General features: G+C 42.6%; 2 protein-coding genes and 1 pseudogene across 2 annotated transcripts; 1 reads left to right on the forward strand and 2 right to left on the reverse strand.

Moving 5' to 3' along the window:
• Positions 1-869: 869 nt before the first annotated feature.
• Positions 870-14,593, reverse strand: LOC121436939 (annotated as a pseudogene).
• Positions 14,594-15,030: 437 nt separating this feature from the next.
• Etfbkmt (electron transfer flavoprotein subunit beta lysine methyltransferase) lies at positions 15,031-28,594 on the forward strand. The gene is made up of 4 exons (XM_041636857.1): positions 15,031-15,053; positions 17,176-17,190; positions 24,811-24,941; positions 27,613-28,594. The coding sequence occupies exons 1-4, from the start codon at positions 15,031-15,033 to the stop codon at positions 27,954-27,956; spliced, it is 513 nt and encodes a 170-aa protein (XP_041492791.1). The 3' UTR covers positions 27,957-28,594.
• Positions 28,595-30,310: 1,716 nt separating this feature from the next.
• Positions 30,311-59,910, reverse strand: Amn1 (antagonist of mitotic exit network 1 homolog). The gene is made up of 7 exons (XM_041678592.1): positions 59,766-59,910; positions 48,860-48,992; positions 45,273-45,417; positions 39,439-39,656; positions 38,329-38,385; positions 37,130-37,241; positions 30,311-30,742 (listed from the first exon to the last, which is right to left on the reverse strand). Exons 1-7 carry the CDS (start codon positions 59,801-59,803, stop codon positions 30,669-30,671), a joined length of 777 nt encoding a protein of 258 aa, XP_041534526.1. The 5' UTR covers positions 59,804-59,910; the 3' UTR covers positions 30,311-30,668.
• Positions 59,911-72,089: the final 12,179 nt, after the last annotated feature.

Below are 72,089 nucleotides of genomic sequence, written 5' to 3' on the forward strand. Positions count from 1 at the left end.
TGAAATGGAAAAACAAGGTTTATTGTGTGCACAATACTATCTGGCAGGAACCTTGTTAAAGTAACAGACATAGCAGCAGCAAGAGGGGATACCTGCCCTTCTAGAGGGCACTATTTAAAGACAAAACCCAGAAAAGTTACATTAGCAGGTGTGGGGTGACGGGTTCAGTCCTGATTGGCTCGTGTCTAGGGACTTTTCAGAAATTTTATTTTCCAACATCGCCTGTTGCTTGTCAGGTTTTCTTATTGACTGACCTTGGGTGGGGGGAGTGGACAATCTGGCAGATTATCTGAACCCTCCAGTTACTTTTACCCCTAGCCATTTCTGAGAACTAGAATGTTTCACTTAAGACAAAGATGGAAGCGGAGGTAAAAATGGAGGAACTTTGGTTCTTCACGTAGAACAAAGGAGGAAGGGTGGACATTGAGGAGCTAGGGTACAATTGTTATAATTCAGGTGAAGTGGCTCAAGAGGGAGAGGGGAGAGGGGAAAAACAACGTGATAGGAATGATATCAAATTGTTCTTAAACTTTAGGGCATATCTACTTATCAGTAATACGTATTTCTGCAGTTCTTACAACTAAAGAAACATGCACCCTGTAGTAATATTGCTGGGTAGAATTTGTTACACATCACACTGTTTCTTTATTTCTTTTCTTTTTTTAAATTTTTAATTCTTTTAGGTAGAACTTGGTGCTCTTTAAATTAAATGACCACTAGGTGGCACCACACCACCAGTTACCTAAAGATTGGGCTGGGTTTAGTTCTGCAGCAAGGGTTTACAGGTGTGAGCCTGTGCTGTTTGCAGACCAGGAACTAAATACAGGAAATTCTCAGATACCCACAGAGCTGGAGTTAGAGATTTGTCATTAGGCAATTTGTTGGCGAGAGAAGCTGGAAGAATGAAGCCCTAGAAAACCAAACTCCCCGCAGGAGTTGGTGTGCAGGTTATTCTTGCATTGCACGGGCAATCTTCGGTACTGAAAAAAGAAAAAGGAAAGAACATGATTGCTCCTAGGTACGGTGGAGGAGAAAGTTTATTGTAGATAAAAGAACATAGTCAGAGGCAGGAACATCTGGGAGAGTCCAGAGTGGACATGACCAGGCTCAGTTGGATCATGTGCAGAGAGGGAGAGAGGAAGGGATAAGGGAGAGAGAGGAACCCGTGAAGCAGCCAACAGGCCAAAGGTCCTAAAAGGGAGGGTAACCAAAATGTCTAAATTATATAGGGAAGAGCCTCTGAGGGAATTACAGCCCAGTCCCTGGGCTGGAGAGTTCGGGATCGAGGGCACAAACCAGATCCAGCTTGATATATTAAATTCGCACTTCAGCCTTTGACCCAGGAGGGAAACTTAACAGGTACAATTTAGCTTATTCATTGCTTGCATCTGGACTCAGTTGTAAAACTGAGCTGAGTTATTTATTAGGAAGATAGCTACCAAATGTTCGATTTATAAGTAATATTACCCCTCTGCCCCCAGAAAGGGCACAGGGTAGAGGAGAAAGGGCAAATGCCCCAGCTTTCCCAATCCCAACTGGTAGGTTTCACATCCTGTCCAGACATATCAATTAAGAAAACAATTTATAGTGAATGAAGGTCTAGAAATAAGAATGAAAATATAGGAATAGAAATATAGACATCAAAGGTTTGGATATAGAAGCTTAGGCTATAGGAAGAAAGACACATAAAGCTATAAACCCAGGAAGACTACCAACAGCTTTTTCAGCAGATCAAGGGTCAGTCATTCACAGTGAGCTATTTTCTCAGATGCTTAAGAAGCTTCTATAAGCTTAGGTATTTCATCTTACAGCTAGCTGTTTTATTTACAAGGCTGGAGCTTCTCTCTGCAAACTGAGAGTAGTTTCCTGGCCATCCTTGATCAACGACAGATAGGAGCTTTAGGAGACAGAGATCTCTGAGTTAGGCACTGTCCCTGCTATGGGAAACTGGCAGCATCAAAGGGAAAACTAGGGGCTTCAGCAAACACTATCTAGAAGTACCAAGGAACTGAAAAATGAAGATTGTAAAGTAAGGCAATCTGTATCTGAGTTTTACCCCCGGACTGTAAAAATTCCTTTATTCAGACCTGATGCCTGATGCTCCTTACTGTAAGAAGGGGACCTCGAGGACCCATTTTTGGCCACAGTGTCAGAAGCCTGAACTCTGTCTGTGGTCTCAGCTGATAAGCTTCTGTGCCCCGCGGTCTTTTTCTTTGTAAGTTTGCTTCTGGTTTTCCTGGAATCTGGTTTCTGGAATAAAGTTTGCTTCTGGTTTAGACTTTGGTGGTGTGTCCCCATCTTTGTGCGACCCCCTGGACCCAACAGTGGAAAGCAGAGACTTATCAATGTGGCCGTTGATAAGTTAATTTAAATTTAATTTTAAAAAATTAAAAATGACAAACTAGTGCCATAGAGTTTTTGCCAAGGAAGTAATATGCCTTCTGAGTGAGAAATTGTCCCCCACATTTAGAGATTAATAAGGAAAAGTCTCTTTAATAATAGCCCTTGACTGGGTCTGGCTAATGCACAAAAAGGAACCAGGCTTAAATGGAAAATGTTGCCAGCTTATATATCATCTTAACATACACCGTGTTATTCCTTTGGTCCACGCCCACTCCCAGCAACCGCTGATCTCTTGTCGCCATCTTGAAGTTCCCTTCCTGCTGTCCTCTCTTCCTGGAGCACGCGTATTCCTGCTTCTCCCCTCTTTCTTTCTCTTCTCCTTCTTTTTCTACTCTCTCTCTCTGCCCCCCTTCTCCCTTTCCTCTAATCCCCATAACCCCCTAAATAAACATTCAACATGTTTTGTCTGTCCATGTCTCTGTCTCCTGCCCGCACAGTGCGACCAGCTCGCCCCTCCGCGGCTTTCAGGACCCGGCCCCAGGTTACACTTTGAACAATTTAAATAGAGACAGGACTCCGCAAGTCTGGTTACTTGGACAGAAGGGAGATTTACACAGCAAAGACATTGCCAGGATTACTTCTTATGTACCCCAGGATTATTTTTTTCTTATAGTTGTCACCCAGGTTCATCTTGCCTACCTGATAGAATTATGCTTTTCTTGGTAAAAGCACAGGAAACTTAGTGTCAGACTTAATCATGGCTGTGACAGCACCCCCTCTCCAAGCCTATTAGAGGTATGTTCTTTAATAAGGGAAGGAGCCTAACGGCCAGTTGTAAATCAGGGTTGTCCTTATTTGTTATGGAAATAATGGGTAATAACCTCGGGGCACAGGAATTGAGTCAGGTTTTTTATTGAGTGGTAACTAAACTAACTGTATGCAGGCACCTCAAGTCAAATCACCCCATTTCTGCATATATGGTTTGTTAAATTTTGTCCGCAAAGTCTCCCAAAACCAATAAGGAGACCGAATCCCATGTAAAAGCAAAGAGCCTTTAATTTATTAAAATCTGCAAATTCCTTCTCTCCGCATGTCCATTGTATTGGAATAAACGGAGAGCCCCGGGCTCTGTTAGAGTTGGGTTTTTAAAGTAGTAAAAGGTGGGGGTGAGGGTTTTTGAGGCTTATGATTCCTGATTGGCTGACATTTGTCTAGGGGTGTCCAGGTGAGTGTGTGCTGCAGTTGGAATGTTAGGCATTTTCTTTGGATGGTCTGTTTTTGGGTGGTGCTCAGGTAATCTCAGCTTGTGGTCTTCCTGCAACCGGGCAGCACTTGACTCGGGCCCCCACCAAGTCCACGGAGGGCTGAGTCCCACTCTGGCAGGTGACCATGGCTGGAAGCAAAGAAAGAACTTCCTTCGGGTGATTTGTTCACATTTGGTTTATCATGGCTGGCTCCTACAGAGCCAGTCCTGCCTGGAACTCACTCTGTAGACCAGGCTGGCCTCGAACTCACAGAGTTCCACCTGCCTCTGCCTCCCGAGTGCTGGGATTAAAGGCGTGCGCCACCACCGCCCGGCCGGATTGTTGTCTTGAGAATGTGTACCCAAGTCTATCATCTTTTAGCTTTGTAAGGACAGGATGGCCTAGCTTGATATTTAGCCAAGTTAGCAAAATACTGAGCATTGTTTTTGGTTTAAAAGTTGGGAAATACATGTTTATTTTTGCCTGAGGTTAAAGATGGGGGGGGGCATATTTATTGTTGAAATATATATAAAGCCAGCTTGAGCTATTTTGGGCTGCCACTTACGTTAAATTCCATCTGGTGGTCAGACTTTTCTTTCTTTCTTTCTTTCCTTTTTTTTGCACCAATGTCCCTTCCCTGTCTCGGGATCTGAACTTGGCTGGGACAGCTCTCCAGAAGACTTTTTCTTCAAACAGAATTAGAATTTAGAGTTACTGAGGACGTTTCTGTTAAAGTCTTGCTCATTAGGTCCTATTCCCAATGCTTCTGCCTGGCAGTTCAGAGAAGATGACCTGGCTAACAGCTGCTGTTAAGTTGATAAGCCCCTTGCCTCTTATCAGGAAGAGCATAATTCTGCCTGGCAGACAAAGGTCCATGTTAACAGCTGGCCCAAAATGCAGTTCTGGCCTGGACTGTTTCAAGATAACTATGACAATTACCCATTTGTCCAAATGACCAAAATCTGCAGGTTTTGTCTCTGAAATATTGCGAGGACTTGACAGCCAGCCCTAACCTGATAACCCTGTGTTTTCGCCTGCCCAGAAATGAACTGCTCTATCCCAGTGATAATTTACACAGGTCCCTGGGATGACTAAAGAAACCTAATATGGAGCCAGGCATCCCTAAGGGCTGTTGACCTTTTGCTCTGGAATGTCTGGAGACCCTAGTGGCCTACAGGTGAGGTAAGAATAGGATAACGGCTGTGAAGTATTGACAGCCACCTTTGCTTCTGTAGAACTTGCTTATAGCTATGGGAAAGGAATAAAATGGCAGGGAAGTAAGAAACAACCGAGGAAACAAAACAATTTTCCTGCCCAGCTGTGAATTCCATGGGTAGCTGTAATACACACCTTTCTGATTTCTGCCTTAAAACCCCATCTTAATCCTTTTTCTGCACCTGCATGCTGTTTGGCTCTAAGGCAAATCCTTCTGCAGTAAGAATAAATTCATTTAATCTAAATTTGAATTGAGCCTAAGTCTTTGGTTTCTCCCAGTGGATTCGAACACCACAACAACATGTTTGGTTGCTCAACGTGTAATTTGGCGGCAGGAACCTATACACAATTTACAGGTAAATGCATATGTAAGACTACAAAGTGACAGTACAAACCTGCAGAGGGTCTGGAAGATTTCTGGTCCAGTCAAGCCTCCCTGAGCAATAATTAGGAGTTCAATAAAGCCTTTCTCCCATTATCTGGGTGCTTAGAGTGACTTTGTCTTTCAAAAAAAGATTTATTTGTTTATTATGTATACAGTATTCTGTCTGCACGTATGTCTGCAGGCCAGAAGAGGGCACCAGATCTTATTACAGATGGTTGTAAGCATGGTGTGGTTGCTGGGAGTTGAACTCAGGACCTCTGGAAGAGCAGCAGTCAGTGCTCTTAACTGCTGAGCCATCTCTCCAGCCCCTATTTTTATTTTTTTTTGTTTGTTTATTTTGTTTTCCAAGACAGAGTTTCTCTGTAGTTTTGAAGCCTGTCCTGGAACTAGCTCTTGTAGACCAGGCTGGCCTCGAACTCACAGAGATTCACCTGCCTCTGCCTCCCGAGTGCTGGTGTTAAAGGCGTGCGCCACCACCACCCGGCCTGGAGCAACTTCTAGATGGGTTAAATGCATCTGGAGCAACTTCTAGATGGGTTAAATGCATCTGTTACTTCAGGAGCCTGGCTCAGGGTCACTTTCATGGTGAACTCTCCTGGAAGTTCCAGCCTCTGGCTACACTCTCCCTTTTATCTACAAAGCTCTCCCTATTCTACCACACCACGGACCCTCACGTCCTGCCTTATCCAAACCCAAGCAGGGCTGCTTCCCACTACTCTGTATGGGACAGTAGGTGGAGAAGATATATAATCCATATAATTTAACTTATTTGGGCCTCTTTTTGGGTATAAAATAATAGTACAGATAGTGTAGATGTTGTCTTAAACCCTGGGTCAAATGGCTGAGGTGTCTATCTAACCTATCAAAGAGGATCTGGTCACCAGGTACTTCCAGCATCCCTTGGTCCCTAGTTGTTATAGTGTATGTCTGGTATACCCTGTCCTCTACTGGATTGCCTGAAAGCAGATATTCTATAGAGACACTTTGTCTCCCAACCTATCAGACTACTAAACAATGGATACAAAACACATGGTAATGTCCCTAGGAATCTCATGTCGGGAGAAGGAAAAGTTTCCAGCCAGAGATTTCACACAGTTCTAATAACTTGCCAGACCATTTTACAGGACAAGACAAAAGTCCAGATAATGATGGTGAAACAATAACCCTCTTTGACCAGGGCTGTTTAGACGTCCATACTGCTAAGCTTTGATCTCACTTCAGGACCCGGAAGAAGGACTCTGAGGTAGTTCACTACATCTCTTTGTCCTTCTTCCTAATGTAGCTACACCGAATAAATCTCCTTTCTCTGCTTTCTAGTTTAATTTGGCTCCTTCAGTTGGCTTATTGGGGATGGGTACTTGGATCTGACCCGGGAAACAAGTTGTGACCCCTCCCAAGTTAGATACCAATGGAGACGTAGGTTTGGAAGAGAAATTGAGACAGGGATAAGAGGCATGCACAGTTAAGCATTCATGATGAAATACCAGAGTCCAGCTGCAGAGGAGGGCAGGGCCTGACATGGGAGGATGGAAGAGGGGTGAAATCAGAGAGAGGATACTTTTTAGTTTTACGAGAGATGGACAGAAAGGAAGCACATGTAGCTCTGGTGCCCTACTCCGACAGCCTGCGTCTCTCATAGGCTTTATTTATACACAAAATAATTTCCTCATAGATCTTGATCATTGATTACAAAACCTTTCTAAAGTCTTCCTTGATTAGACAAACATATCAAAGTAAAAGAAGGGAAATGAGCAAAAAGCAATTTTTTTTTATTTTTGCTTCTTTTTTATTGTTTTTATTGAGCTACACATTTTTCCCACTCCCCTTCCTTCCTCCCCTCTGCCCTTCTACCCCCTCCTGTGACTCCCATGCTCCTCCTGATTTATTCAGGAGATCTTGACTTTTTCTCCTTCCTACGTTGATCCATGTATGTCTCTCTTAGGGTCCTCTTTGTTGTCTAGGTTCTCTGGGGTTGTGGACTATAGGCTGGTTTTTCTTTGCTTTAAGTCTAAAAGCCACTTATGGGTGAGTACATATTATATTTGTCTTTCTGGGTCTGGGTTACCTCGCTCAATATGGTTTTTTCCTAGATCCATCCATTTGCCGCCCTCCAGTCTTAAAGATTAGATCTGCATTAGGTGCTCCCTTTGGACGTTGGCTGCTGCTCACGATTGGTGTTTGCTGGAGCTGGGTTCTCTGCAAGAGACTGCAACACTTCTTGATAATCTTCTAGCTCTTGTTGTTCATTGATATCTAATGTGAGCTTTTCCATTCTCAACCTCTCCTCTTGTTCTGCTTGCTGCTGGTTCCAGCCATCTGCAGCAAGCTGGGACAACAAGGGCACATTAAGAATCTGAAACTGCTGCTTATTGCCTTTTCTTGTTCACATGACAGATGGCATTGCGTCTGCAGACTCAGTCTCCCTTCCTCCCCACCAAGTGAGGGCCCTTTCCTCAGCTGGCTTTTGAGATGCAAAGGAGTAGCAACATCAAGTTGGTGCACTTTAACAGATTCACCACTTCTCTGCTGAATGTTTTCTAGCATTGTTGTCCAGAGACTGAATGAACCCTCATCTTCTACACGAGGAACATTCAGCCCACCCCCTTTAACCATCCATCCTCTCAGCACTCTCTTCACCTGCTTCATTCTCCTTGGTGGAGTCTGTGAGGTCGTTTATATTTTCCTCTTCCTCTTCTTCTCCCTTCTCCTCCTCCTCGGAACCCTCTTCTTCTGGCTCATTCACTTCACTTTCATTTCCAGACTGTTCTTTAGTTTCAGCTCCTCCTACTTCTTCTTCATCACCCTCTTCAAGATTTTCCCCTTCTCTCATAGAATCTTTGGACTCCTTGTCATTTACTAGGCCTCATTTTATTAAGAATTCTCCTTCTAAGTCTTGTTCCTGCCTGATGGATTCTTCCAGAGAATTACAGAGTTTGATCTTTGGCCTCAGTAGTTCTAGTTTATCACTGAACATGTAATCTATATCAGTAGGAGATGGATGGTCTTTCATCCAAACCTCCAAACTTTTCTTCCACCAAACATAATGCTGAAAACATACAAGGAAGCAGTCAAGCTTTTGTTTACTGGAGCCTCTGTCAAAGCACTGGTCACAGGTATCCAAAATAATACGTACTAGTCTATTTCTGAACAATTGCTCAGGAGGGTACAGTGAACTTGGAGAACCATCAGGGTTGACACCAAATGAAGTAAAAGAATAAAGAGTTCTGAAAACAACAGATGATTCCCCCATTCTGTAATTATAAAGTTCTCCTAGAACTTGGCACTACTGACATGCCTCTGGCTAAAGTTAGGTTGGTTAACCTCCATTTCCAATAGAATCTCTTCAAGTACTCCATCTACAACATGGATTCCAACGTCCTCCTGGTAGAGTACTAGTCTTACTATGAGGTTGGCCACACAGTGAATGCCAGATGTTTATCATACAACAAATAACATAGTCTTTTACTTCTTGGTCTTGCTGGGCAACTTTCACATCTGTCTCAAAACCTCCTCAGTAGTGACCTCAGAGAGATCCGTATACAAAAGTTTTCTGACCCACTCCTGAAGTGGAGGACGTTTCTTTCTCACAGTCTTTCCAGCTGGAGGTGGGTTGCAATAGTAATATGCATTCTCCACCATTGTAACATACCGTGCATCAGCATGCATTGCTCATTTTTTTCTCATCATTTGTTCCAAAAGCACACTGGTCCTCAGGTGTGATTCTGGAGATCTGAAAAGAAATCGTCCACAGGTCTCCAGTAGAGTACATGCCATTCAATATGATAATGAGAAAGTCTGACAGAAGCATCTTTAAACAATGCAGTGCATCATTTTTGGTGAACATCTTAAACTTGATTAGTTCTCCAATAAAACCAACTGTTTTGTTCTTTGTTTCAATGTTGATCTGGTCCCCCCTCAGCATGGAACAAAGATCCTCTGCTACATCAGACGTGCAGGGATGAAATGTAGCCACCAAGCTTGCATAAAGCGGTAGCAAATACAACCTTTGTCTAGAAACTATGAAGAGTACTCATATCAACTTTTTCCTATTTGCCTTTGTGTTCATGTTCATGCAAAAATCCATGGCTGCCTTGTCAATTAGATCTCGGTTGACATAGGCAACGCTGGAGGAAGGCACCTACTGTGAGTTTGAGGTGAGATCCAGAGCTGGCTTCTTCATCTTCTTGTTCTTGTTCATCAAGGAGTTTCTTTGTAAGGTCTTCAGCTTCATCTCCACCTTCTAACTCCAGCGAATCATCATTAATCTTTAGATTCTCCAACTCAAGTTCCAACTCATCAGACTTGATACCTCCTTATTATCCTTTGGTTCTTTCGCCTCTTTGGAATCGTCTTTGTCAGCATCTTTGTTCTGATAAACAAGATGGCTAGAACAAATGCTTTCAAATCAATGAGATTTTCATAAAAATTCCAAGTGTCTTCATCTTATCATATACCACCTTCTAAGTCATAGTCTCCAGGTTTACGAGGTGTAAATATATCGATTCCAGGTCCATGCTCTTCTGGTGTTGGTTTGTCCTGAGGAAGATCTGACATATTTTCATCCAGAGGTCTGCTAAGGATTGAGAATTTGCCAGCAGCTTCTGGTAAGATATTGCAAATTCCTCATACTGTTTATGCACATCTTCACTTAGTGCGCCTTAGAATGCAGAATGCGCCTGTTTTGCCTCTCAGTATTCTGAAGCTCCCTGTGTTCCCTTTTCAGGTGTTTGGTCAAAGATGTAAATTGCTCCTTTAAAAGATTCTGGAAAGGCTGTTGCTTCTCTGGACTCAGGAGGAAAGTTCAAATTAAACTTCTCTGTAGCACTCTTGACTTTCCTTGGTGTGAGTCCAGCATTATCATCTCCACAATGGCGACAGAAGCTAATCACCACAGAAACATAAGTGTGGGATTCTCGATCAGCATTAATAATACTTTTTAGCTCTTCATAGATCAAGGAAAGACCTTCCTTGTCAGTGAAAATTCTATGTCAATTCTGCAATGATAAACAAGTCAGTTCTTAGCTTGGTGATGTTAGGCATTTTCTCCTCTTTCCTTGCTTCAAATGCTTTTTCCACACCTGAAGAAGTGAGGGCAGGAAGTCAGCCACCGCTGGTGAAAGAGGTGCTCTGCACAGTTCACACTAGAGACTTTTAATTTTGCTTCCACAATGGACAGTACGGCTTCTGCAATATATTTGCTTAAATTCAGGCCATTAAAATCATGAGACAAGGAGTCTCTCTGTTCCCTAATTGTTCTTAGTTTCTTGACAAAAGTAGTACTTTTCTTTATGCTCGAATCTAGGCGGCTGAAGAAGTTTTCCTCTGGTCAGTTGTCTGGAGCGTTTTGGTTTTTGCTACGGATTTCCTTTTGTAACTGATGCTATTCCCAAGTTTCCTGATGAAGCTGAAGGGATTCTTCTTTCTCTTTCAGCTGAGCAGCTGCTGCTTCTTGCTGCTGGCAAACAGCCAATTTCACGAGAACTAAAATCTAACATCAGTTCTTTTAACTAAATGTCTTTTTTCTTAAAATCAGTGCCATAAACCCTTGTGGTTACAGAAATACTAGACAGGATTTCTCTAAGTTTGACTAAGTTAATAGATCAGAAGTTATATCATCTGCTATATCAAGCTTATCCTGTATTATTTTATTAATCTACTATGATGAGTATCTGATCTTTCTACGGAAACCTAATCCCTCAGTCCCCCTTAGGTCAAGTGGGGACCAGGTCTTTATCCCCCTTACCCACACTGTCGATTGCCTTGGTGGGCTACTCAGTCTAGGGTTAGTAACCCACCCGGCAGTCAGTTATTCCAGGGTCACGGAGAGGCACTACCTGGAAGATAATGGGCTAGGAAAGTGGAAGGAGGCTAAGCGAGAATTCTTGTCAAAGCCTCAGTTTATTAGAGACGGGGTACAACTTTTATAGGGTAAAGAGTTGGGGGATGGGCACAGGGGCCTGGGCTCTTGCCGCGTGGTTCACGTTGGTCACATGGTCCGAGTTGGTCACATAGGCAGGAGGTTGTCTTCGGTCAGGTCACTGTAGGCCAGGAAGTCAGGAGTTGACACACCTAGATCCCTAGATAGTTTGGAATGTGGGGTGGGTTCCGCTAACAGATAGCTCTCATTAACAGCCAATTTGGGTGTGGGGTAGGCTCTGTCAATAGAACTATTCCTAACACAATTAAGGGTGTGGGGTTCTCTGCAGACTCCCCAGGGTGATGGTTCTTGCAATGATTTTAGGAGGAAATTGGCTCCTAACAGTCCCCTGTTTAGTTTTTTCTTTTCTTTTTCCTTTTTCTTTCTCTTTTCTATTTTTCTTTTATATCTGACATAGACTGTTGGGTCCGGGTGTCACACAATGATGGGGGACAGACCACCAAAGTCTATTAAACCAGAAGCAAACTTTATTCCAGAAAAAGAAAAAAAAATCACCACGGGGCACACAAGGCTTCTCAGCTATAGCTGTGACCACAGCCAGAGATGGGGCTTCTCTAGCTGTGGCTATGGGGGTTTGGGGCCTCCTCTTGTAGTAAAATCAAGCACCAGGTGCGGGTCAAAGAGCTTTTACATCCTCAAGGTCAGGCTTAAAGTCACATTACATTTTAAGTTTCATAACTTTTGTTTAGGACATTAGAAAGTTAACTCAGAGCGTTCATGAAGGCCTGTGACAGTTTTCACTATCCTGTTGATTGCCTTGGTGGGTTACTTAGTCTAGGGTTAGTAACCCACCTAGCAGTTCAGTTATTCCAGGGTCACGGAGAGGCACTACCTGGAAGATATGAGCTAGGAAAGCGGAAGGAGGCTAAGCGAGAGTTCTTGTCAAAGCCTCAGTTTATTAGAGACGGGGTACAACTTTTATAGGGTAAAGAGTTGGGGGATGGGCACAGGGGCCTGGGCTCTTGCCGCGTGGTTCACATTGGTCACATGGTCCGAGTTGGTCACGTAGGCAGGAGGTTGTCTTCGGTCAGGTCACTGTAGGCCAGGAAGTCAGGAGTTGACACACCTAGATCCCTAGATAGTTTGGAATGTGGGGTGGGTTCCGCTAACAGATAGCTCTCATTAACAGCCAATTTGGGTGTGGGGTAGGCTCTGTCAATAGAACTATTCCTAACACAATTAAGGATGTGGGGTTCTCTGCAGACTCCCCAGGGTGATGGTTCCTGTAATGATTTTAGGAGGAAATTGGCTCCTGACACTATCCCTGAAAGAATTCAAGGCAGAGAGTCACAGCAGAGGACAGTTAAAAATGAAGGGACTAGGAGCAGAGGGCCCCCTAGAGGCAATAGCTAGAAGATAACCTTTGTTTGCAGGACCTGACTAGCTGGGAAGCTGGAAGGCAGGAGACAATTGTTAAAAGTTTACCTCTTTACACAGTGGCTGCCAGATGTCTGTTCTTAGGGCAGAAAGTGTTTGTTCAAGGTTAACACTGCACAGGCCTTTAATCCAGCACTAGGGAGGCAGAGGCAGGCGGATCTCTATGAGTTCGAGGCCAGCCTGGTCTACAAGAGCTAGTGCCAGGACAGGCTCCAAAGCTACAGAGAAACCCTGTCTCGACAAACAAAACAAAACAAAACAAACAAACAAACAAACAAACAAAAGAAAGGTTAACACTGGCTGCCAGTTTTATCATTTTTTTTCCAAAATGTGTTTGGGCTTACAACTCTATATTTCTATATTCCTGGACCAAACCTTTTATTTGTATTTTATTTCTGGACTCTTTAAGACCATCTCCTTCCTTTGACCTTTGAAGTGCTGTTCTCTGTCCCTTATTCTTTCTACAATTCCAGAAAAGTCCTGATCTGACAAGTCTGCTCAGGAAGACAAGGCGGTTCACTGAGCCAGAACGTGTCCTTGTCATAAACTCTGTCACAATATAATCCCTACAAACCTCAAAAGGCAGAAGAACATCAAGATGCCTAAGACGGGCGTATTTGTCCTCAAGAGGGTATCAAGGTTTGTTATTAGTTTTATAATCAAAATCTTTCCCTATCCATGCTAATTCCATGTTTCTGAGGCAGAACAAGCAAAAACTGTGTAGCAAATTCCACCGAGGGGCAGTGAAGGGTCATTCAAGGTCATCTCCACACAGGGATCCTTGTCGAAGTGCCCCCAAGACCTTGGTGCTTGGCATTGCCAGTGAAGGTGTGCTCTGGTCCTCATTGTCTCAGGTCTGGTCCTGAGGAAGTTATTATCTCTGTCACATCCTGAGGGAACAGTCTGGTTCTCCTGAGATGATTACTTCTGCTCTGGGATAAGGGCCTCCCAATCAGAGATAATTGTTCCCATCTGGATATAGCAGGCCCTGGGGGTAGTTTGAGCCCCAGTTTACAAAGATGTTAATCAGTCATGGAATCTAGGTGACTCCAGAGGAATAAAGGAAGCCATAGAACCAGAAGGACAAGATGGGGGTTATTCAGGCAGTAACCTTCATAACCAGTTTCCTGAACTATTCATCTACAAACTGAATAAAACAGGTACAAATTCCTATTTTTAGTGTCCCTTGCTGGTATAACAGGCAGAAATGTGTGTGTTAGGTTATGCTGGTGGCAGCTCCATGGCTTCTCACTGACTCTGCCTTCTTTCTCCCAGCATTCAGTTTAGTTTTCCCGCCAAGCTCTACTCTGCTAAGCCACCGGCTGAAACAGATTCTTTATTCATTAACCAATAAAAGCAACACCTATACAGAAGGACCTCCCACACCAGTAAGGAAAACACTGATGGAGTGAGACAACCTCTGGTCTCTGCATTCTTTGACAAGTGCACCAGCACACACCTGTACATATCATATACATAAATGCAAGCTACTCATCAATAATGTAGGCCATTAAAACATATTGGTTACTATAGAAGAAATCTAAGACTACACTGGAATTTCGGAGTGTGGGTCCTATTAGCAGGAGTAAACACACCATTCATCTGAGGCAAATGATGATACATTTGGTGCTGTTACTTGGTAGATGGTGTCATCCTTCTTGGAGGCTCCTAGAGATTATAGTTATGGACAGATGGAAAACCATTAATAGGATGGTAAAGAGCCTTGAACTGAAGGTTTGGCAAATCATTAATAAGCCTTGAACTGAAGGTTTGGCTCTGGTAGTGTTGGCTATGGTTGGACCCCAGGTAGGCCCCCTTATTATGTAGGGATTGCAACTATACCCACCCCATGGTATAGTTAGTCCTACAGAACAGAAGAGGACTGAATCTATTGTTTCTTAAGGATGGAGGTCTCTATATGGCATTGTGGGGAACTTGTTTTTATGCCAATCATTAGTCTGAGATACATTAGCAAAAATAAAACAAAACCTGATGGATAGGGAGGAACAAAGGAGACAGGCCGGTAACTGGTTCCAGAACCTCTTCTATTTTATTTTTTCTTTATTTTACATTCCAGCCAGAGTTCTCCATCCCACCCCTCTTCCTTCCCCCACTTCACCTTTAGCCCACCCCCTATTCATTCCTCCCAATGGGTAAGGGATCTCATGGACAGTCAACAAAGCCAGAATCTCATAGTTTGGTTCCCTTGGCTAACCACCTTGCTCACTGCCTTAGCGAGACCACTGGTTCTCCTTCTTCTGCTTCTCATAGGGCCTAGCATTCTCAATGTTTTAGTTAAATTTGTTCAGTCTAGAGTTAACTCAGTTAAGCTCATGGTCCTAAGGATCCAATACAATCCCTTATGTTTGAAAATAGATAAACAAGGATTTGAATAATGTATAAAGATAAGGGGGGTAATGTAAGCCATTTTGAGTAAAACTTCCATTTTGAATAGGGGTCAAAAAAATATAAGTTCCCAAGACCTCCTTGGGTAACTGACATCCTGTTTGGCAAGCTGAGTCATGAACATGGGGAAGCCACACAGTCACAGGTGAATCAACCAACAAGAACAGGATAAGTGTACCACAAAGAAATGTCCCTAGGAAAGTCTCCAGTCCCTGAATCCTGACTGGTAAAATCCTGGAATTTCGATTTGTGGCTTTTGTGGTTTTTGTACTTAAAAAGCTGTGTAGCATTTTGGCTCGGAGTGACAGTTCAGCTCCCAAGTCTGTTCTGTGTCCCTGACTGGTCCCAGATTGATGACAATAAACTTTTCTTGCACTGACTTGGCGTTTGAGCTGTGTTGAATCCAAGTGGACCCCATAACAGTAGCCTTTATGCTTAGCATGGAAAGACAAGATCAGCCATAAATACTGACTCTTAAATCTTTTCATTTTATTTATTTATTTATTTATTTATTTATTTATTTTTGAGACAAGGTTTCTCTGCATAGCCCTGGTTGTCCTGGAATTTACTCAGTAGACCAGGCTGACCTTGAACTCACAGAGATCCGCCTGCCTCTGGCCCACCCCTGAGTGCTGGGATTAAAGACATTTACCAACACTGCTCAGATTTTTTTAAACCTACCCCCCCCCTTCCTTTTTTGAGACAGGATTTCACTAAGTCTGGAATCTTTCTGTAGCCCAGGCTGGTCTCACAGAGCTTCACCTGCTTCTGCTGGCTAAGTGCTGTGGTTAGAGGCGTGAGCCCCTACACCTGGTGCTTAGAACGTTTCATTTCTACTTTTAATTACGTGCATCTGTATGTGTTTGCGTGCATGATTGCAGATGCCTAAGGAGGCCAGAGAGAGGCATTGGATCCCCTTGGGCTGGAGTCACAGGCAACCGTGAACCACTTTGTGTGCGTGTGAGCGGCAGACTCAGATCCTCTACAGGCACCACACGTTCAACCACTGTGCCACATCTCCAGCCCCTAAATACAGACTTCTAAAGTTTTTATTACATTTATTTATTTGGTGTGTGTGTGTGTGTGTGCTGTCGGAGGACACTTGTAGGCTCTGTGGAATTCAGGTTGTCAGGCTTGGCAGTGGGCCTGAGACACCTAGTTGGGTACAGCTTTGGTTTTTGTTTTTCTTTTGAGACTGGTCCAGTCCAGTGTCCAGAGCCCTGGCTGAGTATGACCTTGAACCTCTTCCTTCCACTCCTGAGTGCTAACTAGGATTAGAGATGGCTCCCAGGTCTCCTGCTACATTAAAAACTCTTTAACAACCGAGCCAGGCCCCAATTCAGATTTTGGACAAGAATCTGAAGAGCATTTCTCTTAATTGTAAATTTGGATACAACAACATGGCTGGTCATTTTCTTAGTTTGGGATATATATTTTTTTCTTTCTTGTATACTATAGCAAATTTTCATTAATGAAAGTGATATCGGTTAATTTTGGAGTCATGAGTTGAGGGACCAGTGGGAAATCTAAACTCATTAGAAAGGTGGATATAAGAGATTCAGAACCAGGGGCTGGAGAGATGGGTCAGCAGTTAAGAGCACTGGCTGTTCTTCTAGAAGACCCAGCACCCACATGGCAGCTCACAACTGTCTGTAACTCCAGTTCCAGGAGATCTGATACCTTCAAACCAAAGCATATAAAATAAAGTTAAATGAATTATAAAAAGAGAGAAAGAGAGAGAGAGAGAGAGCGAGAGCGAGCGATTCAGAACCTGAGTCCTACAGACTGAAAATTGCCTTAGGCTGTGACTTTACAATAGGGGATACTATGATGTATCGCAACTCAATGTGTTATAAGAGGTTCACTCACCTCTCCAGATTTAGACTCTTAGAAGTGCTTGGCCTGCAGTGCTGACTGCATGCAGTGCTGCAGGTTTTATAAATCAGAATTCGCCGGACACGGCGCATGGAAACTGTGCAGTTGCGTCTCTAGGGACGGACGTGAGGACGCGGCCCCTAGATTTAAGGTTGCCAGGTTACACAAGGATTTTTTTTAACGTTCTCAGCTGCCTTGAGTACTGAGGGCGGTCCGAAACAAAACACAGCTAGGAAGAGGGGCGGAGCTGGTGTGTCCTGGCGGCTGCGCATTCCGAGTTTCTCCGCCTCCAAGTTCCTGCTGCTCTGTTTTTACTGCTGCTGGTTCAGACTTCCTGTCCCCAAGTCCGACTCGGTGCACTTTTTTTTTTTTTTCTTCTTCTACGCGTGAAGCTCCAGCAAAGTCAGGTAAGGCCACAAGGACCGCACTATCCTTTTAAAAGTAGAGTCCTGTCCTTTTTTTCTTTTTTCTTAGAAAAGTAACGTGGTCACAAGCATTGTTTGGAATTTAACCTTTTTATTTCTTTGCTTGAGGATAAGGTCTCACTTTGTATCCCTGGCCCGCAATGCAGCCCAAACTGGCTCGAATTAGAGGCAGTCCTGCCCTAGCATCCCAGACAGGTACTGCTGTGCCCTGCATTGTTTATTGTTTCCTTACACCTCTGTCTCTCTGTCTCTGTCACTCTCTCTCTCTTTCTCTCTCTTTCTCTGTCAGAGGTAAAGAGCACTTGCTGATCTTGCAGAGGACCAAGGTCAGTTCCCAGTACCCCCACGTCATGTAGCTTGCAACTGCCTCTGCAGACAGTCACATAACACTCGGACACAAATAAAAATAAATCTTTAAAACAACAAGCCAGGCATAGTGGCTCATGCCGTTAGTGTCTGCATTCTGGAGGCAGATGCAGGTGGATATCTGTGAGTTCAAGGTGTGAGTTCCAGGACAGCCAGACCTGCATAATAGAGAGATCCTGTGCCAGAAAACAAACAAACAAAAAATGGTATTCCTCACTTTTCCTTACCAAGGTATACTTTGGGTTATAAATATTTTAAGTTTAGGTTTGGTAAAGTCGAATCAGTATTGACAGTAATTTAGAAGTTGGTGTCCTTGTATTACAGTGAAGTCCACGCTGGGTATGATGGCATATACCTGTAGTCTCAGCCCTAGAAGTTGGTGTCCTTGTATTACAATGAAGTCCACGCTGGGTATAATGGCGTATACCTGTAGTCTCAGCCCTAGAAGTTGGTGTACTTATATTACAGTGAAGTCCACGCCGGGTATGATGGCTTGTACCTATAGTCTCAGTTCTCAAGAGACAGAAGCAGGAGAATAGCCGCAAGCTTGATGTCAGATTGGTCTGCATAGTGAATGCCCGTGCTGCCTGGGCTCCAGTCTAAGTCTGTATTTGATGGATATGAGTGTTTTGTCTGTTTGGTGCCTAGCAATGCCAGAAGAGGGCACCAGATGCCCTGGAACTGGAGTTATAGTTGTGAGAGGCCGTGGGGGTGCTAAGAACTGAACCTGGGTCCTCTGTGAGAGCCTCAGGTGCCCCCCCCCCAACTTCTGAACCATCTCATTAGCCTCAGCTCAAGTCTGTTCTAAAAACAAAACAAGTCTACGGCCATACCACCCTGAACACGCCCGATCTCGTCTGATCTCGGAAGCTAAAAACAAAACAAACAAAAAGGTATACCTTATTTCATTTTCTTGAAGATTGTTGTGAAATAAAAAGCCCTGTGTATTTTTGTGATTATGGATTACAAAAAGGATTTCACAATTGAAAAAAAAGGATTGTTTTTACCCAAATTGATAAGCCAAAACTGTCCTCTGACATGAACTTGCACTTGTGGGTTGTTAGAGCATAACGAGCCTATTTTCTTGTTATGTTGAAGGATATGGACTAAGAATTTTCAGTATTGTTTGTTTGTTTGCTTGTTATAGAGATCCAAAATTCCAGTGTCATCTAAGTGGAGAGGCAGACCCTCATTCTGTCTGCTTGGGGAGCAGTCCTTTTAGTAGCGACACTGACAGACCCTGAGCTTTGGAAAAGTACTAATGGCTTTCCGCCTGAGTTGGAAAAATTCCAGGAGCCAATGGATTGCTATCCTTCTCATAAAATTAGAAGATTTGTTCTGTGGGAAGACAAAGTCACCTCCAAAACAGCATCCTGTAGTGATCTGTGCTGTCGTGTGCATCCTTGTAATCCTAGCACTTGGTAGCTGAACCTGGAGGGTTGGAAGTTTGAAGCTATCCTGTGATGTGTAGAGTTCTTTAGAAATTTAAATAGTCTCTGTGTACTGACATACTTGACTTTGACATTACCTACAAGACACACCTCTGAGAATGGCTACTAGGATTTGCTTTTGTTAGGTAATTACTGTAATAAAAAACACAACCAAAAGCAATTTGGGGAGGAAAGGGTTTGTTTTGTTTTACACTTCCAGGTCACAGTCTTATCTGGAAGTCAAGTCAGGAACTTGGAGGCAGGAACTGAAGAAAGGGCCATGAAGGAGCCCTGCTTTCGGGCTTGCTCTTCATGGCTTGCTCAACCTTTCTAATACCATACAGGACTACCTGCCCAGTGCATTGTCCCCAGTGGGCTGGGCCCTCCCATAGCAGCCACTGGTGTGGACCCTATAGGGGCCATTGCTGCTTGACAAAGTTCCAGCATTTCGACTCCATGGATCACAATTCTCCTGTACCTTTTTACTTTCATTTTTAATAATTCTCACTATGTTTTATGGGAGTTAGTTCCCTTATGCATTTTCCTTTGGGAAATTTTGTGTGGGCTTTGAAGGACGAAAATGTATAAAATGGCAGCCTCTTGAAACAAAATAGTTCTTTGGAAAAAAAACCCTTCCACCAAGGAACCATATAGCTTGATAACTCTGCCTGCTCTCATACAAGTTAACACCAAACTAGAAAGTTTAGATAAATAACATATGCTTGATAAATAAGGTATATTTGATAATCAAGATTTATAAATTTGTAAGGTCTACTCAGGTTAACAGTAACATTTGTCTAGCTTCATCTTTGCTTACCTTAAGTTTTAGCTAGTTGGATAAATTAAGCCATATAAAAAACTGTAATAATCTATAATGGAATATCTGGTCCCCCAAGAAAGTCCTTTCCCCAAGGTCAGGCATTTAGACAAATCACCTGTGGTAGTTTGAATGTAATTGGCCCTCATAATCTCATAGGGAGTGGCACTATTAGAAGGTGTGGCCTTGTTGGAGGAAGTGTGTCACTGTGGGGGCGGGCTTTTGCTTCAGCTTTGCATAGTGTCAGAGTCTACTTCCTGTTGCTTTCTGATTGAGATGTGGCTAGCACCATGTCTGCCTGCACACCACCATGCTCCCTGCCATAGAAACCGTAACTAAGACAGAAGTTGGTACCAGGGACTGAGGCATTGTTGTGATAGGCCGGACCGTGATTTGTTTGGAGGATTTTGGACTTTGGTAGTTTGGGTTAGTGGGATACTCTAAGCACTGCTTACTGGGTCATTCTAGTAGGAACATGGAAGACAATAGTGTTGTTGATGATTTGACTGTCTAGGGCTAGATCAATAGATTCAGAGGAGAAGAATTCTGATATGTTGCCTAGAAATTGTTCTTGTGATATTTTGGTGAAAAATGTGAATGCTTTTTGTCCTTGTCTGAAGAGTCTGCCTGAGACTAAAGTGAAGAGCTTTAGATTAATTTCGTTGGCAGAGGAAAACTCTGATAAAGATCTATAATGAAAAGGAGACCGCTAAGGTGGAAAAATACAAAATGTACAGTTCAAGGAGAAAAGGAGCACCAGGAAGTGGAATGGAGTTAAGTCCTGTGTTCAAAGAGATCAACAGATTAAAGAAGAACAGGGTATTAAATGAAATAAAGGGAGTGGTGACCTCAGGGTAATAAGAGAAGTGTAGAGCCAGGTGTGGTGTGCACATCTTTAATTCCAGTACTCAGGAGACAGAGGCAAGTAGATCTCTTGAGTTTGAGGTCAGTTTGGTCTAGAGATCTAATCTCAGGACAGCTACGCTTAGGCAGTGAAGGACAGAAAGTTGGTGAAGATGTGGTTAAACAAGGGGGTCATATTCTAGCCCCAATAAGCTGCAGAACGTGGCAGCTTCTGGAGTTAAGTATAGAAGAAAGAGGCTGTGGGATTTTCCTGTAAGACTAAGGCAAGTGGTGAGCCCAGGCATGTGTCAGGGGTGTCCCTGAATGGAAGCCTAGAGAGGCCATTGTGTGAAGCTATAAGGTGAAGCCTGGACTGCCTTGGAGAACCTAAAATGTTGGAGATGCCAGAACCCTGGGATACCTGCTGAGGACAGCTGCTAACAGGGAGTGGAACCAGCCCAAGAGATGTGTTGCAGTCAGCAAAGGTGAAAGGAGTTGGAGATCTCAAGAGCGTTTTGACATCAGTCATGGAGATGCAGAATTTGGAGTTTGCCCAGCTGGTTTTTGGCCTTGCCTTGGTCCAGTGTTTCCTCACTGTGTTCCTTTTCCTCCATTTTGCAGTGGTAATTTATATCCTGTGCCATTATATGTTGGAAGTATGTGATCTGCTTTTTATTTTGATTTTTATAGTGGGTTATAGTTAAGAGATTGCATGAATCTCAGAAAAGACTTCGGATTTTGGACTTTTAAACATTGTTGAGTCTGTGATAGACCGTGGGGACTTTTGAAGTTGAACTGAATGCATTTTGCATCCTGCTATGGTTACTAGCTTATAGGGGCCAGGGAGTGGAATGTGGTAGTTTAAATGTAATTGACCCCCATAATCTCATAGGGAGTTGCACATTAAGGGGTATGACATTGTTGGAGGAAATGTGTCACTGTGGGGTGGGGTTTGAGGTTTCCTACGCTTAGGATACCACCCAGTGTCTCAGTTGACTTCCTGTTGCCTGTAAGATGTCAGACTCTCACCTACTCCTGAACCATCATGTCTGCTTGCACACTGCTTTGCTTCCCACCGTGATGATAATGGACTGAACCTCTGAACTGCAAGCTACCCCAATGAGATGTTTTCCTTATGAGGGTGGACATGGTCATGGTGTCTCTTCCCAGCAATAGAAACCCAAAGACAGATCCCATCCCCTCAGGGGCTTGAAGAAAGTTCCACCTTGCTAAAAACAGAATCATTTCTATCTCTGACAAGAGGGACTTGTAGCCCTTCCATTAACACATAACTGTGGTGACTACGTGACTATTAACTTGTCAAGGTCAGTACTAACTTTCTCCTTTCTTCCCTTTAATCCTCTGTGCAATTATAGAGTATAAAAGGTGTGTAGCCTTTTTTTTTTTTTTTTTTGTGAAGTGGCAGCCATCCAGACTCACCCTCTGATCCTGTCAGTCCTCACCAACGCCACACCTCCTCTTTGGGACCTGGACCCTGATGGAGCTGGACCCCAGGAAAACATTAAAGAAGAAAATGTTTCCTAGGCTTGCCTGCCCATAGGCCAAACTTCTCGACTGAGAGTCCCACTTGTCTCTAGCTAGTGTCAAGTTGACAAAAATCAAAACAAGATTGGATGTTTCCAGTGAAGCTTAACAGAGGGAAGGCCCATCTTGAATGTGGGTGACACCGTTCTCACAAAGAGAAAAGGGAAGAAAGCTAGCTGGGTCCTTGTTGGGATCCATGTGCCAGCCCCAGCATAAACCATCTGTCTGGACCTGCGTGGGGACGTGGGAGTAAAGGCACAACTCACATAGCTTTATTGGGAGGGAGATTCTCAGGGATCCCTCATGAAATCCTGAGTTCACCTTTCACCTCCTGAAAAATTCCTCTGCGTTTATTCTCCAAACAGCCTTTATACCAAACCGTAAACTGAGGGGGAAATTGATTAGCATTCTGTTTCCTAGGTAACCAGGTGAATGGCTTTAGTCACGCCCACATCTACCTATGCCTGCTCTGTCATGTCTTCCTGCTCTGTATGCCAGCTCTGTCACGTAGGTTGAATTAGCATCTCTATCCAGGCATCCTCCAAATTATAGAGAAGGAGCAGAACACATCCTGACCCCTTGTTAGTGTAGGGCCAGCCTGTCTGGAAGGCTACGTGACCATCTCAGGTGTGGTATGGCTTGAGAGCCTGGCTGCCACACCATGTAGAAATATGAGCCCACAAGTCCTACAGTTCTTTTCTTTTCTTCCTAATTTATACTGATGTGAGCGAGCACTCACATACTTTGGCTGTCACAGCCCCCTCCTGCCAGGCCTTCCTTCCCCCTGACAGACAGTATCTCCAAACTGTTCCTTCAGAAGAAACTCTTCCTTACAAGTTTCCTGTTAACTTTAAAAAAAAAAAATACAAAACTGTTTTGTGTATGACTGTTTTGCCTGAATGTTTGTCTGTGAACCTTGTGTATCTGGTGCCCACGAAGATCAGAAAGAGGCATCAGATCCCCTGGAACTGGACAGCTATGAGCTGTCATGTGGGTTCTGGGATTTGAACCTTGATCTTCTACAAGAGCAACAAGTGCTCTTAACTGCTGAGCCAACTCTCCAGCCCTCAAACTAACTCACCCCCAAGGTATTGTTTTGATGCTTCATCGCATAGCTTTACCCCCTTACCTGTAGCACGAATAATAAAAACCCTAAAACAGGTATTGGGGATCAAGCTGAAGATCAGAAAAGCAAAGCAGCCAAACACTAGAGAGACCTTTTACCTCTACCAAATCTTAAAAACAAAAAGGCAAGATCCTGGCTCCATGAATCCTCAGACTCCACACTCCAGTGAGTCTCTTCCCCTTTATATACCTCTCTCTGCCCAGCCATATCCCTCCTGTATCTACCTCCCTAGTGCTGGGATTAAAGGTATGTGACTCCCAAACACTGGGATTAAAGATGTGAGCCACCATCACCTGGATCTGTTTCTGGACTGATCTTGTGTAGCCCAAGGTATCCTTGAACTCACGGAGATCCATTTGCTTCTGTTTCCTGAGTCCTGGGATTAAAGGTGTGTGCCGCCATTGCCTGGCCCCTAGTAGTTTAGCATTGCACTCTGATCCTCAGGCAAGCTTTATTTGTTAAAATATGAATAAAATATCACTACACGTACATAAGATTTTTTATCCATAAGTGAAGCGTCTACCCTATAGGAAACTAATGTCAGCTGTTAAAGAACCTACATGGTCATGAAAGATTCATATGCCTTACTTTGTGTTCAGGTCTGTGTACACATTGACAGTACAGAGTTCCTGGATGGATCCTAAAGACCCAACCCTTCGATGATCCTGCATTAATACTGCAAGCCCCACCTTCTCCTTGAACTGCCTCTTTGCACACAGGAAGTATGAGTGATTGGGATTTTCTCTGTGGCAGGTTAAAGACATCTTAAGTGGACTCTGCATTTGATTCTTCATTTCTTAAGCTCTCATCTTGTTTTTCTTTTTTAATATATATATTTTATTTATTATGTATATAATATTCTGTCTGTGTGTATGCCTGCAGGCCAGAAGAGGGCACCAGACCTCATTACAGATGGTTGTGAGCCACCATGTGGTTGCCGGGAATTGAACTCAGGACCTTTGGAAAAGCAGGCAATGCTCTTAACCGCTGAGCCATCTCTCCAGCCCTCTCATCTTGTTTTTCATATAGCTGTAACTGTTCTTTTTGTTAAGAAATAGTAGCTGAAACAAAAGCAAGTCCTTCTACTTTGCTATAGCATTGGTCATGATTTCATCTGGTTATGTCTTAAGGGGGTGTAGTGGTCAAACACAAGGTATTCCTGTTCCCCAGGAATAGTATTGTTACTCCTGGTCTAGGTTAGGTATGTTCTATACCCTGGGGAAAAATTACAATTAATTGCTTTGTGTGTTTGTGTGTGATAGCACAGGCATGCCATGGTGTGCATGTGAAGCTCAGAGGACAACTTTCATGACTTGTTCTCTCCTTCCACTATGTTGAAGTCAGGTCATCAGACTCGGCAGACCTGCTGAGCCATTTTGCCTGTTTCTGTTTATTTTTATTTTTTAATTATTCTTTCATACTCCTCACTGTTTTTTCCCACCCTTTAGGTATTTCCCCCTTTCTCTCTAATTTAGGTATCTTTTGGATAACCCTGATGTTGTTAGAGGAAAGTCGGTCTTAGATCTTGGGAGCGGATGTGGAGCTACAGCAATTGCTGCTAAGATAAGCGGAGCATCAGAGATCTTGGCCAACGACATAGACCCCCGTAAGGACTGTGTGTTTTAAAACATGTAAAGCTCGCCACTTCCCTTTCAGGATGTATTGAGATAGCTTATTGCCTTGTTTGTAATCTGATATTGTGAGGTATGTTCAGTGGGACATTATCTGGGGTCTGACAGTGCCTTTCCCCAAGAGGAGCTGATGTGTTTGCAGAAGGATACAAACATGGGGACATGTATGCTAGCTTCTGGGTTGAGAATTCCATGAAAGGTGTAAGTAATGTTGATTTGACACAGATTCGAGTACAGATAAGCTTGTGTCTTTAGAGGATAATTTTTTTCGTCTTTAAGACCCAAGTTGTTGGGTATGGCAGAGGCAGGTAGACTCCAGAGTCCCAGGTCAGCTAGGGCTACAAAATGAAACCCTGTCTCAAACAAAATGGAAGGGAGGAAGGGAGGGAGGACAAAGGCCTACGTGGTGACAGGTAAGCTTTTATTTCATCTGATTTTTTTATGATCCTGTCTTTATTTAGGGTAGAGCCCTCCAGGAGTCTTATTTTATTAAGAGGTTTCAGTTACAACTTAAACTCAATATTTTTTTTCTGTTTACAGCAAACAAACATACAAAAAAAAAATAACCAGAAAGTGTTCCTAAATATCCTACCATTGCTGTTCTATGTTCAATATATAGCTTTAAAAAATTCCCTATAGGGGCTCAGAGGTTAAGAGCACTGACTGCTCTTCCAGAAGTCCTGAGTTCAATTCCCAGCAACCACATGATGGCTCACAACCATCTATGAGATCTGGCGCCCTCTTCTGGTGTATGGGAAGCAGAATGTTGTACACATAATAAACAAATAAATAAATAAATAATTTAAAAAAATTCCCTATAATCCACGTGAGAAAGCTATAGACCACCATGAATATAAGGTCAGATAAGAGTCTTTTATTTAAGCTAGAGTCTGAGAGCTGGCTTTTGTCACAGCGAACTCTCGGCCCCTGTATTAAACACTACAGAATTTATAAGGACAAAAGACCACAATTGAATCACACCAGGTGCAGGCTAGGGGAGTTTTTACATTAAACAAGGGACCATTTCCCAGCAAGGAAAAAGGAAACTGATCTGTTAAACATTTGACAAGCATCATTTCATTTCTCAGAAGGAAGAAACTGTTGTGTCTAGCAGGATGTAGTTCTGGGAGGAATCAGGATATGGGTATGGAATCAGGATAGCTTAATCTCTCTTAGGCCAATTCCCCTTTTCACTTTCCCTTTTTCTTTTTTTGAGACAGGGTCTCATATAGCCCAGGATGGCCTCAATTAACTATGTAGCTAAGGATGACCTTGGATTTTTGATCTTCCTATTTCCAACTCTCAAGTGCCACAATTATGGGCATGCACCACCACACACAGCCTCTTTGTTTTGTTTTTAGTTTGTTTGCTTGAGACAAGGTCTTATGATGTAGACCCAGCTGGCCTGGTATCTCCCTCTGTAGCTCAGGCTGGCTAATACTTGCAGGGATCCTACACATCTTGGAGTCAGAGGTATGCATCATCATGCCCAGCCAGTATATAGTTTATATTGACATAAACTTTGAACTTCTGTGCTGAAAAGACAACAACAACAGGGGCTGGAGAGATAGTCCAGTGGTTAAGAGCACTGGCTGCTATTCCAGAGGACCCAGGTTCAATTCCCAGCCCCAATATGGCAGCTCACAACTGTTTGTAAATACAGTTCCAGGTATCTAACACCCTCACACAGACATGAATGCAGATAAAACACCAATGTACATAAAGCTAAATTCAACCAAAAATCCCTTTTAACAAAGAAGATAAGTGTAAGATTATTCTTACAATTATTTATTTATTCATCTGTGTGTGTGCCACAGTGTGCACCACATGGGGAGAGGAGGACAGCTTGTGGGATTTGACTCCCTCTTTCCACCATGTGTATTTTAGGCTTTGTTTATTTGATTTGTTGAGATAGGTTCTTTCTGTGTAGTCCTGGCTGTCCTGGAACTCCCTATGTAGACCAGGCTGGCCTCAAATTCACAGAGACCTCCCTGTCTCTGCCTCCTGCGTGCTGGACTTAGAGTTGTGTGCAACCATGCCTGGCCTTCAGATGTTGAACTCTTGTTAGATGTAGTGGCAAGCATCTGAACCTGCAGAGCCATTTCACTGGCCCCTATTGTAAATTTAAAAAGGTGTTTAACCACAGAAACTCAGGGGTATGATATGAAAGACATTCTCTTTCCCCAAAAGATGACCTTTTGCAACAAATTACTTCTCTCATCAGTGTTAAGTTCTCGGTTAAGAGGTCTAAATAGCAAATGATACAGACTTTGTACACAAGGCTTACATATCATGGAGTTACAGGATGTTCTTATGAGTTTTTAATAATTAGTAAATTAATAGTTACTAAATTGGAAAAAAATTTCTAAATATGATTGCCCGAGGAGTAGAGAAAGAGGCATATTGTCTGTTAAAGTTTTTATCTCACTCAAAGATAATAAAATTGTTTCTAAGCCAAGTTCAAGAACTCTTTATGCAGAACTCATATTAATCATTGTTGATCAATACTGTTGGTTTAGGAAAGCTTGGGCCAAAACAGAAAATGAAATATAGAGCTTATGTGGGGGGAAATGTGTTTTTAAATAATAAGAAATTAAATAGCTTACTAATATATGCTTATAGACCAATTTATCATGTTTTGTAAAGTTGCAGGAATGGCGATTACACTAAATTGCAAATTAAATGGACTGAATCCATTTCCCATTTTAACCAAAAACATTTTGAATACGCAACCACGTAAGTTTGATCTCATTGTTCTTGGAGATATGTTTTATGATGAAGACCTTGCAAACACTCTTCATTTGTGGCTGGAGAAGTATTTTTGGACCCACGGAACCCGAATATTGATTGGTGACCCTGGGAGGCCCCAGTTCAGTGGACACAGCATTCAGCATCAGCTGCACCAACTAGGAGAGTACACACTTCCAGAGCCAACTCAGCAGGACAACAACGGACTGACCACAAGTGCAGTGTGGGACTTTCATCCCTGATTTGTCAGAGTGCTTTCAAGTGTTTGGATTAAACTCTAAAAATTTCCTCTGTGGGACGTAGTTTAAAGAATGCAGTTCAGTGGGGGTGGGTGGCTTGAGGCTTAAATACCACCACGTGGGAGACTGAGGTGGGTTGATCGCTCTAAATTTGAAGCCAGAATGGTCTACATGGTGAGTTAGTTCCAGGACAGCCAGAACTACATAGTGAGACTCTGATGGAGGGAGTTATTTAAAATTTCTCTGTTCAGCCCTGCACAGTGGTGCCTGCTTTTACAGGTGGTTCTCTGAATTTGAGGCCAGCTTGGTCTACAGAGTGAGTTTCAGGACAGCAGAGCTACACAGTGAGACCTGGTCTCAAAACAAACAAATGGAAATTAGTAAATAAAAAGAAAGAAAATCTCACCTTCCTTGGCTGTTCTACCTTACATAACTGTATGGCTTACTAAAGTTAGTAATGGTTATGCTTCCATTTCATATACCAGGTTGGCAGGATTTTATAAGAACACAATCCTCTAAGCAAAAATAATGTGAATAATACATTTCACACACAACTGATTATGTAGAAGGTATATCTTATATGTATGGATATAACATACACAACTTGCTACAATATTAATAAAATATCTCTGGAAAGATAAGGAGCTGGAGTGTTATCTTTCTGTTACTGTAACAAAATAACTAAAAAAAAATCAGCTTAAAAGGAGGAGTGGTTTATTTCAGCTCCTCCTTGGTCTGCTGGCTCCATTGTTTTGTATGGAGGCAAGGTGGGATTTTAGGGCAAAAACAGTGTGCGGTAGAATTGGCTTCCCACATGGTGGCCAGGAAGCAGAGAGAGGAAGACCAACTGCTTAGTCTTGCTTAGGCAACCGTGCTTGCTCCCCACCTTGCAGTTTGCCCTATAAAAGAGGTGTGAAGGATTGGCCCAGGGCTGGTCTCTTGAACCCTGTCTTTGCAGTAGTCCATTCAGTTATGAATCCATTAATGCGCTAATCCATTGGTGAGGTCAGAGACCTCATGATCCACTTACGAACATCACTGCATTGGGGATGGACTAGGCTTTCGGTACAAATTTTGGGCAGTTACTACAGATTAATACTATAACTTGTTGGAAGAGGCCACTTGTAGGTTCCCAGCCACTCAGCCCCGAAATAATCCCACAGAAACTGTATTATTTAAATCACTGCTTGGCCCATTAGCTCTAGCTTCTTATTGGCTAGCTCTTCCATACTAATTTGACCCATTTCTAGTAATCTGTGTATCACCACATGGCTGTATCTTAGCAGCTAAAGTTCCATCGGGCTCCAGCGGGGCTCCATGGCTTCTCTCTGACTCTGCCCTTCTTTTTCCCATAATTCGGTTTAGTTTTCCCAGCCTACCTCTTATATTGCCTGCACAGGCCCAAGACAGTTCCTTTAGTAACCAGTTGTATTCACAGCATACAGAGGGGAATCCCACATCAACAACTGGTTAAAGAAGGGTGGTCTGGTTATTGTCTGCTAGGGCACTGCCAGGAAAGAACTTGCTGTGCATTTCATGATGTGAAATCAATAGAGCTTCAGCAAACAATCTCTGTAATGCTCCTTTTCCCTTTTTTATTTATTTGCTTTTGAGACAGTCTCACTCTGTAGCTATAGCTGGCCTAGAACATGCTATGTAGACCAGGCTGGCCCCAAACTCACAGAGATCTGCCTACTTCTGCCTCCTGAGAGTTAGAATTAAAGATGGGCAGCTACCACACCCAGCCCTATAATGGTCTGTCGTATTTAATTTTACACACTTACGGGACTAGAGATAACAGTCTAATGGTACAGTACCTACCTAGCATACACATAACCCTAAGTTCAATACCCAGTAAAACATCACACGCACATTTATGAATCCGATTTTGCCAAGGAAGAAGCTCATAGGTAAATTATTTTTTGAAAGAGCAGCTGTAAAGCCCAATGAAGTTGCCCTGAGATACAGCTTGGTGGTAGCATGACTGCCTAGTATGTATGAGGCCTTGAGACCAAGCCCTAGAACTGAGGGGGGGCAGGAATCAATGAAATGAACATCTGAGCAAAAGCCTCAGTAATATGAATGTATTGAATGGCTGCCCCCTTTTTTGTAAATTTTAATTTTTTTTTGGTGTTGACAATTCAACACTAGCATCATGCAAGCTGGACACATGCTCTACCACTTAGTCACTTAGTCACTCTGCAGCTGACTGTCTCATTTTAACGTGAATTATTACCATTGATTGCAGTGAAACAGGTATATCCATTTCTGTGAAGAGGTAACAGGCTTTATGCTCCACTTTGCTTCTGGCTGAACATTTCATTCAGGTAAAAGCTAGAAATCAACTCAGAAGGTAGTTACACTTTTAAAAGCATCTTTATTTAGAATTCAACAGCTCAGATACCTACACCAGAGAAAGGACTATAAAGGGGAAATGAATCATTTGAAACTGTTGTTATTAAAGAAACAAACCCAGCCTCCTCTCCATCAGGTTCAGTTCACACCAGGGTCACCATTAAAACAAAAAGATGGCTCATCAAACAAATACGGGATGATAGGAGTGCTAAATGCTGAGTCTGGTTAACTTAAAAGCACAAACGTTCACATTAAGATTGAACTGGTTCTCTGGGAGTTACAGCTTAACTAAGACAATAAGTAATAAATTAGTGTTATAATAAGTTCCTGGGAAGGCTCCTGTAATCAGGCTCAGTAAAATCAATAAACCGACCACGTCACTTGCTTTAGTTTTCTTGATCCTACTAATTGCTCCAAGACTTCTCGTGAATGATCTATAAAAGAAAACAATCACAATATATCAATTTATAATAATAAAAGATATTTAATGTTTTTTTCATATGTAAACTGGATGTAACCTGGGTGTGATAATGCATGCCTGTAATATTAGTGCTTGAGAGGTGTAGGTAGGAGAGTCAGGAATTTATGGCAGATCCAGCTCATAAGGCTAGCCTGGGCTATATAAGATGCTCTCTTAGCATAAACAAAGAAAAAAAACAAAAACGAGGTGTGATGATAGCTATTACAGGGTTATTCAATGGATTGAAAATAAAATGAACTGTAAAATGCAGTGGGGCTGGTGAGATGGCTCAAGAGGGAAGTGCAGTTCCTGCTAACTGAGAACCCAGGTTCCATCCCTGGGAGTCACATGGCAGAGTGAATAGTCTCACCTCCTCTACACGTACACTAGATGACAATCTACACACAAATAAATAATTTATAAAATTTATTTATTTTGCTGGACATGGTGAGGTGCACCTTTAATCCCAGGATTTGGGAGGCAGAGGCTGGCAGATCTCTTAAGAATTTGAGGCCAGCCTGATCTAAAGAGTGAATTTCAGGAAAGCTAGGGCTACACAGAAAAAAATAAATCTTGAAAAACAAACAACAAAAGATTATTTACTTTAAATTTTATGTGCTTAGCCTGAATGTATCCTGGTGTACCAGTCGTGTGCCTGGTGCCCACAGAAGCCAGAAAAGGGCATCAGATTCCTGGGAACTGGAGTTATAGACATCATGCAGATGTTGGTAATTGAACCTGGGTCCTCTGGAATAGCAGCCAGTGCTCGTAACCCCTGAGCTGCTGAGCTGGATTGCCAGCCCTGGTAAATAAATGTACTTTTTTTTTTTTTTTTCGAGACAGGGTTTCTCTGTAGCTTTGGAACCTGTCCTGGAGCCTGTCCTGGAACTAGCTCTTGTAGACCAGGTTGGTCTCTAACTCACAGAGATCCACCTGCCTCTGCCTCCCGGATTAAAGGCGTGTGCCACCACCGCCCGGCAATAAATGTACTTTTAAAATGCAAAGCATAGCATACAACTGAATAACTCTAATAATTAATTAATGGTACTCTTCACTATCATTAGATTTAGCCCACCTAACAATGTGACTATTATTATTTTTTCTTTTGAGATAGGCTCTTTTCTATGTAGCTCAGACTGGTATAAGTTTCGGGCCAGCTAAGGCAACATAATGAGAAACCCTGACTTAAAAAAAAAAAAAAAAGATTTGCAGGTGGAGACAGGAAATCCCTGGGGCTCAGTGGATGACTCCGGAAGAAGGACAACTGAGGTTATCTCTTGCTTTCATAGACACACAAACATGTACATATACCCCTCCACACACATGTGCACCTCACACATAGGAACACACAACATTTAAAAAAATGTAAATTAAAAAGCAAAAATAGAGATTACAGGTTACGGGTGTAAGTCAATGGTACAATGCCTGCTTAGCATGTGCAGGGTTCTGTGTGCAACTCCAGAACCCCAACAAATGAATAAAAGCACATGTTAAAAGTAATGAAACGGTCAAATACGTAGCATACAAAGAGCTACTCTACAAAGCTGGAGAGACTTTGTAGAAGGAAGTTCATTCTGTTCAAGGCCACTACTGTCAGATATAGTCAAAGATATTGCAAAACAAAGGAAGAAAGACCTGGGCGGTAGTGGTGCACACCTTTAATCCCAGCACTTGGGAGGCAGAGGCAGAAGGACCTTTGTAAGTTTGAGGCCAGCCTGGTCTACAAAGTGAGTTCCAGTACAACCAGGGCTGTTACACAGAGAAACCCTGTTTTGAAGAAACAAAACCAAACATCCCTCAAAGCCTGCCCTCAGCGACAGGCCTCCTTCAAGAAGGCCACACCTCCTAGTTCTTTCTGAACTTTTCCACCCATTGGGGCTCATGTATTCAAATATATGAACATGAACACATGAGCATCAGTCTCATTTAAACCACCACATTCCACTCCCTAGCCCCATAGGTTTGTGCCCATATCATAATGCAAAATATTTTTAGTGCAATTTCAAAAGTCTCCACAGTCTTTCAGTCTCAACACTTTATAAAAATTCAAAGGTCAGAATCAATTCTAAGATTCAAAGCAATCTCCTAATCCTACCCCTTCCAGGGCCTCTCTACATAGTCCTGGAAGTCCTGGAACTTGCTATAAAAAGACCAGACTGGCCTCAAACTCAAACTGCCTCCTTCTGCCTCTGAAGTTCCAGAATTAAAGGTCTGTGCACCTAGAGCATACTCTTAATTGTAAGCCTTATAAAATAAAAATGCAAATTATATACTTCTTACTTTCAATGGCACAGAATATACATTGCCATTCTAAAAGGGAGGAATGGTCACACAGTGAGGAAACACTAGACCAAAGAGGGACAACTCCAGATCCTGTAGCTCCATGTCAAGTGTCAGGGCTTAGATGGCTCCATCTCTTTAGCATTGCTTCCTGCAACTTAGTTCTCTCTCTAGGGCTGGTTCCACTCTGTCTGCAGCTCTCCTTTGCAGACGTCTTGGGCTCTGGCCCCTTTAACATCTTGGGTTCTTCGATGTAACCCAGGCTTCACTTCCACAGTTTCACAAAAAGGGGGTAACCCTTTTTTCCCATCTCCTCAAGCATACCACCACTCACCCCTTGGGTAGCTGGCATGGGAGGTCCTTTTGTCTATGCATTGCTGGTTTTTTTTCCTCCCTCCCTCCTTCCTTCTTTCTTTCTTTCTTTCTTTCTTTTTTTTTTTGTTTTGTTTTTCAAGACAGGGTTTCTCTGTAGCTTTGGAGCCTATCCTGGAACTAGCTCTTGTAGACCAGGCTGGCCTCGAACTCACAGAGATCTGCCTGCCTCTGCCTCCTGAGTGCTGGGATTAAAGGTGTGCGCCACCATAGTCTCTGTGCATTGCTTTTATTGGTTAATGAATAAAGAAACTGGCTTGGCCTGTTAGGGTAGAAAAAAGATAGGTGGGGGAAAACTAAACTGAATGCTGGGAGGAAGAAGGCAGAGAGAGAGAAGTCACGTACTCTTGCCAGAGATGGACGTCAGAACTTTAGCTGGTAAGCCACAGCCATTTTGCAATACACAGATTAATCGAGATGGGTTAGTTTCGGGTATGAGTTAGCCCGAAATACGCTTAGGCTATTGGCCAAACAGCATTGCAAATAATATGGTTTCTGTGTGATTATTTCGGGGGTCTGAGCTGCTGAGCAGCCGGGAACCAACAAGCGGCCTCCTCCAACAATCAGTACTTTTAAAATTTTCATTATTCTTAAGTGTTATGATATTTATTTCATTTTTTAAACTTTAAACAAAATTTTATTACATGAAGGTTGTCACATAATTGGATATTTCTCTACTTGGTATGGTATTTATTTTAAGCTGTTGGGGGCCAGTGAGATGGTTCAGTGAGTAAATTTCCTTGCCACCAAGCCTGGCAGAGTTTGATCCCCCAAACTCATAGGCTGGAGGGGAGAACTGACTGCAGCAGTTACCTTCTGACCTGACACGCCTACCATGGCGTATGAACACATACACAAATAAATAAATCATTTTCCTCATTGACTGTATATATTCTTCCTGCCTTGGTTTCTATTAAAAATAGAAGGGAAAATGCCAGTTTGATTATTTCCAGATCGTAACCAGAACAGTATTTAAAGCAGAATTAGCAGAGATGAATTTTATAACATGTTGTTTATGCAAGCTACCCCTAGACAAAGCATATTAAGACAGAGCTATTTCAGCTAACAGCTGAAAACCAGAAACCTCTGTCCACAGAGTTCATTTCATAGTCTGATGGCAGTCTGCTTGTTCAGCATTCAGATTGTAGAGACCACAGGAGTTCATTGATCTTAAAGTAGGGGAAGTGTCAGAACAGGGAGCTGGAGCGGCTAAGAGTACTGGCTGCTCTCTCACACAACTTCAGTTTACAACTGCCTGCAGCTCCAGTTCCAGGGGATCCAGTGCCCTCTCCTGGCTCTGAAGGCACTGACCACACACACACACACACACACACACACACACACACACACACACCCTTTTTTTTTTAAGTGGGAAAGAGAAAATTAGAAATCAAAAAATCTTTGGAGACAGCTGTGACTGGAGTATTAGTTAGAATTCTGAAGGTGTTTTTATTTTACCTGAAGTCTATTAAGAATGGCTCTAAGTTCCCTTGGGGAGGGTAGTATGTCCTTGGAGCTTAGAGACTCGGCATGCTGTCCAGGAAGGTGAAGAGAGGACCGAGGTTGAGAAATACCTACATTCTTACTAATGTAAGACTTCCCTTAGGCAGAGGGAACTGCTGTGGAGTTGTCAAATCACATAGAAAGCCTAGGTAGCAAATCCTTAGACTGAGGGCTACAAGAATCCCTCCACTCCTTTGCCCCAGGTCTAGAGTTCCGGACTAGCATAGGGTCAATGATAATCATAATCATGATAATAGTTTACAAGAGATGTAGGAGTTACTTTATAAACACCTTTGCTTATTCATTATATAAGACAAGTGGATACATAACTCGATGGAAAGACTGATTTTTTGTGATTATTGTTGCATATGTGGTGTGTGTGTGTGTGTGTGTGTGTGTGTGTGTGTGTGTGTGTGTGTAGGTGGACATGTGTGTGGAAGCCTAAGGTTGACACTGGGTGTCTTCTGGATTGATCTCCACCTTATGTATCTGATCCAGGAGCTTGCCATTTTAGCTAGTTTGGCTAGTCAGTTTCTTCCAGGGATTTCCTGTCTCTACCTCCTGTGTGTGCATAAACTAGAACTACAGGTGGAATCTGGGAATCCAGACACTGGGCCTCATTCTGTACAGCAAGAGCTTTACCTGGTGACCCATCTCCTCAGCTTTCAATGTAAACATTTTTTGTTATGGTGGTATTTGAGACAGGGTGTTTGTCGCCTAAGCCAGCCTAGAAATTACTACATAGCTCAGGCTAATCTTGAACAAGAAGCCATCCACCCTACATTGCCTTGTGAGTGTTTGGATTACAGGAATAAATCATGATGCCTGGTGAAATTGCTCTCCCCCAAACCCCACCCCAGACAGGTCTCTCTGTGTCATCCTGGTTGTCCTGGAACTTGGTTTGTAGTCCAGGCTGACTTGGAACTCACAGAGGTCCAGCACCTTTGCCTCCCAAGTGCTGGGATTAAAAGCGTGCTCCACCAAGCCCCACCCCCACTGTTGCGGGGATATTTGATCACACTGTGAACATCAAGTTTGCATTAATTAAATAAAACCTTGGGTCAAAAGGTGGAGTCAACAACTAGTTGACAGGAAGCAATCACAGACAGTTTGAGGGAGTCTGGAAAATAGATAAACACACAGGAAGTAGAGTGTGGTGGTCCTTTTTTGGCTTGGGATTGCGGAAGAGATAATCTCTTGCTGGGTCAGTAGCTAAGGAGGAAGGTCAACTGGTTTGAGCTAGCAGGTTTTCACCCCAGTATCTGACTCCCAAGTCCTTACTGGCAAAATAGAATGATAGAGACTTAGTTAAAAACTACATTTGGCTGCAGAGGCAGACATGGTTCTGGGGGCTGCAGAAGTCCTGCCAGGCCTCGGCTTGAGCAGGGGGCCGTGATTGTGGAGCTGCAGCCAGTAGCTGAAACAGTAGTAGATTCAGGTGCAGTCAGTCACTGTGCTGTTGATAAAACAACACCAGACTGTTAAATTGCTCTTAATCTCACTTTCTACATCTTGAGGAAACAGCAGTCAGCTGGTCATTTAGCGTCTCTAATAGATGTGATAAGCTTGACATTTTTATTGTCTACATAGACCATCATCTTAACACTGCTCATGACCACTGCTGGCATTATCATCCTTCTGTGGGGAGCACTGAGCCTTACCAACACCATCACCACCACCATCACCACCACCGTCACCACCACCGTCACCACCATCATCACCACACCATTACCACCACCACCATTACCACCACTATCACCACCACCGTCACCACCACTATTACCACCACCATTACCACACCATTACCACCACCGTCACCACCACCGTCACCACCACCATTACCACCACCATTACCACACCATTACCACCACCACCATCACCACCACTGTCACCACCATCACCACCACTATTACCACCACTGTCACCATCATCACCACCATCATCACCACCACCATCACCACCACCATCACCACCACCATTACCACCACCGTTACCATCACCCTTGCCATGACTAGTACCCGCTTTGCGACCCTGATAGATCAGATAATCACCATGAGTAAAAGCCTATGAAGGAGGAACATCATTGGATCATTTAATTGATAAGTACAATGAATAATGGAATTGAAGGACTAAGGAATTGTCTCAAAGTTCTACAGTTGGTAAAAGAGGAAGTCAAAATTAAATACAAGCAACCTGTCAGACTGACCTGTTATTAAGGGGCAGCCATGGAAAAGAAGTATACGTATCTGAGGACAGGCAGTCAGGACAGCTTCTACAGCCTTATCGGTTAGATTTATACAATACCCCATGTTAATCTCCTACGGAGAAAACAAAATGAAAGAAAAAATTAAAACTAAATGCACAAAAAAGTCTGGAATATAATTTTATATAAAAAAGTACTAAAGTGATTAATGTAAGTCCATCTTGTCCTGACTCCACTTTGTGTCTGCGTAGACGCTTCTCAGCCCTCTGCCCTGCCAACAGCCATGTCTGCCTTGGCAACACATTTGGGGTTTTCCAGTACTCTGACCATGATCCAAATGTGTTAACCAAAATAACTGATGTCTATGTAAACTAAATATGATCTAAAATAACTGCTCTTCCAGGGAACCTGGATTTGATTCACAGCATCCACAGAGTGGGCCACAACTGCCTTCAGCTCCAGTTCCAGGGGATCTGATATCTTCCTCCGGTTCCCTCAAGCATCAGTCATGCATGTGGTGCACAGATACATATGCAAGCAAAACACCCATTTGCATGAAATAAAAATAAATTTGTTTTCACACAGGATCTCAATATGTAACTCTGGCTGGCCTGGAACTTACTGTATAAGCCAGGCTGGCCCTGAACTCACAGAGATCTGTCTGCCTCTGCCTCCCGAATGCTGGGATTAAAGCACATGAGCCACCACAAACACACTTTTTCTTTTAAAAATGTACATTTGGTGTTTGGCCTGAATGTATGTCTGTGTGAAGTTGGATGCACTGGAACTTTAATTACAGTCAATTGTGAGCTACCATGTGGGTGCTGGGGATTGAACCCAGGTCCTCTGGAAAAGCAACCAAAGCTCTTTACCATTGAGCCATCTCTCCAGCCCCAGAACACAAATACTTTTTGTAGAAAGAAAATAGGACGAAAGCTTGGTAAGGAATCACACTTGCTGCAACTTTTCCCGTGGGAGGATTGAGGCAGGAGGACTGCTGCAAGTTCAAGGCCAGTGTGGGCTCAAAATAGAAAGAAAAAACAAACATTCAAATAAGCAAACAAACTGCCCCATAAAAGGGCCAGAGGGCTCAGCAGACAGAGGCCACAGAGTTGCTCTCTGGCACCTGCCCGCCAATAACCGTAAGTTTTTTCTTTAAGATAAAATAAACTTTAGTGTTTTCATAGACATTTAAAAATTACCTCTAATTGTTTGGCACATGGTCCACTAACGAGTGCAGCCACACCACTGTCAGACACCTGAATGAAAGGGAAAAGAAACACATCCTGTGACGGAGACAAGAGCATTCCTCAAGTGCGTTCATCGTCAAGAATGATTGCCTCTCATCCAGCAAACAGGCATTTCAGTCACATATTCTCCCCATCTTTGTTACTTAAGATGTAAATTCTAGAACAATCACTAACCACCCATGGCAGTGCAGCATGAAAGAAATTGACTCCTGGAGTTGTTTACTCAAGTGTGAGCTCAGTGCCTCCTAACTAAGGACCACACTTTGTTTATTGAAAAGCACACCAAGCAGGGTATAGGAGTGAGTTTTGTTTTGTCTTTTACAGGAGTTTTACAAGGGAAGAAGTAATTTCTCTGACCCTATAGACTCAGAACAGCAAGCAAAACCACAAAACATGTTATCATACCTTACGCACACACACACATTGTTCTGAGTTAGGGACACGGAAGGATTACAAGGGAAACATATACATCATTCTGAAGCACGGCACAGAGTGGTTATGGGTAAGGAATATAGTTTGAGATCAAAGCTATGTGTTCACCTTAGCTTTTAAAAGTTGAGTTACATGGAGAGTACAAAATACAGTAAGATTATGTTGTTTTTCTTAAAGGTAAGTTGTATTTAAACTGAATACACAGTATATAGCTTTTTTTTTTTTTTTTTTTTTTTTTTTTTTTTTTTGGTTTTTCGAGACAGGGTTTCTTTGCAGCTTTGGAGCCTGTCCTGGAACTAGCTCTTGTAGACCAGGCTGGTCTCGAACTCACAGAGATCCGCCTGCCTCTGCCTCCCGAGTGCTGGGATTAAAGGCGTGCGCCACCACTGCCCGGCCACAGTATATAGCTTTAAATGATCTCAAAGCATATGACTAAATTGGCTACCATGTCGGGCAAATGCTCTGTGTCTGAAGGCCAGCTACAAGAGGAATTCCAGAAAAATCATTCTCATTCTGCCTATATCATGAGATGATCAACAGCCTCAACAATAATAAAAGAACTAATTATGATATTCTGATTAGTCATGGATAATAGAGACAGCACATAGTTTGTGTCGAGTTATATCTCACCTGAGTAGTTGAAAAGTCAACACACTGCAAAAATGGGCAGTTTTCTCCTAGTGCATGTAAGGACATATCAGTGATACCTAGGCAGCCACCCAAGTCAATGATCTTTAGCAGCTGGCAGTTGAGTGCAAGAGCAAGGACTCCTTCATCAGTGACATTGCAGCATCCTTTCAAAGAAATTTCATGAAGGTCGGAACACGAAGAAGCTACAGCTTTTATTCCTAGGGGAAACACAGTTACTATCAGTGAATTAAATGGTTATAAATGTATATCACAAAATTAAAATGCCCCAAAATTGTCAGAATAGAATTTCTTTAACCATCAGATGGACAAGGACTTCCTCTCTGAGATATCAACACAGGCAGGCTTACCGGAAGCCTGCAGGAATAGATTCCAGAGGCTGTCTTTTCTTCTTTTAGGTAACCTCTGTGGATGCATGTTAGCCATACCTACCTTGACAAACAATAGACTCCAGACTTGACTGTACTACTTACCACACTATGAATGCAGTAAGAGGCTAAGTCCAATGGTCAGAGTTTCCTTGCTTTATCTTAAATTAGCAATATGATTTATGTCCACGAAATGTAGTCACTGGATGCAATGCTATACGGTATTTTTGTCTTATATTTTAAAAAGTCATTACAGTTCCTTTTACGTTGGAATACTATTTTCTAGGAAATTGGAATCAGTATCTTAGGCTACCCATATTTGGTTCTGAATAAAATATTTTCTTATCTTCTTCAAGTGAAGCCATTATTTTGCATCATATAAAATAGGCAAATGCACTATCATTGAGCTGTATTGTGTGTGTGTGTGTGTGTGTGTGTGTGTGTGTGTAAGAAATGTGACTAGGATGGATTTACATTTTAACAATAACCAATTGTATGTTTTTTAAAGATTTTATTTATTATATATAGTGTTCTGTCTGCACGTATGCTTGCATGCCAGAAGAGGGCAGCAGATCTCAGTATAGATGGTTGTGAGCCACCATGTGGTTGCTGGGAATTGAACTCAGGACCTTTGAAAAGACAGTCAGTGCTCTTAATTGCTGAGCCATCTCTCCAGTCCAACCAATTGTATGTTAGTCATTTTTAAAGTAGTCTATCCCACAACAAAGTGTAGACACAAGGAATGTAGATGCCTGGAGGTTGCGGTTTTGTTAGTGGTGAGGACTGATGGGGAATTCTTAGAGGTAAAAGCCCAGATGAGGTCTTCTACTAGGTATTTCCAAGTTACTGTCACTGGCAAAGAATTCAGAGACCAACTAATAAATCAGGAGAAAGTTTTACTACACAGGAAGGGTAGGATTCTCAAGAGAGCATCATAACTTACAGGCTTTTCTTGGTAGGCCATGTGCTAGGGAGGGACGGGAGTGTTTGTCACCATGCACCATCCTGTGTTTCCTTTCTTTTTCTTTGACCAGAACATTACAGTGGACATAGGCCTTCTGTAGCTACTTCTTTTATTTATACATTCATTAATTTATCCCCCTTCCTCTTGTTTTTCAGACAGGGACTCACTGTGTAGTCCAGGCTGGCCTTGAACTCACAACAATCACCCTGTCACAGCTTGTAGAGTGCAGGAATTATAAATGTGAGTCACCATGACTGGCTTCCTGTCTTAAGATAGACATATTCTGTATGTTAAGTTCATGATTATTAACTAAAAACTAAGGAAGGGCATTATGAAGTCTAGATATTCTGGTTCTGAGGCTCTAGAGAAAGGTTTGGCAATTGACATCTTTTCAGATGGCTTTTTGATAGGTGGAAACAAGGAGTCTGTTTTTACATTCCAAAGGACTGATCTTTAGATCACACACAGAGGAAGACAATAAATGTCTATTAAGAAAGCTAAGAGTAACTATAATTTGCCTCTGGATGTACAACATTCAAAACTTGGCATAATCACTGAAGTTCTGATCAGTTACTAAGTGTTTCGATTCAGTGGAAGGTGTGGCTTTTCCTAGGAACTTTCCCTTACATGTCTATAACAAGAAACCCTAGGCTATAGTCAATCTTGAAGGTATATCCCTCTAAAATTTGTACTTTGATTTCATTCTGAATAAAATTATCATACTTCTTTCTTTTGCAAATCTGTTTGAGCTGTCCCCTGCTTTCAGTTCTTTGAATAAGAGGCCAAGAATCTGCAAACACTTGGCTCCAACCTACTTGAAAAATTGACTGAAAGTATAGTAGAAAGTAATTGCCCTACACCTGCAGGCATCTTTGATTTAAAGAGCCAAATCTCAAAGGGAAACTATTTGAGAACGGGAGAAGTACTCATGAAGTAACCATGCTGTAGGGAACAGATTGGTTCCCTAGGTTATTGCAGCATTAACCATTCAACTACCTTGAGGTACCAGAGTAGAACTGATCAGAGGTAGGTGGAACCTTATCTTGAGCAGGACAACTAATTAGGCATACATCTTGCTATCCTGCCCTAATTCATTCTCTACTTGAGCCTAGGCCTATGTCAGTACCCCCAAAGACGAATTTGGGATTGTTGGACCTCTTTATCTGTTCCTCTTTCTAATGTACACTGATTAAGTTTCTTTTCTCTGGTTTCATCATTACTTATTTCCTTAGTTGGTAATTTGGTATGGGTGGCAGTCTAGATTTCTGGGGCTGCCACAGCTGGCTATTGCCTTAAAACTCCAAATCTACTGGTGCAAAAGCTCCTGTCTTGGGGACCCTGCTAGACCCTCCCCTACATTCTCCTTGTGTGGCTGTTCATCTGTGCCTTTTATAAATACCATGTATAATCAACCAGCAGACATGCACTGCAGTGACTGAGGTCACACCATCTTGTCCTGACCTTACCTTGACTCCACTGAAAACCCACTCCTTGAATGACTCTATCTATTTTGGCAGCACATTTCCATGTCCCTGACCATAACCCAGATGTATAACCAAATAACTGCTAAATATATAACCAAATCAACCATTGTGTTCTGTCAAAATGAATGTTACAAGGCTCTCCTAACCTCCACCTAACAATGATGCTACTGTGGTTTTTTATGTGTATCAGTGGTGCATTCCTGAACTTCTGGCCGAGAATTCTTTGTGACAGGAGCCTACTCTGGCTTAAATAAAGGACTCTCATTTGGCCTTATAGTCATGATGGTCTGTAACTTTCTCACATGAACTGTAACAAAGCAAAGTGCATTCCTGAGTTTTGTGAGCCATGGTGACAAATTATTGAATCCTGAGGAATGTTGTAGGGTTGAGACCCAGAGACCACTCAGCACCACAAAGTCTGAAATGGAGAGTCTTTATTGAGCTAGAAGAGAAACAGTCCTCACAGAGCATCCTCAAATGCATTTTATTTTTAAAGCTTATAAAGGAAAAAAAAAAAAGAAAAGAAAAGAAAAGAAAAAAATCACAGGAAAAACAATTGGCAGTTGCAGGGGAAAGTAAGGCAAGCAAGCAGTTTAACAGAAGCCAAAAACATGCAGTTAGCTGGGGACTTTGATTCTGAATTTCTAGAATAGGATTGGTTACTTTCTAACGGGACTTTTCACTGCAGGGATAGGAAAGGAGGTTGGGGTCAGTTAAACCAAAGGTGGTTCCAGCTGAGACAACATGTAGGAACCTTTGCCTTGTCACAAGGAATAACCTGCAGAAATTTTGTACAGCTGATTAGACAGAAGTACCTCCTGGAGGCCAGGACTTGGGACTGCCATAAGAACTGGACACAGTCTTGCAAGGCCGACTTAGCTGTGGGATGTGATACTAACTCCAAGTAGAGAATGACAGAACCAAACTGAATGATAAGAAATTCAACTGGGGCTGACAAGATGGCTCAGTGAGCAAATGTCCTCGCTGTTAAATTCCTGGGATCCAGATTGTGGGAACAAAGAACCAACTCCCCCAAGCTGTTCTCTGACCTCCACAGGATATTACAGGCAGGAAATAAAAAAAAACCAATCTAGCTGGTATATGGAGAGTAAGATAATTGCTTCATACAGAGAAACATACTCACTATCAGATAGGCTATGCTTTCTTTTTTTTTAATATTTATTTATTTATTTGTTATGTATACAATATTCTATCTGTGTGTATGTCTGCAGTCCAGAAGAGGGCACCAGACCTCATTACAGACGGTTGTGAGCCACCATGTGGTTGCCGGGAATTGAACTCAGGACCTTTGGAAGAGCAGGCAAGGCTCTTAACCACTGAGCCATCTCTCCAGCCTCAGGCTATGCTTTCTTAGAGTCCTTTTTAAATGAGTTAAACATTTCAAAACTTATGTTTGTTTACAGTATTAAGAATATCCCAAGTGGATAATCAAAATGATTGAGATATACAGTCAACTAGCCAAACAATTATCCAGAAACCTACTTATGCAGAGAAGTCCTGCCCTCCTCCCTGCCTGCCTTCTGTTTGTTTGAGACTACCTCATTACACAGCCCACGCCAGCCTGGAACTCCAGATCCTTTCGCCTCAGACTTCTGAGTGTTGGGATTATAGGTGAGTGCTACCATATCCAGCTAGTACTTCTTTAGTATACTAAAAAGAAAAAAAGTTCAAATCCTAAACTGAAAAGTTATTTATACTAAAAAAAAAAAACCCAAACTTAACCAAATATAAGAATCCATCATTTCATGTAATTACTCTGAGAAAATAGTTTTGATATAAAACATACTGCACAGTCATCTTTTAATTTTTATTTTATGTGTATATATGTTTTTCCTGCATGCATGTCTGTGCACATGTGTACAGTATGTAGTACCCAAAGAGGTGGGGAAGGTATTGCATCCTATGGAACTGAAGCTACTGACTGGAAGCAGCCATGTGGGTGCTGGAACTGAAGTTGGTTCCCCTACAAGAGCAGTAAGTACTCTTAACTGCTGAACCATCTCTCAAGGCAAAGCCTCCTTAAGAGTTTTGGTTTTGGTATTGGACAGTTTTATAAAGATTGCCTAGTTTATCTGATTTGTCTTTTTTTTTTTTTTTGAGATAGGGAATCATGTAGTTCACCTGGCCTAAAATTCAGTATGTAGCTGAGAATGCCCTTGCTTGATCCCTTGATCTCTCTGTCTTCACCTCTCAAGTGTTGGGTTTACAAGTAAGAGCCACCCCACCCATCTTAATCTGAAGATTGTTTCTATTATAATACTGCATCAAAAAAGTGGTGGTAAAAGCCTTTCTTCCCAGCACCCAGGAGGCAGATGGCAAGAGGATCTCTGTGAGTTTGAGACCAACCAGGGCTAGGTAGTGAGAGCCCATCAATAAACAAACAAGCAATAAACAAATGATTAACTAGCTAACTGCCTTAACCACACTGGAGGTTGAGGCAAGAGGATTACTAGGAGTTTCAGGATAAACTAGGTATTCTACAAAGTGAATACAAAGTCAGCCAACAGCAACATACTAAGACCCAGCCCTAAAAACCAAAACAATAGTTTTTGTTTTCTTTTTGTGACAGTTTCATTGTATTCCAGGCTGATCTCAAACTGACTATGTAGCTCAGGCTTGCCTTAGACTCTTTTTGTTTGTTTTTGTTTTTGTTTTGTTTTGTTTTGGAGGCGGGGTTTCTCTGTGTAGCTTTGGAGCTCGTCCTGGATCTCGCTCTGTAGACTGGAATTACAGTTTTATGCCTGGCTCATATTCTCTATTTCTCTTTTTAAAAATTTAATTAACATACAAAATAATGTTTTATTTTTAACATTTTTATACATTATACTATTGTACCTTGCTCATATTCCCAAACTCTAACCTCTCCTCTCTTTGCTGGTGCCTTTATGTTCTCCTGTAAGATATTTTTTCTTCTTTGCTCCAAAACTGTATCAGGTGCTAAACATCAGTTGCCCGTGTACTCAGTGATCATAAACATACCTTCTGAAGTTATGCTATTTCTATGTTCTCTGGATGATTTCAGGTTTAGTGCCTTCAGTTTTCTGCATCTGCACAGGTGCTGGAGAGCCAAGTCGGAGATATCACAGCTCCTGAGATCTAGTCTTTGGACTTCAGGATGTAGCACCTGTAACAAATATATGATTTTGAAAAAAAAATTCTTAAAAAGACTTTTGCAACTGTAAGTCATCTCTCTAGCCTCCAAATTAAGTTTTCTGTAAACATACATTCATTCCACAGTTAGTGATCTGGTGATCATAACAGGCAAGTGGCTGATGGAAAATATAGCCAAAAATATAGGATTTAATCTCTGTGTAGAAGATAAAGCAGGAAAAACAAACAAACAACAAAAAACAAGTTAGCTTCTGGCTGGAACTGCAATACCCAGTGCTTAAAGTCTTCAATGCTGAAACAGAATGCTAGTGCAGAGAAAGGACCCCTGGAGAGCCACAGGACTGGACATCTGCTGACATCTCTGACTCATTCAACTGGACCTATGCGGTTCTGTTCAGCAGGTATCACTTCCAAAGAAAAAGACCTGCTCCTCTGAAACATTTTCAGTCAAATGACCTGATATTAGGCAGTCTGTACAAGGATAACCAATCCCTTTCGGATACATATCTCTTCTTTACTGTTTCTGAAAAACTAAGCATTCCTCTAGCATTGCCAGCTCTTAGTTGAGTGAAAAATCAACATTTTGGAGGTCACATAGCTGAGCAATATAAAGTAGAAAACACCACACCACTAGCCTTGAGGAAGATAACACCTCTGCCCTGTGGGTTGTGTTAGCAGTCACCTAGACTACAGTGCAGGGACTGGACAAGTATTGCTGCTCACAAGTGTCTGATGGGTGAGTGGAACAGAAAGCAACACTTGCTATCTGTTTACATATTATGTCTGTCTCCTTTATTGCCTTCGTCTTTGTTACACAGTTCTGTATGTAGACAAGCTGAACAGCTGAGTGTAGTAATAAGGGCGGCGGGGCTGGGTTCCCAGCACCCCGGCCGCCTGCTCGGCTAGCTTATGCCCCGAAATAACAACACACAAACTGTATTCATTTAAACACTGCTTGGCCCTTAACTCTAGCCCTTACTGGCTAATTCTGTTATCCCGATCAACCCATCTCTAATAATCGGTGAGCACCGGTCTTACCGGGAAAGGTTCAGCATGTCTAACCTGGCGGCTTGCTTCATGGCGTGTGTCTGCCCAGGAGCCGGGAGCATGTCGTCTCTCTCAGGCGTCTGCTCCCAGGAGGAGAGCAGAGCTGTGGAGTCTGTGACCTCACTTCCTCTTCCTCCCAGCGTTCTGTTCTGTTTACTCCTCCCACCTATCCTCTAACCAATAAAATGGGCCAGGGCAGTTCCTTTATTAGCCAATGACCTTCCTCCATCAGCTGAGAAATGCAGGATTAACTTGACCTAGAGTTGTCTAGTCTTTCCTCAGACCCACTTAGGGCTAAAGATGCCCACCAGCCACCATGACAGAGATCCCAGATCATAAAAGGAACAAAAATAGGCGGCATCTGAGTTCTTGGAATGTCTTTGCCTATTCCCAGAAAATATATATACTCTCTTGTTATCTCTTGCAGGCGAGAAGTTGATTTGTGAGCAAAGCTCCCACTTCATTCTTTAGTCACTAAACAAATTCTTGTGTTCCAACATTTGTCGCTTAGGTACTAGATATTACAGGTAAGGTATTTAGTTATAGGGTATTAGCCCTGGCTGACCTGGTTCTCTTATTGGTGTGTGTGTGTGTCTAATAGTATATTGTAAGGACATGGAAAAATTTAAGAAACTTTGCTTGAACAGGAGACACTGGGTTCAAGAACTTTGCACATCAAGAGCTAGTAGTAAACAGGAACCTCTGCAAAAGTATAAACCACGAAATGCTCCTAGCAGCTAGCTACCTGTCGACACCCAGCTTTGTGGTCTAGACAGAAGCAGATGGAACTGCTTGGTGGTGGGGGGCAGGGGGCAGCACAGAAGCAGAAGTAGCTGCTTACAGGAGGAAGGGGGTATGCAGAAGGAGTCCATACCCTTCATTTAGCAAAATAAACCTGGCTTGCAGTTTTTGTCTATATATGTCAACTCCAAATGAGGAACGGGAGCTCGCCCCACTGCGCTGTGTCTTGAGTAGTGGCTTTGAGCTCCCAGCTAGCTGAACTATGTGCGGGCAGAATAAACCTTGCTTTTGCATTCTGGACTTGACTGGATTCTGTTGGTGGTCTCTCTGGTGGTCTCAATTTGGGTACAACACGTGTGTAGAGGTCAGAGGACAACTCTGGGGAGTCAGTTCTCTCCTTCCATTGTGGGTTTTGGGGACTGAATCTAGGTCTACATAGGGCTTGCCTGGCAAGTGTTTTCCTCTACTGAACCCCAGCTTCTTTTTTGATTTTCTGAAACATTCTCACGTAACTCAAGCTATCCTCAAAGTCACTATTTAGACAAGACTGGACTTGAACTCCTGATCCTCTTCCCTCAGCCTCCCAAATATTGGAATTATAGGTAAACACCACCAAGCCTTTTTATTGTTGTTTTGAGACAGGATCTCTACATAGCCCTGACCAGGCAGGCCTCAAAATCACAGAGATCTGCCTGCTGCATGCTGGGATTAAATGTGGGAGTCACCATGTCTGGCCTCACCATGCACATCATGCTTTTTTTTTTTTAAATCTTTTTTTAAAAAATTTATTTATTATATATAGTATTCTGCCTACATGTATGCTTGTAGACCAGAAGAGGGCATCAGATCTCACTGTAGATGGTTGTGAGCCACCATGCGGTTGCTGGGAATTGAACTCAGGAACTCTGGAAGAACAGTCAGTGCTCTTAACCCCTGTGTGATCTCTCCAGCCCCCTCACCATGCCTTTTTAAGATTTTTTTTTTTTTAATATATGTGTGACTAAGGCGGCTTGGCACTGGATCCCTACGAACTAGAATTACAGGCAGTTGTAAGGCTCCTGATGTGGATATTGGTTACTTAACTCTGGACCTCCAGAAAAGTCGCAAGCACTTTTAACTGCTGAGTCATCACTCCATTTCCTTCTTCTTTTTTCTTTTTTTTGGAGACATACTGACCTAGAACTCACTATATAGCCCAGGCTGACTGGAAACTCATAGCAAATCTCCTGCTCTGACTCCTGAATATTGGAATTACATATATAACCTACCATGCCCAAGTGTCCTTCATTGTTTGGAGTAGTTAGTACATGTCGGTTGTTTTGGGGGAGCTACTGTTCAGTGTTTCCTTGAGGTCAATAAATAATGGCCTAAATTCTAAGCAGGCAGATCTTCATGAGTTCAAGGCCATCCAGGGCAGAGAGACCCTGTCTCAAAAGCAGCAACAATAAAATGGTTTTATTAATATATACTTAAGAGTAGGGAAGGGGGTGAAGAAAAGCAAGGGGACGGTAGTAAAGGACAGTCCACACCCAAGGGTGGGTACCGACTTCTCAATCACAGCCCTATTTTAACAGGACTAACAATCCCACTATATACTCCTTTTCTGTTCAAAAAACATGAAATTAAATCTGACAATGAAGTAAAAATTTATAGCTACACATTCTTACCTCATTTATATTGGAATCTGTTATCCGGCCCCGTGTGCTCATTATTTTAATCAGTCTATCTTTGATGTTGGGAGGCAAATATTTGATATCTGAGATATACCTGGAGATGTTGATTATTAGGCACCGAAGACATCTGAAATACAAAACACAATATAGTAAATTACACTGCATCTGTACTGGTAACCAACACTTATCAATACTGCTTGTCTGCAGTTAGTCCTTTCACAAAACAGTATTTTTATTAACATTTACAAATTTAGCTTGACAAGATTCATAATCACTGCCTATGTAAAATTATATAAGACATTTTCCTTCAGCACTTTACCTCTGCATACCCGTTGTCAATATGCATTTTAAAATTTTGCTTTGAAACAGAGTGTCATTTAGCCTAGGCTTGCCTCCAGCTCACTTTTCTGTAGCATAGGATGGCCTGGGACTCCCAGTCCGCCTACCTTACATCTAGAATTCTAGGGTAACAGGCCACCATCCTTGCCTTTATCAAAATACATTTTAAGGCGGGCATGTTAGTGTACATCTGTAATACTAGCACCTAGGAAGTGGTAGGAGATCAAGAGTTCACAGCTATCCTCAGTGAGTTGGAGACTAACCTGAGCTAAATCAGACTCTGGCTCAAAAAACCAAAACCAGGACTGGAAAAACAGTTCATCAATTAAGAACACTGGCTGCTTTTCCAGAGGACCTGGGTTTGATTCCCAGAATGCATATGGCAGCTTATTTGTAATTACAGTTCCAGGGGATCTTATGCCCTCTTCTGGCAACCACAAACACCAGCTATACATGTGGTGCACTGACATACATACATACAGAACATCCTACCCATATACATAAAATAAAAACAATTTCCAAAAACTGTATGTGTGCAATAATGACTAGAGGAAAAACTATAACCACAGAGATTCTATGGATAGTACAGATCAGTTACTTGTATATGCAATTATGGGAAGAGGTAACGACTAAGACCCTAAAGCAGCTGAGGACAACTTAATCAAGATTTCATTTTGGCACATTATTTCAGGATAAATGCACTTGATAAATACAGATTGCAGGAAGGGCTCTCTGACCTATCCTATCCTACACTAGCAAACCACAGAAATTCCTTTGAGCAGGAAGCCTTCCCTGAACCATATCCAGAAATGACTGTATAACCCCAGAGCCTCGGCAGTGGCAGTGTAGTTGCCAAGGGCCATACAAACTTTACGTGTCCCCCCCCAACCCTCCCCGCCTTAAAGCTCCCACTCCCTAGGTCAAACCCTTCTGTTATTGCTGTTTTTCAGAAATGAGTATTCTACTTTGGCTATTTCTCTGAAAGAATAAAGACTCTTTAGGATGGGTAGAGGACTTCTTTTTTTTTTTTTAATTTTTTTAATTTTTAGTGGCTGGAGAGACAGCCGTGGGTGCTGGGAACCGAACTTTTTATATTTATGGTTGTGAGCCTGGTAGAGGACTTCTTTAGCCTCTTTTAAAACAATGTGACCAACATGCCTTATAGCCTCAAATTCTAGCTATCTAATAAATTCAAACCTGTGTCAAGCAACCACAAATTCTGTTTACAAATACCACTATATATACAGAATTTTAATTCATGAATGACAATGATCACATACTTATCATTTTTTTAGTTAAATTTTTTTCCTTTCCTCTTTTGGTTATTTCCATCTTCCCCTTTTTGACATTATCTGACCTCCATTAGTATCTTATGTTAATTTAGGGCATAGTCTTTCTTCCTCTGTGCTTGTATACACAACCCACACAAACTTACAAAAGGGAGTTGTGAAGGGAGGTATAATAGTTACCTAGAACAGCATCCCAGTATAATCTCTTCTCAATATCTTCTTTTTCATTCAACAATCTCTTGCGAAAACCCTTCAAGGCATTTCAGTACTCACAGTGGATACCTTATTTGGTTACTTGCCTTTTGAAAAGCATCCATATCATTCTGGGGTATGGTAACAATACTGTCAGATTTCTTTAAGATCTGTAACTATATCGTTATTGGAAGTATGGAGGGGTTCTTTTCCTCCGCATCCCTCTGGCAATGAATATTTTTCCATGTATGACCATTTTCCCTACTATCGTATGTCAAAACTTTCCCTGGGGAGATGCAACACAACTTACCCCAAATAGGGAGCTCATGAAAAACCAAAGAATAGATGATACCAAAGCCCAACTTGGTGAACTGATGTGGGCTTCCCCTCTGTATGCTGTGAATATGTTTTATTATGATTGGTTAATAAAGAAGCTGCTTTGGGCCTATGGCAGCACAGAATAGAGCAAATTGGGAATTCCAAGCAGAGATAGAGGAGAAAAGAAGTCAGAATCAGAGAGATGCCATGTAGCTGCAAAGGAGACAGATTGCCCCCCCCCCCAACCTTACCGGTAAACCATGAGACTCTTGGTAGGTAATAATAGGAATGGATTAATTTAAGATGTAAGAGTTAGTTAATAAGAAGCCTAAGCTATTGGCCAAGCGGCATTGTAATTAATATAGTTTCTGTGTGATTATTTAGGGTCTGGGCAGCTGGGAATGAACAAACAGTCTCCTACTACAGTGAAACATGAGTTTTATTGGGGTTACAGGAATGTGGGTAAGGGGTTACTTACAGGAGCTGAAATGACTCAGACAGCTGCATCACAAAGCCCACCCCAACATGGGTAAGAGTTCACAAAAGTTGAGAACCTGAAGCACAGTACAGAGTCTACAAGCAGCTCCATTGGTTAGAGTGTCCTTTCCAGGTGACACAGTTGTTCTGACCCTCTTCCAGGCAGCTAGTCTCTACTTCTTTCCAGGTGACACAGTTGTTCTGACCCTCTTCCAGGCAGCTAGTCTCTACTTCTTTCCAGGTGACGCAGTTGTTCTGACCCTCTTCCAGGCAGCTAGTCTCTACTTCTTTCCAGGTGACGCAGTTGTTCTGACCCTCTTCCAGGCAGCTAGTCTCTACTTCTTTCCAGGTGACGCAGTTGTTCTGACCCTCTTCCAGGCAGCTAGTCTCTACTTTTTTTCAGGCCGCTGGTCTGGCTCAAATTCTGTGTAGCCTGGCTTGACCAAGGGTGACTCAGCTATCTTTGTTGCTTCCTCTTGGAGTGAGGGGGGTACAGCAAATCTGGTGGGTTTCAGGGACTTCCTGGTTACCCTGTTTTAAGAGCTTCCCTGGAAGATGGTATGTTTCAGTTTCAAGGAAACTACTACAAATCTCCTACTCCCCAACACTACCAGAAAAACAATGAATACTCTTCTCTTTTATTGTGCACTGTCTTTCCCCAGTCCCTACTTTATTTTTCGTTTTGGGTTTTGATACAGGGTTTCACTGTGTACTCTAGGTCAGCTGTACTCAGGGCAATCTTCTTGCTTCAGTATTTCCAGTGCTGGAATTATAGTCAAGAACAACCACACTTGGTTGAACTTCCTTTTTTATTGTTGTTTTATAAAAGTTCAGTCTGGCATCGTATTTGCAAATGACCTGGCTCAGCTTCCCAAGGACTGGACATGTGTCATCACACCCAGGTTAACTCAGATGAGCCCATTTACTCACCGGCTCACTGTATCATTTATGAGTGAGACGTGTGTGTGTGTGTGTGTATGCATTATATATCTATATATATGATATATACATATATATATATCATATATATATGATATATATGAATGCCAGGCATTCATAACTAAGAATAAGTCTCCATGTGTGATTTATTTGGGAGCTGGGTAGTGGGCCCTCCAAAAAGCCAGAAGAGTAAAACATCGCACAAATAGATACAGTTTTATTTTTCTATATGCTTTCCCAGAACCAGCTGCCAAAAGGACTGTCTCTTTTCCAGTGTGTATTTTTGATCCTGTTGTAGTCACTTCTATTTCTATGAAGAGATACCATGACCACGGAAACTCTACTTAAAGAACGCATTTACTAGGGCTTGCTTACAGTTTCAGAGGCTTAATCCATTATCATAGTGGCATGCAGGCAATTGCTGAAGCAGTAGCTAGGAGCTACATCCCGACCATAGGCAGAGAGAGGAAGAGTGTCAACTGGGTCTGGCTTGGGCTTTTGAAACCTCAAAGTCCAACCCTCAGTGACACACTTCCTCCCACAAGGTCATACCTTCTAATCCTTCTATCAAATACTCAAATTTATGAGCCTATGGGGACCATTCTTATTCACTTCCAGCTTCCATAGGCTTGTAGCCATAGCATAATGTAAAAATGCATTCAGTCCAACTCCACAAGTCCCTATAGTTTGTCAGTCTCTACATCTTTTAAAAAACCAAAGTTGGGCTGGAGAGATGGCTCAGAGGTTAAGAGCACTGACTGCTCTTCCAGAAGTCCTGCGTTCAATTCCCAGCAACCACATGGTGGCTCACAGCCATCTATAATGAGATCTGGTGCCCTCTTCTGGCATGCATGCATACATGGAAGGAATGTTGTATACATAATAAATAAATAAATAAATAAATCTTAAAAAAAAAAACCCAAAGTTTAAAGTCTCTTCTGAGACTCATGGCAATCTCTTAAGTGTAACCCCCTGTAAAATCAAAGTCAAAAGGCAGATAACAAACATCCATCATACATTACCATTCCAAAAGGGAAGAAAGAGAGCACAGTGAGGAAATACTGGACCAACTTGAGACCAAAAACCAGCAGGGCAAACTTCAAATTCAGCTTTGTTGACTGCAACATATTTCTATGTCTTGGGCTGGTTCCACACTCGGTACACAGCTTTTCTTGGCAGGTATTCCACAGATTTGTCATTTGTCCAATAATGTATTGGTGTCTCCAAAAACAATCCAGGCTTCATCTTCACAGTTTCATACAGTGACCTCTTTGGGCCTCCATGCAGGGACACCCCCGTCCTTAGCGGCTTGGCCACAGAGGGAGATTCCATTACCCCTTTCTTGTATCTTTGACTCTGAAGCCGGAAGAACGTGACTGAAGTTGCCGAGTTCTGCTTGCTGGGGATAGAACATGGCTACTTCAATGACTTGCATGGGCTTTCTGTTGTGGATGTTTTCCTTCACTGTTTAAGCTCCCTTTAGTTCCTTCTCAAAAGTCGGAAGCTTAGCTGAGTGGGGTCTTGCCGACATCAGCACTCTCTTTATTTAGTGCCAGGCTTTTCCTTAAACTTTTTATCTCCTTGAGGGCCATGACATTTCCTGGTGCTCCTTTTCTCTTCAAACTGTACGCCTGGTATTTCTCTTTGTCCAGCTTGTTCCTTTTTCATTATAGAAGTGCATATGACATCTATAATAACCACATGACATATCAATGCTACTAGGCTGTCTTGAAATCTCTTTTGCTAAAGTTCAACTTAGCCTGAGGCAGATTTTTTGGACAAGGGCAGAAAGCAGCCACATTCTTTGCCAAAATATTCTAAGAATGGTCTCCAGACCACTTACTACTATCCCTCCCCACTGCAACTTCTTGCTGGCCACCCTAGAGTTCAAACTGCCCGCAAATAGCATTGTCTTCAATGTTTCTACTAGGACTAAGCCCAGTAACTCCCACTAATGTGTCTAACTACCTTTCTAGTAAGTCTCAAAATCTTCCTTATTTTTCTAACAAACAGAATGACCAGGACTGTCAAATAAGACCCCACTCCCTGGCACCAAAATTTGTATTAGTTAGTGTCTTTGTTATGGTTTCTATTGCTGTGACAAAACATCATGACCAAAAAACAAGTTGGGGAGGAAAGAGTTTATTTAGCTTATACTTCAGCATTGTTGCTCATCACTGAGGGAAGTCAGGACAGGATTTCCAACAGGGCAGGATCCTGGAGACAGGAGCTGATGCAGAGGCCACGGAGGGGTGCTGCTTACTGGCTTGTAGGGGTGCTGCTTACTGGCTTGCTTCCCATGGCTTGCTCAACCCACCGTCTTATAGAACGCCCAGGACCAGCAGCCCAAGGAAGGCACCACCTACCATGGGTTGGGCCCTCTCCCATTGATCACTAAATGAGAAAATGCTTTACAGGGGGTAATTCCTTAGTTGAAGCTCCTTCTTTGGAAGACTCTAGCTTGTGTCAAGTTGAGAAACAAAACCTACCCAGTACAGTCAGGGTTCTCTAAAGGAACAGAAATTATAGTATATACATGAAATTTATTAAAATGACTACAGGGTGTCAGTTAGATTAACAATGGTTGTCTATCAATAAAACCCAAGAATCAGTAGTTGTTCAGTGCATGTAGGCAAAGGATCACAGCTTCACAATGCTAAACAAATGCAACATACACAAAAATAACACCTTATGTTTGCATGGCACTGAGCTATCTCCCTTGCCCTCAACATTGGTTTCTCCTCAAGACTGCTTTGGCTATTTGGGCGTTTTTTTATGCTTCTATATGAAATTTAGGATTTTTTGTTTTTCAAGACAGGGTTTCTCTGTAGCTTTGGAGCCTGTCCTGGAACTAGCTCTGTAGACCATGCTGGTCTCGAACTCACAGAGATCCACCTGCCTCTGCCTCCCAAGTGCTGGGATTAAAGGCGTGCGCCACCACCGCCCGGCCAAAATTTAGGATTTTTTAAAATGTTTTTTTGAGACAGGATTTCTCTGTAGCTTTGAAGTCTGTCCTGGAACTCACTCTGTAGACCAGGCTGGCCTTAAAGTCAGAGATCCACCTGACTCTGCCAAGTGCTGGGATTAAAGGCATGCATCACCTCTGCTTTGTTGGATTTTTTTTTTCTATGAAGAACGTCTATTTTAGGGTTTCTATTGCTGTGAAGAGACAGCTGTTATAAAGGAGAACATTTAACTGGGGCTGCTTTACAGGTTTAGGGGTTTAGTCCATTGTCATCACAGCAGGAAGCACAGTGGCTGCAGGCGCACGTGGTGCTAGAGATGGCCTAGAGTTCTACATTAGGAACAGCAGTCAGCAGGAACAGAGGGCAACACTGGGCCTGACTTGAACACTTGAAACCCTCAAACCCACTCACTGGCACACTTGCTCCAACAAGGCCACACCTCCTGACAGTGCCACTCCCCATAGACGTCATTTTCATTCAAACCACCACAATGTCACTGGAATTTTTAAGACTGCATTAAATTTGTAAATTGCTTTTTATTTTTATAGTGTAGCCCCTTTCCCATTAATTCTGTCAATCCATGGGTAAGAGGAGTCTTTGTTTTAAAGTTTTTGAGGCTATCGTGAATGGGACTGTTCCCACTGTCTTTTTCACCACAGGTGCTACTGGTACATAGAAAGCTACTTTTGTTTGCCTTGTTTTTAAAGATAGCTTCCCACTACATAGTCAAACCAGGTCTGGAACTCACTGTGTAGACCAGGGTATCCTCAAAACTACATAGATCTGCCTGCCTCTGCCTCATGAGTGCTGAGATTAAAGATCTGTGCTATATGCCTAACTAGTTATTGGCTTTTATGCATTGATTTTGGATTCTGTTACTCTGTTGAAAGTGTTTATAAGCGTGAAAGTTTTCTGATGGAGTCCTTTAGGCCTGTTAAGTAAAGGTTTTACCATCAGCCAACAATAATAATGAGGATGCTGTGACTTCTTTCATTTCTTCCCCCATGTCACATAGCTCTGGCTAAGATGGCTAGCATGATGCTGAAAAACAAGAGGCACCTTTGTCTTTTTTTAATTTTAAAAATATTTTTGGTCTTTGAGATGGGTCTTGCTATGTAGCCCTAGCTACCCTGGAACTAAGTAGCTCAAGCTGGCCTCTGATTCATAGTATCTTCCTGTTGGCCTCCAGAGAGCTGTGATTACAGGCATGGCCGTCCATGCTCATCCTGCTTTACTTCCTTATCCATGGATCTCAGTTCTTTGGACACAGATCCTTTTAAACATCAAGCAATTCTGAGTGTCATTTTATTGTGGAACAATCTTTTTATACACTGTTAAGATGCGTTGTTCTCATTGATTTAGTAAAGAGCTAAATGGCCAATAGCTAGGCAGAAAGAGGTTAGGTAAAAATATGAGTTGATTTGCGTTGTAAGAGCTCGTTAGAAACAAGCCTAAGCTACTGGTTGAATTTCCCTAATAACAATAAGTCTCCTTGTCATGATCTGAAGCTGGCAAGAGGGACAGAAAAATCCACCTACTCACTTCTAACAGAAAGGGCCAGCCATTCTGTTAAGTGTAAGCAAACAACTTGGCAAAAATATGTTTCCTGCTGCCCAGTGTAGTGAAACCACATCTTGTTTTTTAAGTGTATTTCTCTAAGAATAAACCCCAATATGTACAGATATTTACCTGGGCTCTGTGTCACCCCATGAGTTCTAGGAACAAGCTAACACTTGTGCTGCTTGGAGTGCTAGGAAGAATACGCTTTTTCTTCTTTAATCTAGGAAGCATAGCTTCTGCCAACCTCTATGAAAGAAAGTAAAAATCTAACCTATTATATGTAAGTGACATAAGTTAAATCCCAGATCTGACAGTTTGATAATGAATGTTGACAGAAACATGGAAGAGGAACTGTAACAGGTCTCCAGGCCTTAGCACAACTGATGTGATGTTAGAAGCACCATTCAGGCCTTGAAACCCAACAGCAACCTGCAACACCTTTCAAAACAGGAACAAAGACCTACACCACCTGCCAAAAGAGGAACAAAGACTAAGTCAATAGTTAAAGACACCCTCCTTAGGTATCAGAACCATGGAAACTGGAGCTGACAATTAGATATACATGCGTATAACAGAAAAGACTAGAAATTCATTATTCATCAAGTATGCACCATCTAGATAGCTGCCATTTCTGCCAGGATTCATCTTCATATCAAAAAGGACAATACATCCACCATTATAACCTGGGCACAGACAAAAAGCTGAATGTGTCTTATGCTGAAGCTACCACTGCTTGCCAGTCTTGTGCCTCAAAAATTACCGTGGGGTAGGGATGTGGCTCAGCAGCAGAACACTAGCAAGTGAAAGTTTCTAGGTTTGATCTTCAGTACCACAAACCAAAAACTCAGCTGTCCTTGGGTCTTTTCTTCCCTTTATACCTGACCCTTTACCTATCATCTATATTGATTTAAATCCCGTCCAGTCTCAACCCCCATCTCTCTTTCAGATTCAAAATTATATTCCATTTGTCTCCTTGATACTTCTACTTGCTGTTGTAATATATTTTCCCCTAAAGATATTTCCTCTTTCATGAGTCTCTTTACCACCCTCCCCTTCTAGCTGATCAAAGCTCAAAATTTTAAGGTGACTTCTGATTCTTCTCTTTCAAACAGATGCCAGGTCTAAGGGCTAGGAAGAATACGCTTTTTCTTCTTTAATCTAGGAAGCGTAGCTTCTGCCAAACCTGGCATCTCTATTCAAACAGATGCCAGGTCTAAGGGTTCTCTTAGGTAGTGCTACTCCAGGTGTTGGTCAGGGAGGAGCTAAGGAGCAGAAGGCAGGATGTAAACCAAGCCCCGTTTCTTTCATAGACAGTCTCATCTGCTGGACTTCCGTGCTTTTTGGCAGAGCTGAATGCTACTCTGACATAGATCCTTACTTTGTTATAAATCAGAAACAACTGGCTCAACACAACTGTTAGTTTCAGGCTGCAGTTCCTTCCCAAAGGGGTACAAATTCTAGATCTAACGACAAAAACGACCTTGACAATGCAAATCTTGCCTAGGTTTCAATGTTTTCTTCTGAATGTGCTCATCCTTTTATTTCCAGTATTTTTCGACTGTTACTTTTTATTTCATTTTCACTAACTCGTGTTTTAAATTCTGTCCCACACAGTCAAGTGTGGCAATGCATATTTGCAATCCCAACACTCTGTGGGAACTGGTAGGAAGGATCTGAAGTTCAGGGTCATGCTCTGCCTCAGCATGAGTCTGAGGCCAGCCTGAGCTACATGAGACCCTGTCCTCAAAACCAAAAAACACAAGCTGGTGGTGGTAACAGAAACCTGTAATCTCAGCACTTGGGAGGTTGGGACAGAAGGTTCAAGAGTTCAAAGTCAGTCTGATGTGAGGCTGAGGCCAGCCTGGGCTACATGAGATCCTGTCTCAAAACAAAAGAGGTTGGGGATGCAACTGAGTTGGTATAGGCTTATCTAGTGCCCAGGAGGCCTAAGCAAACCGGGTATAGTAGTGTATCCCTGTAATCTCAACATTCAGAAAACAGAAACAGAAGGATCAGAAGTTTAAGGTTATCCTCGGCTACACAGTGTGTTTGAGGCCAGCATGGGCTACATGAGACTGTCTCATGGGGAGAGATAGCAACAAAGAAATTCAGAAGAAAACGCTGGAACCTAGGCAAGAAATATCATTTGCTCATGTATTTTTTTCTTATAGTTTTTTTTTTCCTGTGGTGGCATTTCAATTGTATTTTAATAAAGCTATTTCTATTTTTAAAAATAGAAACAATAACTAACACTGAAGCCAGCCTCTAACGTACTAGATAACTGAGGAGGGTCTTGAACTTTTCTTTCATCTCCAAGTCGTCTTTGCCACCATGCCCAGTGTCTTTTTACGGGCTTTACATAAATTAAGCTGTTTCTCACAAAGACTCCCTGAAATAGGTACTATAACACGAATTTTCAAATTTTTATTTATTTGTTTTAGGGGAACAGTGTCTCACAACATAACCCCACTAGCCTGGAATTCGTGGCAACCCTCTTGTTTCCGGAGGGCTGGAACTGCCATGCCCAACTGTTACCGGCATTTTAGGAAGCGCTCCAGCCCTGGGAGCGTTGGGTTACTGTCCATGGTCCCAAAGATGGCGAACCGCCCGCATTTCCTGAGGTCTGTCCAGCCCGGCTAGTGCTCTCTTTTGTTCTGCCTGGGACTCAGCGCCCATCGGGTGGAGCCGCCCGCTCGCTCCGCGGTGCACCACGGTCCTCAGCGACCAGGCGCCATCCCGGCCCGTGACTACAGTAGTGAGGGGAGGAAGGGGCTGGGAGCTGGCGCGGACGGACGGACGGAGGGGCCGGGGCGGACTCACAGTTCCAGCAGTTGACTGACGAGTTGCGACGAAGGCATCGCAGCCGCCCTCGGGAGCAGGGACCGCCGCGGGACTTCACAGCCAACTTCCTGCCGTGCAGGACGCGGAAGCCCAGATGACGTCACACGGAGTCGGGTCTGGGGGTTGAAGAGGAGGAAAGCCCAGGGCGCTCTGGGGGCGGAGCTTCTGAGAGCGCGCGAAACGTCTCCTGGGATATGTAGTTCTTCCTGCCCGCGCTTGCCGAGTACCGCTCCACCTGCGGACTGCACTCTGAAAGCCTGTCCAGGCAAAGGTTGCTGGCAGGTCACTGCTTTCGCTAGTAGGTTGCGGAGCTCCGTGATACACACCGAGACTCCAGTCAGATACGGATGCCGCCGACGTCAAACGCACGTTTTACAGGATGCTGTGGCCGTCTCCACTGAGTACACATAAAGCAAGAGCTGAGCCATGCACTCTTGTGTGATTTCAGGAATGAGCCATATTCATTATAATCTTTCTAAGTTGAAATTGTTTAGCCTATTTTTCAGATGAGGACACTCCATACCAACACATAGTCATTGTGCAGGAGACCATCTCTTCAAAACAGATTGTGAAGGGGGCCTGGCTCCCCTAGGTAGGTTTCTTTTCTTACAGTTCTGCTGTAGAATATTTGCGGCTTTTAAATGCTATTTTTCATTCTTTCTTACAGAGTAATTTATTGGTCCTATGTCAGAGCTTCCTTTGTAACACCTTGAATATTGCAACCATTACAGCCATCTCTTCAGAATGATGCTCAGTATTATATTCCTCATAACCCTAGCTAACCAACAAGTTTATTAAATACTGAATGAGGGCACAGGATTGGGTTGGGCGCTGAGAGTTCAGTGGTGCACACTTCCCTTAGACGAGGAAATGTTGGGTCCAGGGAAATCGCGCACAGATGGGGACAGACCACCAAAGTCTAATAAACTAGAAGCAAGCTTTATTCCAGAAACCAGATTCCAGGAAAACCAGAAACAAATTTAAAAATAAAAATAAATAAAAATAAAAAAACACCACGGGGCGCAGAAGCTTATCAGCTAGCTGAGACCACATCCAGAGATGGTGTTTGTTAGGCTGTGGCAAAAATCTGGATTCTGAACCCATCTTTTTATGGTAGGGGTGAAAGACCCCAGTGGTGGGCAGTCTTTCAGGCTAAGGAGACCCTCCCAAGGAACAGCGAGATCACTCTTCGGATGCAAACAGCAAGAGGCTTTATTCAGTACACAGGTACCTGGGGCGACTTAGTCTCTCGGAAGACAAGCGCGCCTGCAGACTGGGGGAAGGTCTTTTTATAGGAAAGAGGGCAGCAGAAGCAGATTACAGAAGCAAACGCATTGTTAGTGGTCAGTTGGAATGGGGCAAGGGGCACAGGTGGTTTTTCCTTTTCCCAGCACAGATGTATGGGAACAGACATCCTGTTAATTGATGTCCTGTCCGAATCTATGGATATAAAGATCCTGTTTTGCAGCCAGGGACCCTGACCTTACTCTGCACTTACAGTCGTTCATCAAAAGCTTTGTGAAATGACGTTACAGCAGATAAGCTGGGATCTTTCATAGGGGGAGTTGTCTCTTCTGTGAATTGCTGATATTCTAAGTTGGGCATATGTGCTGACTATAGGCATCCGGGTTCCCTAAGCAAACGGGATGTTCTCATGGGAGCAGGCCAGCTGCGGGTTCTGGGAGGGGGTATCCAGAGGGCCTTCCACTTTTCCTGTTTCTAGTTTGGCTCCTTATCGCTTGGGGCCAGATGGCTGACCGGCTGACCGCAGATATCTTGCCTGGCTTCTCCGCCCTTGTTCACAAGTCGAACTTCCCTGCTCTAATGTTACTTGTGTTGCTCCAAAGTTTAAGCCTGGCGTTGCTGCTGCTTAGCTGTTTGTCTATACTGTGGGGGTCTTTCAGGGGCACCAAGCATTAGGTCTGAACAAAGGAATTTTTACAATCTTGCCCTGACCGACAGGTCAGTCAACGGAGACCTAAGGGGAGGAGTGAGAGATGAAAGGGACAAGAGATACAAGGAATGGAGACAAGACAGGATTCTGATCAAGTCCTGTTTATTAGGGGGAGTAAATGGGGTAGATATAGGATAATGGGAAGAAGGGAGTGGGTTCTAACATCAATGGGTAACTAGGCAGCTATCATGAAATATGTTCCAGAGGAGATTACAGTGAGAGTCAGTAATCACAAGGAAACATGTTTTTAGCAATTAGTCAGAAAAAGGGATTGCTAGTAATATCAGAAGGTTAATAAATCAGAATAATTGGTTCTTAGGCTGGGAACTTAGAAGACAGCAAAAAGCTTCTAACACAATCTCGAGGTAAAACTCAGATACAGATTGCCTTACTTTACAATCTTCATTTTTTCAGTTAAACTAATGTTTGTGCTTAACCTATTGCCTTCCTTGGTACTTTCAGATAGTGTTTACTGAAGCCCTGTGCCCTCCCTTTGATGCTGCCAGCTTCACATAGCAGGGATAATGTGCAACCCAGAGGCCACATATCTAGTTCCTAAAAGTTGACTCAGCTCATATCTGAGGCTAGCTCTCAGTTTGCAGAGAGATGCTTTGACCTTGTTAATAGAGCTATGGGTTGTAAAGCAGAGTAACCCAATGTTAATAGTTAACCCTTAAGCGACTGAGAAAGCTGCTGACAGTCTGTTCTCGTTCTCCTCGTCTTACAACTTTATATATTCTTCATTTTTACATTCCTGTTTTTGGAATCTACATTTTCATATTCTTATTCTTGGAGTCTTCAAAAAGGACAATTAGAATTAGTCCCCAGGAGGAAGCACCCATCCTGTGTATACAAGTGTAGAGTTCAGAGACAAGAAGTGCACTCTAGCCGTTGCTTCATTATTTTCTGCTATTTCTTGGCAAAAACGACAACAAGTGAAGTAGAGTCAAAGCAAAGGACACATAAAATCACTGAATGTCTTAAGCTACGGGCTGCTTTTCTAGAGGAGAACGCATTTTGCAGAAGAGATGCTGGGTTGAAACTACTACAATGAGCTGGGCAGTGGTGATGCACACCTTTAATCCCAGCACTTGGGAAGCAGAGGCAAGTGGATGGAGGCCAGCCTGGTCTACCAAGTGAGTTCCAGAACAGATGGGCTATACAGAAGAATCCTCTCTCAAACAATCAAAGAGCGAGCCAGGGAGAAAGAGCGAGAGTGAAGCATGGTCAATAAAAGTTCAGACTGATATTGGGGCCCAACCTGAAGATCCAAAAAGCAAAGCAGCCTACCACTGGCTCTTACCTTTGACCTCAGTTCAAAATATCAATCCTGCCTCCAAGAATCTCAGGATGAGACTGTGTCTGAGCTGTTTCCTCCCATTTTATAATCCTCTCTATAACTGAGATTAAAGGCATGCATGGCAGGGCTGGAGGGATGGCTCAGCAGTTAAGAGCATTGCCTGCTCTTTCAAAGTCCTGAGTTCAATTCCCAGCAACCACATGGTGGCTCACAACCATCTGTAATGAGGTCTGGTGCCCTCTTCTGGCCTGCAGGCATACACACAGACAGTATATAACATAATAAAATAAATAAATAAATATTTTTTTTTAAAAAAAGGCATGCATGGCACAGTTTCTATGGCAACTAGTGTGGCTAATGGGATTAAAGGTGTGTGTTACCATTAGTAAGGCTGACCAGTGGGACTACTTTTCTCTCTGATCTTCAGGCAAACTTTACTTACTAAAATACAAATGAAATGCCACTACAGTAAGAGAGAGAGAGAGAGAGAGAGAGAGAGAGAGAGAGAGAAGACAATACTACACTAAAGAAAGAATTTAAGAACACCCTCTAATTCCTCTAATTCAAGGAGACATTCAAATTAGAATGAAGCAAATACATTCTCATCTGGTAACTCTACTGCAAGCTAATTCTACAGATTCTGAAATGTGATGTTATCTACCAATAACAGCTACCCGTTCTGACACAAAGGAACATATAGAAGGAGAAGACAAAGAAAGTAAGGTGAAAGACAGTTGAAAAGAAGTGAAAGGAAAAGATAAAAGAACAACAATTAATAGCAAGAAGTGCTGACTCTAAGCCAATAGGTGCATCTTGCCTGGCTCTTTGAATTGTTACTTTGTAACTTCCAAGAAACATCTTAATGAAGATTCTTTGTATGTAGAAATAGATGTTGAGAAATTGCCCCAAGAACAGTTGTCAGTAGACTCCAGTGAATTATGTTCCTCATGAACGTGCAAAAGCAGATGGTGATTTTACATTGCAGCCAGAAGCCTGCAAACATGAAGAAAGTGCTGTTTCAAGCAATGAATTGTGCTGTTTTACCAGAGAATGCAGATCTTAAACTTTCTGATCTTATATTTCCTGAATGCTGGGACTATTAGTCTTGTGCCACCATTTCTAGTTTATGCTGTGCTGGGGATCAAACCAAGGGCCTTAAATCTGCTAAGAAAGCAATCTACTGACTAAGATATACCACTTGCTCCAAGAATGTGTGGGGACCAGGTTTGACAAGAATATCTCTTACCATGGTTGTTATGATTGTTCGTCACTTTAAGAGACAAGCCATGCCCACTCCCTGTAGTCCCTCCCTCCTCTCGCCATCTTGGCTACTCTCTCTGTTCCCTTTCCCCCTCCCCCTTCTCTCTCTCAGTCCTCTTCTCTTTCTCTATCCTCTTCTCCTTCTTCCCCCTCTCTCTTTCTCTCTCTCTGTCTCTCTTTTCCCCCTTCTCTCTTCCCCCTCCATAGCTCCCTGAATAAATATTCAACCTCACTCTGCATGTCATGTCTATCCATGTCTCTGTCTCCTGCCCACCCATCATGTGTCTCCCTGCCTGGGACCCCTGCCTGAGACCAGTCACCGCTCGGGGACTGGCACCCGTCTCTGCCTGGGACTGACTGCTCCCAGGGCCCGCTACCACCATTTGGGAACCTACAGCATTTCTGCTGCCTACCACCCCCGGGGATCTTACAGCATTTTTAAAAAAATCATAACAATGGTGAGAGTGTGGGGATTAGAAGTAAAGAATATGAAGACACAAATGAAAATAATAAAATGGAGAAACATTGGATAGTATTGGGAGGGAATTTGTGAGAGTACTGAAAATTCACCTGCATTTAATTTCCAACTGTTTTAAATACCCTTGACCCCAAAAGGTAGGAGTAAGACAAAAGACTGCATTAACATGATACAAGGAAATGAACTTACCAATTGAAAGTCGCGGGCTACAACCACAGTTAAACATTCTGTTGCCAGAACAAAACAAGTCACACTCACACCCTAGGTCAAACACTCTATAGGTAAACCACTCCCTGGGTGGAATCTTAGGTTATTTCCATAAGGGGAACTGGAACCTAGTTGGATCCTTAGACTCTTGTTTGAGGTAGGGACAGATCTACTTCTCCATTCCTGGAGCACCAGGGCTGGCTATTAGCCACACAGGTTGACAATTGAAATTACCTGGTGCGAGCTAGAAGGAAACATGGAACTTGCGACAAACCCGCTTAGGAGTTTATTAGAGGGGGCGTGTAGAGGCCTGGGGAATCAGTGTGCAGAGAGAAAGGAAGTTGGCTCATCCAGCTTTTAAAAAGCTGCCTAGCGTGTGTGCACATGCTAGGGGTTGGCATATGTTATACACAGATGACAGGCTCATGCATGAGTGTAAGGGTTTAGCTGAGTCATATGTGGATGGAACCACGCAGGCACGCACATGGGTCACGCTGGGCCCTTTAAGATTCAGGCAATTGCCTGAGGGCCCGTCTACACATGCATGGCTCTCCAACCCAGAAGTGCAGCCTTATTTGTGGCTGAATAATTACAATAACCTTGAGAGAGTGTAACTCTCTGATCTACAACTAGGTGGGAACTTTGAGGTAGAAGTGAAAGACCCCTGGAGTGGGGAGACCCTCACTCAAGTCTCGGGATAACACAACCCCCCAGGAACTCATGAGAGACTGTCCTTGCTGCAATCACACGAGGTTTATTGACAGGATAGGAACCAGTGCACTGGGGCCAAGACTCATATCCCATGCAGGGGTAGAGGAGTTTGACCCCGAGTAGCTGGGAGAAGGGGTATTTAAGGGAAAAAAAAACATAATCCAAAGGGGGTAGGGAGAGTATCACAAGGGGGTAACTCAAGATTATTCTCAAGATTATAATCTAACTTTATGTTCAGCTAGTTCCTGAAACAGAGTCACTGAACCAGCTAATCTAGATTTTTGATTCTTCTCTCCCTGATTAGATTTTTGGCTGTATTTTTTTCTGCTAGAGGGGTCTGGATTTATCTGGATCTTTCAGAAGCACAATAACCTTGAAGGAACTAGAAACAAGTCCAACTCCCTGACCTTTGACTTTTTTGGTCCTCCACAGAATGCTTTGCCTGAAGCAGTTAACAAATTTCTGAAGTGGTAACTTTTCTACAAAAAGTAGACACTCCAAGGTGCAAATTCTGAGAGATTGCTTGCAGATCTCTTAATGACTTTCAAAGATTGCTAGGAGACATTTCCAGTCGGTGCACTATTGGGATCTGGGAGCAGATCCAGCCTGCTCTAGACGATAACAATGAGTACGCGGCTACAGACAAAAGCATTCTCTTTGATGTGAAGAAGGGAGTGTGCAGGACTCCAAGCCACAACTAACCGCTGCAGAATTAAATAAGACAAAGGGCTCTGTTATGGAAAGATATTGGTAAAAACTTAACAACAACAACAGCAAAAAGCATGTGTCACATGTAAAATGACAATTTAAAAGCTATGTAATGTAGTCTCTCTCAAACCCTTTATTGCACTCATCGGCTCTGTGACGAGGTGAGACAGTACCTACATCAATAGGTCAAGTGACTAAAGTGGCATTATAATGTAATATGGATCCTGGCGGGAGGTGGCATCCTTTTCTCTGTCAGATAAGTAAGAGATGGGCTAGATCTGTGGCTCAGTAGTTAAAAGTACTTGTTATTCTTACAAAGGACCAGAGATTGGTTCCCAACACCCACCTGACTGTTGACCCCTGGAAAACTGTTCTGGGTAGAGACATATAATCTTTCTCAGACTCATGCTATCCTGCCAGGGATATGAACCTTCCTTTTGTCTCATATCTATGCTGCGTACAAGCATGGCTCTTCATCACCTAGTAGCCTATAAGCCCATCACTTGGGAGGCTGAGGCAGGAAAATTGCCACAAATTTGAGGCTATCTTGGGCTACATGCTCTGTTGCCTGTGTGGGCTATAGATGAAGATCTCAGCTCAAAAAAGGAGGAGGGGAGATATATGAACTGCTTATTTCTGGAATCTTTCACTTTAGGACAGTTGGCCATCGGTAACCAAAAGATAAATTTAAGAACAGAACTAAAACAATAACAAAATCATGGTATACCTTCAGCCACAAGATTAGTTCCACAGCTGGCACACGGACAAGGGACTCATTTTGAAACTACATGTGGCGTGAGTTTTGATGGAGATTTCTGGGAAAGAGGCTTCCATAAACTTGTTGAAAGGGGGATGTCCAAGTTTTCTTGCTGATTGTGGATGCATGGGTACCCAAATAGAGTAGAAAGAACACGGACTCTGGCAGATATTTTTACTTGGGAAAAAGCTCTTTCTATTCAGACACAGTGAGAAGAGAACAGTTGCTCAAGGACATAGCTGTATTTCTGTGTAGAGCTATTTACGAAGGATCTAAGTACCAAACATAGAAAATCTTTCCATGATCTTATGAATTCTTAAATGAGGGCAGTATAATATGTTATAAACGATAGTTGAACACTTTCCAGAATGGAAAGATCTGCCAGAATCTCCAGTTTTTGCACTTCACAGTGATGAAAGAACATTAAAACAAAGGACATTAAGATCATAAGACTATACCTGTCACCATCTATGAAACCAGCTTGATACTTCTGGGATAAAACCATACCAGCTGCTCAAAATTCAGCTTTTTTTTTGTCAAAATAAAATTCACAGATGAATGTGAACATAAGGAAACACTTGGTTTGTTGTTTTTGTTTTTTGAGAGACTTTCTTTGTGTAGCCTTGATTGTCCTGTTACTTGCTCACGAAGATCCTCTTGCCTCTGCCTGCCAAGCCCTGGGATTAAAGCCACCACTGTCTGGCTTCAAGGAAACATTTTTACTGCCTTTTCCAAAATAATCTCTCAGAAGTGGTTCATCAGATTGAATGACTTGTTTATAGTTTAGATGACAATTAACAATTTAGATTGGATAAGAGCAAGCTGTGCCTGTTCTGTTTTATCAGGGGCCAGCAGAGTCCAGCTCTACTGACTTTCCTGCTAAGGTTCAGGTCCATTGCCTCAGCATAGTGAAGGACTCAGAAAATTTTTTATCTAAGAAGTAACTGATGAACTGGAGAGATAACTCAGCAGTTAAGAACACTGGCTGCACTTTCAGAGGTCCTGAGTTCAATTCCTAGTAACTGCATGGTGGCTCACAACCACTCATAATGAGATCTGGTGCCCTCTTCTGGCCTGCAGGCATACATGCAGGCAGAACACTACATAATAATAAATCTTAAAAAATGAAGAAAAAAGGTGAATGAGCTCACATTCGTGCTGTTCGAATCATGTTTTTATTCTTCTTTTCCTGTTCTCCTTTGTCCTTTAAAGTTTCCAGTTTATATACACTCACAAAACAAAGGCAATTCTCTGGTAATCTCAAGGTTACAAATCTAACATTTCTCTCAGCATAAGGCAGTTGGGCGCTGTCTTGGGTGACACATTCAGCATTTTATGGTTTGGGGTGGCATGGTTAGGAAGATGCCCAAGCGCACTAGGAAGTAGAAAGGTTGATTTCATGGGCTCTAAATTCTAAAGGGGTTTTGTACAAAACACCATATTTCTAGGTGTGCTTTGATTAACTATGGGTTAGTGATAGATAAATGTAAAGGGGAAATGGGTAGGTGTAGAAGGATAATAGCTTTTCTTTAGGGTTAGAGCTGAGGGTCAGCTAAGGTTAGTACTTTCCTAAGTCAGCTATGAATTAGGGCACTCAGTCTCAAATGAGCTTGGACGTCTATTTATCTTAGAAAGTCCCAAATGCGATCTTTATGAAAGACTCCTTTCCTGACTGCATGTCCTGCCAAATGGAAGATAGTTGCAGGGAGTTGGCTTCTACGTTTATCTCAGGGATAGAAGTGGAGATTTGACTGTGGTAATCAAAGTTTTCGACTAAATTCTCTCACCAGAAGACTTGTGGAGTGGGGGAAGTCACCCAATAAGCAAAACAACAAGGCAGGCTTTTCAGTGTTCACAGTCCTTGTGGGTCAAATAGATCCAGTTATGAAGCATGTCCCAGTATGTATTCTATCTATAAAAACTATATAACTAAATAAAGGTCATCCTCCTGACCACTCACAGCTTGAGATGCAATCATGAGATTACATAAACCCATCACACGAGATTACACACTACGATGCAAGTTTTTGGGGGAGTCGCCAAGCTGCTTCAACAAAAGTGAGCAAAAGCTTTCACAATCGATGGTCCTGCAACCTTGTCTGGACAGGATTAATCCTCCATCAGATAACTATGCCCTTGGTGGGCTGACATCTCAACACTAGCTGCCACCTGCGTCCACCGGGCACTGTTGTGAGTTGTCTTGAGATTATTTCCTGTTAGTGGAAGCCCTTAGAAAATTCATGTTATTCGTGGTTTATCTTGGAATGTAAGGTTGTTAGAAAATTTCCAGAGGATCGGAAGGGACTTGTTGTCAGGACAAGGGTCTTTAAACAGATGTCAGTTTTCCTTTCTTCTCTCTGTTTGGCCCATATTGCTGTAGTTTTTTTCTACCTTTGAACCTTCTCTGTTTTCTTCAACTGGTACAATATAAAGAAAATTTTATTGCAGTGTGAGGTGCATGCCTTTAGTACTTAGGAAGTGTGAAGACAGGTATGTTTTTGGGGTGGAGGTAGCTCATGCTCAAGCTATACAATCAGACTCAAGAAAAAGTTCCCTGAGAATCTATAGACCATTACTGGTTGCTAGAGGAAGAAGAAACATTTTCTCTTGTGGTATACTCACTGGTAAATTGCCCACACTCCTGTGAATAACCTTTCACACATGCTCTTGGCAAGCAGCCTTAGTTAAACTCACTGGTCACTGATGGAGGAAGGTCATTGGCTAATAAAGGAACTGCCTTGGCCCATTTTATTGGTTAGAGGATAGGTGGGAGGAGTAAACAGAACAGAACGCTGGGAGGAAGAGGAAGTGAGCTCAGTCTCGACAGCTCTCCTCTCGGGAGCAGACGCCTGAGAGAGACGCCATGCCCCGCTCCCGGGATGAAGCTCCAACCCAGGATGGACATAGGCTATAATCTTCCTGGTAAGTGCACCTTGGGGTGCCATACACAGATGATTAGAAATGGGCTAAATTAATATGTGAGAATTAGCCTAGAAGAGAATGGGCCAAGCAGTGTTTAAATGAATACGGTTTGTGTGTTGTTATTTTGGGCATAAGCTAGCCATGCAGGCGGCTGGGGTGCTGGGGACGCAGCCCCGCCGCCCCTTATTACTACAGTTGGCGCCCCATGTGATGGACTAAACCCACTTAAAAAACCTGAGAAGACTTAAAAATAAGGGAGTGAGAGTTTAACACAGATTTTTGCTGTTTGTTGGTGGAGTGCTGTGGAGAGATTTCCTGATTCGGCAACAGTAGTAGAAAAAACGCTGTGTCATTTTAAAGCGCGACTTCCTGGGGCTGTGTCGCCATTGAGATCTCTGTCTGGCTCCTGCAGGAGACAGAGCTTTTGAATAGAGCATTTGGAGTAAAGTGCTACGATTTGTTTGATGGCAACTAGACTTGCTGTGTTCTCGGGTCTGCTCTGCTTGTTAGAGGCAAGCATGCGCTTTCTTCTAAGAGAAGCTTCCTGACTCAGCTTTAGCTGCAAAGCCTGCAGCTCATTAAGAGGTCCTGCCACAAAACACTTAAACGGTGTTGACGAAAAGCTGAACACATGCTTTTCGGTTTTCAGCCATAGCAGGAAAAAAGCTGCGCCGTTTAAAAATGCCGGCTTTCTGGGCCATCCTGCCAGGGCAAACTCTGACTGTTTGAGGCGGGAGAGCCAGCTACCGAGAGAGGACTTGAGTGTTGTCTGTTGTAGCTCACTTGCTGGCATGGACCTTGAAATGCCATACAGTTGTTGCAGTAAACATGGCTACAGCCTGTATATTCACCATGAGGCTGGAAATCTAAGGAATGGACTGGATCTAGCTGGCAAAGCCACGCCTTTAGTCCTACCGAGATTGCTTGGTAAATTAAAGATTCATGTGGTCAGAAAAAGAGATATACAGTAAAGAGAGATTCAAAGACAGAGAAAATTTCTGAATGGTTTAAAGTGTGTTAAAAATATATGCAGACTAAAAGTTGAAGTTCTTAAAGTAAAAAACAAAAAAAGGAAGAGAGTTGTTGTGTGTGGTAGCACACGCCTTTAATCCCAGTGCCTAGAAGGCAGAGGCAAACAGATCTCTGTGAGTTCAAGGTGTAGTAGCTTACACCTTTAATCCCAATGCCTGGGAGGCAGAGACAGGCGGATCTCTGAGAGTTCAAAGACAGCCTGGTCTACAGAGTTACTTCAGGTCAAAGATACAGAGAACCTGTCTCAAAAAGCAAAGAGTTAAAAGTAAAAATAAACAAAATAGAGGTTAAAACAAAGCTGCACAAAGATGGAAAATACACAGAGAATTTTGATACTGTATGCTATTATGCTCTCTTTGAATTGTTTGAATGCTGAGGAAGGAGCAACAGCTGCTAAAAGATATTTGTTTATAAATGCTGCTGAACTAATCCAACATAGATATTTTGAATTTGGATCTAAGGATATGATACTTTGGAAAGGAGTTTCTTATTTTGTTTTCACAGAGGATGAGACGCTGTTCATTTCTTCTATTCCGATTTGGTATGATGGACCACGCCCTCCTGAAGGGTTGCAGTGAACATCTTCAGAAAATTGCTTCGCTCAACTGCCAACTGAGATGAAACTAGCACACAGGTTATACCGTGAAAGACCTAATTAACGACGCCCCCATTCAGCAGGAAGCAGTTTGGAGAGAAAAAACTGCGCCCATGTTCCCAAATATGGTTTATAAACGTTCTTTTACATTTAAAGTAGGATATGATATAGATATGAATAATTTACATTAGTATAGATTTTGATTTATTGATAGAGATTTAAGGTCAATTTTGTTATATGTATAAGTGTTTCTGATTTTGATTAAGGTATTGCGATTGTGTAGTTCATTTAAATATGTACTGTATAATTAAGAAATATAGGTTGTTAATGGATAATCTTCGATAATAGTAAAACTTGTAGTCATGTTAATTAGATTTTC

This window comes from Microtus oregoni, unplaced genomic scaffold (genome assembly GCF_018167655.1).
Source record: "Microtus oregoni isolate MIOR12 unplaced genomic scaffold, Mior012 000002F_ref0000024, whole genome shotgun sequence".
NCBI lineage: Eukaryota > Metazoa > Chordata > Mammalia > Rodentia > Cricetidae > Microtus > Microtus oregoni.

Bases quoted from the DNA above. Each gene is read 5' to 3' on its own strand.
- Etfbkmt (XM_041636857.1), top strand. From the start codon at position 15,031: ATGGGGAAGCCACACAGTCACAG. The intron at 24,942-27,612 runs GTAAGGACTGTG...TGTTTTGTAAAG, and splicing joins GGCCAACGACATAGACCCCC to TTGCAGGAATGGCGATTACA.
- Amn1 (XM_041678592.1), bottom strand. From the start codon at position 59,803: ATGCCTTCGTCGCAACTCGTCAGTCAACTGCTGGAACT. The intron at 45,418-48,859 runs GTAAGAATGTGT...TATTTGTTACAG, and splicing joins CAGATTCCAATATAAATGAG to GTGCTACATCCTGAAGTCCA. The intron at 39,657-45,272 runs GTATGTTTATGA...TGTTTCCCCTAG, and splicing joins AAATAGCATAACTTCAGAAG to GAATAAAAGCTGTAGCTTCT.